The following is a 72,089-nucleotide window of genomic DNA, read 5'->3' as shown; positions in this document are numbered from 1 at the left end:
AGCCAGTTTGGTTTCTGTCTCTCAAGGCCCCCCTCCACTTGTATAAAATACCAAAAAATTCAGCCATTATAGACTGTACAATATTAATTGACATGGAGAAAGCCAGTTTGGTTTCTGTCTCTCAAGGCCCCCCTCCACTTGTATAAAATACCCAAAAATTCAGCCATTATAGACTGTACAATATTAATTGACATGGAGAAAGCCAGTTTGGTTTCTGTCTCTCTAGGCCCCCCTCCACTTGTATAAAATACTAAAAAATTCAGCCATTATAGACTGTACAATATTAATTGACATGGAGAAAGCCAGTTTGGTTTCTGTCTCTCTAGGCCCCCCTCCACTTGTATAAAATACTAAAAAATTCAGCCATTATAGACTGTACAATATTAATTGACATGGAGAAAGCCAGTTTGGTTTCTGTCTCTCTAGGCCCCCCTCCACTTGTATAAAATACTAAAAAATTCAGCCATTATAGACTGTACAATATTAATTGACATGGAGAAAGCCAGTTTGGTTTCTGTCTCTTTAGGCCCCCCTCCACTTGTATAAAATACTTAAAAATTCAGCCATTATAGACTGTACAATATTATGAAAAATGGACAAAGCCAGTTTAGGGTCACTCTGTCTATGACACCCTACCCTTAAGGATAAATTGCCCTAACAGCAGCCTTTCAAGATGGTATGTGATATGGAAATGCCACAAGTCCCTTTCCTCTTTGGGGGTAGATTGCACCCTACACTTACATAGAAAGTTTTAAAAAGATGTTATCGGCATCATCTTCAGCTTCATCCTCACCCTCATCAGTGTTATCGTCATCATCACAGACTATCAATTCATCGCCGCTTGAATCCGCCATTAGAGAACAGTCAGTGCTTGCATGTCTTGGATGGTGAAGGCCTTCCTCGTGGAAGATGTAGTTCATTTTTATAAACATCATTTTCTCCACATTTTTGGGAAGTAACCTTCTACGGCGATCACTGACTAAGTTCCCTGCTGTGCTGAACACTCGTTCAGAGTACACACTGGAGGGTGGGCAGCTTAGGTATTGCAAAGCAAGTTTGTACATGGGTTTCCAAATAGCTTGCTTTTCTTCCCAGTAAGGAAAGGGACTGTCTGACATTTCCATATCAACTACCTCTTGAAAGTAATCCTCCACCATCCTTTGCATGTTTATACTCATATTGGATGGACTTATGGGCAAAGTGACACTTTTTTTTGAAAAATCCTTCAAACCAGCCCAGATGTTAAATTGTTCTCGTCTGCCCCCTGTGTCTTCCCTGCTTCTTTTTTGGAAATTTAATTTTTTACGAGCAACAGCTTGAGAAAGTGAAGGAGGACACGTCGTCAAGCCGAGGCCCAGTTCAGCGGCCAACTTGCTGAGCAATAGCTCCTTGCAAAAGTTCACATCTCGCTCATTTACAAGTAAAGACTCAATGTAGGTTTTAAACCTTGGATCAAGCACAGTGGCCAAAACGTACTGATCCGAGTTCAAGATCTTAATAACTCGAGGATCATTGTGAAGCGAATTAAGTACTTGATCGACAAGGCCAACATACTTTGCTGAATTGCTTGCTTTCAGCTCCTCCTTCATTTTCTCAAGCTGCTTTTCCAATAGTCTAATTAAAGGAATGACTTGGCTCAAACTAGCAGAGTCTGCACTGACCTCACATGTCACAACTTCAAATGGTTTCAGCACCTTGCACAGCACTGAAAGGATTCCCCACTGTGCAAGAGTGAAATACATCCCCCCTCCTTTCCCAATGTCATGACTTGTGCAATATGCTTGGATGGCTTTGCGCTGTTCCTCCATCCTCTGAAGCATGTACAGGGTGGAATTCCACCGAGTTACCACCTCTTGCTTAAGTTGGTGGCAGGGCAAGTTAAACTGCTCTTGGAGCTGCTGTAATCTCCTACATGCTGTGGCTGAATGCCTGAAATGGCCTGAAATTTTACGGGCCACCGAAAGCATCTCCTGCACCTCACGGTTGTTTCGTAGGAAGCTCTGCACCACCAAGTTGATGGTGTGAGCAAAACAGGGAATATGTTGGAAATCACCCAGCTGTAATGCTCGCACTATATTGTTGGCGTTATCTGAAATGACATACCCTGGGGAGAGTCCGAGTGGTATAAGCCATGCATCAATCACATCTCTCAGTTTGCGTAACAAATTGTCAGCCGTATGCCTGTTAGTGAAGCCGGTGATACAAAGAGTGGCCTGCCTGTGACAAATGTTACGTAGTGGTGTACATGCTGCTGCTGTTCCTGCTGGTGAAGGTGAATGACCAACCCAGTGGGCTGTCACAGTCATATAGTCTTTGGTTTGGCCACTTCCACTTGTCCACATATCTGTGGTTAAGTGAACAGTGGGCAGAATGGCATTTTTCAGCGCAATCTCTACATTTTTACACACTTTTTGGTATAGTTGTGGAATAGCTTTACGGGAGAAATGGTGTCGCGATGGAATTCTGTAACGCGGACACAAAACCTCAATTAACTGTGAAAAACCAGCTGCGTTTATGGTGGAGATTGGACGCAGATCTAACACTAACATTGCAGCCATGGCGTCTGTGATTCGCTTGGCGACTGGGTGACTGCTGTCATATTTGCTTCCCCTCGCAAAGGATTGTTTCACAGTTAATTGCTGAAATGTAGGACTGCTCATTTTATTCACCTGCCTCTGGGATGACGATTCACCCCCAGCAGCAGCAACAGCAGCAGCAGGACTAACGCTTTCTTCAGAGGAATCAATAATAGTGCCGGAGTCATCCAGCCTTAAGTGGGATGCCGGGCTAACTCCGAGCGCTACTGAGGATATTGATGAGGATGGTGTGGTGGGTGTATTTTGTGGCCGTCGGTATGTCGGTGAGCGGAGGGTCTTAGCTGATGAGGGAGTGCTTGTATTCTTTTGGGAAGAACTTTCAGCTTTTCCCAACACTTTGCCATGAACTCTCGTTAAATGGCGTAACATAGACGAGGTTCCAAGATGGTTAAGGTCCCTCCCTCGACTGACTGTGGCTTCACATACACTACAAATGGCTATACAATTGTTGTCTGGATTTGGGTAGAAATAATTCCACACATAAGAAGTGGATTTTTTTGTTTTATGCCCAGGCATGACAATGGCCTTTTTCTTGTCACGTGCCAGAACTGCTGCCACTGGTGCAGGACTTACACAAACAACCTCATCCTCATCAACATCCTCATTAGCGCCCTCGTCGCCTACACAAATCTCCCCCTCATCCTCTTCTAATTCCAAAGTGGCATCCTCAATTTGGGTATCACCGGCTACACTCGGGCTATTAAGGCACACATCAGCAGAATGCTCACGATTAGACATCCCACTGTTGGATGGACTCTCCACAGGGATTGTTGTCATTTGTGAATCAGAGCAAATATTCTCCTGTAATGCCTCACTGGTATCTTGCAGCTCAGCTTTGACGCGTAACAGTAGTTGTGCACCAATTGTAGGCTGGGTAACTTTTTGGGATCTGCCACTAATAGCCAAAGGTGAAGGCCTCATTCTCTCTTTGCCACTGCGTGTGTAGAATGGCATGCTTGCAATTTTTTTTTTATCGTCACTTAACTTTTGCTCAGTTACACTTCGTTTTCGCTTCAATACAGTAAATTTTTTTTTGGTTTTTGTTTTTTGCACTAATTTGAAAACACTCTGTTGTTTGACATCGCCTTGGCCAGATGACGTACTGGGAACACTAACATCAGGACTGGTGACAGAACCTGGTTGCTCATTTAGATCATATGTGGACTGCTTTGAATCCATTGCGTAGATACTGCTGACAGATATGACTTTTGACAGCCAGAAATATTAATGCACAATTAGGGAGGACACCCCAAAAACACTGAGGAGTGCTAAAATTTATTGAGTAGATACTGCTGACAGATATGACTTTTGACAGCCAGAAATATTAATGCACAATTAGAGAGGACACCCCAAAAACACTGAGGAGTGCTTAAAATTATTGAGTAGATACTGCTGACAGATATGACTTTTGACAGCCAGAAATATTAATGCACAATTAGAGAGGACACCCCAAAAACACTGAGGAGTGCTTAAAATTATTGAGTAGATACTGCTGACAGATATGACTTTTGACAGCCAGAAATATTAATGCACAATTAGAGAGGACACCCCAAAAACACTGAGGAGTGCTAACATTTATTGAGTAGATACTGCTGACAGATATGACTTTTGACAGCCAGAAATATTAATGCACAATTAGGGAGGACACCCCAAAAACACAGAGGAGTGCTAAAATTTATTGAGTAGATACTGCTGACAGATATGACTTTTGACAGCCAGAAATATTAATGCACAATTAGGGAGGACACCCCAAAAACACTGAGGAGTGCTAAAATTTATTGAGTAGATACTGCTGACAGATATGACTTTTGACAGCCAGAAATATTAATGCACAATTAGAGAGGACACCCCAAAAACACTGAGGAGTGCTTAAAATTATTGAGTAGATACTGCTGACAGATATGACTTTTGACAGCCAGAAATATTAATGCACAATTAGAGAGGACACCCCAAAAACACTGAGGAGTGCTTAAAATTATTGAGTAGATACTGCTGACAGATATGACTTTTGACAGCCAGAAATATTAATGCACAATTAGAGAGGACACCCCAAAAACACTGAGGAGTGCTTAAAATTATTGAGTAGATACTGCTGACAGATATGACTTTTGACAGCCAGAAATATTAATGCACAATTAGAGAGGACACCCCAAAAACACTGAGGAGTGCTTAAAATTATTGAGTAGATACTGCTGACAGATATGACTTTTGACAGCCAGAAATATTAATGCACAATTAGAGAGGACACCCCAAAAACACTGAGGAGTGCTAACATTTATTGAGTAGATACTGCTGACAGATATGACTTTTGACAGCCAGAAATATTAATGCACAATTAGAGAGGACACCCCAAAAACACTGAGGAGTGCTAACATTTATTGAGTAGATACTGCTGACAGATATGACTTTTGACAGCCAGAAATATTAATGCACAATTAGGGAGGACACCCCAAAAACACAGAGGAGTGCTAAAATTTATTGAGTAGATACTGCTGACAGATATGACTTTTGACAGCCAGAAATATTAATGCACAATTAGAGAGGACACCCCAAAAACACTGAGGAGTGCTTAAAATTATTGAGTAGATACTGCTGACAGATATGACTTTTGACAGCCAGAAATATTAATGCACAATTAGAGAGGACACCCCAAAAACACTGAGGAGTGCTTAAAATTATTGAGTAGATACTGCTGACAGATATGACTTTTGACAGCCAGAAATATTAATGCACAATTAGAGAGGACACCCCAAAAACACTGAGGAGTGCTAACATTTATTGAGTAGATACTGCTGACAGATATGACTTTTGACAGCCAGAAATATTAATGCACAATTATGGGGGACAACCCAAAAGCGCTGGGGAGTGCCAAATATGAAGAAAAAATAATAAACCTCTATCCTCCTCTCTGCACTAGCGATTTTGGTTAGAGCAATTGCAAGAACAATATTGTATTCTTTCTCTGTCCCTGCTCTAATTAGCCTATGACTACACCCTGCTCTCTCCCTCTGTCAAATGGCGATGGATTGCTGTGGAGGCGTGTATTTATAAAGTTGAAGTATCGCGAGAACCGAGTCCCGAGATCCGACGACGTCACAATGACGTTCGGCCTCGATTTGGATTCGGAATTGGCGGGAGAGTACCGAGCTGCTCAGCTCGGTACTCGGATACCCAAAGTTCGGGTGGGTTCGGTTCTCGGAGAACCGGACCCGCCCATCTCTACTACTTAGTCACAGGAACTTAACAGATACATACAGGAACACACTTAATATGCTGAGGAGAAAACAAAGCTAGAGTCACTGAGGCACATAACCAGGCTCAGCAATAGCAGGAAATAAGGAATGTAGAAAGGTGTGCCACGTAATACACGTAATACAGCAGTAGTGGCCGGGTACTTGTATGAATTCTGAAATAATTTATTATCACATAAAAATATACAGATAAAATGGCAAAATGAATTAAATATAAGTAATAGAATGAATGTCAAAAAGACATGTCTAAATATACACTATATGTCACAATGGACCGCTAAGGAATAATGTAGCCAAAAAAACAATAAATAACATATATAACACAGCAATTTTCACAACACAAATTATGGTAATAAATGAAACTCAAAGTGGGTGGCCAGTCCACTAGAGATATAGCATAAAGTCTGCAATTGCTGTATGTCTATTTGTTTGGAAATGGGATAGAAATTCTGCTTCTCATATATAATTGCCTTGTTCTATAATTGAAAATATAGTTCGATCTCACCAAAATTGCATGGTGGGTGTCAAAGAGAAAAGGTATTTCTCTTCCTGATGTCTACACAGTCAGAAGTGAGATCCACAATCATAAGCACTCTGTGGTGAGCACGCCTTGTAAAATAGTTCAAATTCAATCTCACCCGATATACTGTGGTGGCTGTTAGGGAAGATCTCCCATTGCTGAAAACTTTGCAGCCGAAGTTGAAATCCACAATCCGGGTTGCTGCACCATATGTTGCATTAAAAAATAAATGCATCCAAAAATAAATAATGAGTCGAGTGAGAAGCTAAAACAAATCAAATCCATAAGCAGATCCAGTAGTACGTTGTGCTGCTATGGTGGATATAGAAAGACTAACGCGTTTCATCAGTAATGCATCTGACTTTTTCAAAGATATTCCACCTTCCTCTGGCTATATGGTGGTGTTCACTTTAAATCAACACCTACACCTGTGATGTTAACTGCTTCATTGTTATACCATTGTTATGTAATTCAATCATATAGAACACGTTCGGTCCAAAATATATGCATGTATACATAATATCTATTTAAAATCTTAACTAAAGGTTGAAGAGATTTAAAAGATACCTTCATATGATGTTAAATATATTAGACTGTAGATATAAGGAGCCACTCCAAGGGAGGGAGGGTGTGTTCATTGTGGGATTTCATTCATGGAAGGTGCAAGGTCTGGTTGTGAGTTGTCGTTCTCTACCAGAGACTACATATGCAGCTGAGAGCGATCCATGGGTCATCAAGTCTGGACAGTCAGGTGACTGTAACTCCTTAAGCTAGTGGGGTAAGGGACAGATGATGTGGTAAACCTGCCTGGCATTTATTTACTGTGTGCACATAATAATCTAGTGATTGTTTTTATTACAATAAATGTATTGTTTTACTTTCTAACTGCATTTGCATTGAGTGACTATATGAATTCTAGAAGGTACTGGGTAGACTTCCCTGGCATAGGAAGGCACCCGTGGGTGGCCAGCCAGTGTGAATTGGGTAGCAATGGGTCAGATAAACCCAGTATCTTCACAGGCGTGTCCAAGCTCCGTTTGACTGAGTGACTGTGTGATGTCACTCAGCCAATCAGAGCACAGTAGAGTCTGCAGAGGAGTTCCTGTGTGATCAGGAAACTCCCCTGTATTATAGCTGTATAGATTTTTCTAAGTGCATGCATCGGCACTCAGACAGCGGCGCCCATATATATATTTAAAAAAATATAATTGAATTATTCTGCTACTCCATGCTATAAAGATGGAGGGGAATCCTCATTTGAATGAGAGGAGTCTGTTTTAAACTGGGGTGTCCATTTTAATTTTTGTCTGGTGATCAATTCTATCACCAAAAAACCCAAAAACATGTATGTAAACATGTGAAACAAAATGCCTTTATATTTATGTAAATTAAAGTTTCAGGTGCTTATTTGTATACCTGAAACCTATTTCAATTAGTAAACACATGAAAAAATGTCTGTGTATTGTGCTACCTCCTGAAAACTATTGTGCATTCCAGGTTTGCTTTAGAAAGATAATTGACTCCTCATTTGATATGGTAGGTTTCCAGTTTGTCTCTGCAACCTTTACAAAGCACTCATCTTATATTTGAAAATTAAAAAAAATCACACCAAACGTGCTAGTAATATAGGTGGGGGACCAGGAGAACAATTTTGCCACGTCATCCCATACAAATTGTGTACCATTCTTTGCTAGAGACCTGCTGCTATTCAGAAAGGTATGACAGTCCCTCCATTTCAACTGTTTACACAACTTTTTAGTGTTATCATTTGCATTTTCGTCACATTCCGGAAATTGCATTCTCGTCTTTGTTTATAAAGAAACCAATGATCTTTTCTGAAAATGCATAGCATTCTGAAAAAATGAGGTATGAAGTGTGTGCATATTATACAGAATAAATGCTGATACTGAAGCAAATTTGGTTTTATGCAGGGGTGTAAAAACTATTTTTTTCAAGCACAAAGGTGAAATTTAAAATATGTGCTGTTGTTGAGAAACTATCAAATGTAAAGCATATGAACACCCTCCAGCATAGGTGGCATCTGCTCACTTGAATATTTTGGCAGGGATTAACATCAATGACAGACATGCCTTGTTACAACACATTCAATACTTGTCACAATAAGTCCCGTCCTGTCAGGTACTGTAAAACTCTTCCACTAATTTTCCAATGTAGTTAACTGCAAAATCAGCAATGTGGGGACATGGCTTAGTGTTAGGCGGTCCATGATGTCATAGGGGCCACTGACCAACCAGTAAAGCTCCCGGAGAGACTTATGGTCAATCCACCACTGCTCACCAGTTCTGGTAGAAGACTGCAGGGTAGTTTTTTGCTCCCTACACCACTTTGTGCAAGTTCATGTACAAGAAAGAATTTTCAGTAGGTTAGTTGATCCAGTAGTTATAGCATAACCTACCAGTGCATATACTGCATATAGCATATGTTACATATATATGCACTTCAATTTAAAATCATACTAACCTAAAAAATGGAGATAACTTGTCAGTTTTTCTTCATATTAGATTTTATAAATTTTCAGTTATTGCTGCTGATTGTTACAGTTTTTATGTTTGTCAATCATGGTGGGAATTGATAGGGATTAGCAGAAATAAATGGACCAATGAGCTTCTAGAGCTCTACCTGATCTGCTACCCTGCTGCAGGTTAATCACATGACTTGTAATTTTCTATAAATTATTTACAGGTTTGGGGTAATAATTGACCTGCAGTGACCACCACTGGCCATATAGAATCTGGTGTCACCAACACCACATCCTGTGAGCCACTGAGAGTTGCCAGATCAGCTAGTGGGAAACATGCAGGAGGTTGTGAGGGTAAATCCAGTACATAAGAAAAAATAACATTGAGAGCACCATGACAAGTGATGACACCAGATCACAGAAGCAACAGGTGGCTTCAGTGTGGCAAAGACATTACTATTGCTGGCATGTAAACCCAGTTATATGTGTGGGCAGTGGTCAAAGTGGACATTTAGAAGTGGCGGTATGAGAATTTAGAAGTGACTGTATGAAAAATGGAATGGGAATGTAAGTGAATTGAATTTAATGACAAATTAGGACCTGTATGGGGAAGAATTAAACTAAACACTGGACTCTTATTACCAGAAATGCACTTACCTGAAAGGGTTAACCTTTCTTCCAGTTTGAAACATCAAAAAATATGCCAAGGGGTGGGCTGTTCTCTTCCCTGCAGGATTTCCACAGAGGATAGTAGCCCCACCAGATAAGAAGGATTTGTGTTTCTTCTTGTTTTTATTTCCACTTTTCTATATTTTCCTTTCCCTATCTTTTCTGTGCTTTGTGTTATTTGCAATCACTCAGCCTCTCTGTCTTTTACATTTTCTCCCCCTCTCCTTCCAATATTCTTTTCATCCCACTTTCCTCTTGCCCCCATTTTTTGCGCCTATGCCCTGTCAGCGACTCCCCGACTCTGTTGCCCCCTCTGTTGTCCCCCCCCGCATCCACATTCCCTTCCAACATGCCACATCCCCGGCATACAGCCGCCCTCATTGCATGACTGTGCAGAGGCAGCCTTCTCAGCATGCCCCTTTACATTTCCCACACCTGCAGATGCGGCCAGACCAGGGTTCAGGCGGTGGAGGGACAACATTCACCAGCGCACCCAACAGCCCATGCAGGTGTCCTTCCACATGCACGTAGTGTCAGTGAGCACCCGCCAGACACACCAGGAGGAATTTCATATTATTGCAGTGTCGAGCCCTTCACAGGTATAAGATTTCCAGGTTGCAGAAGTTAATGTGGTTGACCAACGGCCCTGTGATCAGGGATCTGTAATCATCAAGGATTCGATTTAGAATGAGGCTGATGTCGTTCCAGGTGTGTCAGGTGTGCAATTGCACGGTGAGTATGACAGAATTTACATGACTGGTGGACAGGGCTCAGATTCCGATATTCTGAACACAGGTGAGGAATCTTCGGAGTCGGAGCATGGACAGCGCAAATTCATGAGTATGGTACAGATACACCTGAGATGGGGTAGCCAACATGATAGGAGATGTTTATGTAGCACAGCAGAGGTACGTGGACATGTTTACAATTACAGAGTTGGGTAAGAGAGAGTTGGCACAGGCTAAAGCTAAAGGGGGTGAGGATTCGTTCAGAAGTTATGATCACTGGCTCTCTGGTTTCATTCTATTTGCCTCAGCTTATCTGAAGAGTCATCCTGCGAGCATCATGCACATTATGCATGAGATGTGAAAAACTTGCAGACATAGGATCTGGAGGGCTTACATTGAACAATTCCGCAAAAAAGAGGAGAGGGAAGATAGCATCACCCTTGGATTTATGGACATAGAAACATAGATGTCAGTCCAACAGGCCAGTATGTCAGGTACCCAGCTCAATAAAGAAAGGAATCTCCCCACGCCGATAACGGTCTGGTCCATCCTTTCCTGGATCAACAAATGTTTAGCTTTTAACAATGCTCAATGTGCCAAGGATTCCCAGTGTCTCTTTAAACACACCTGCTTGCATTGCGGAGGCAGACACCAAGGCAAAGACTGCAAATGGGGAACTGGCAATTGGGGCTAGGGGCTCCTCATAAGTAGAGCCCCTTTCCTGATCTTTTTAGTGGCCATATCCAGGTGGCTCCAGTTGTACCCTAATCGTGAGGCGGCGGGGTTCTTGTATAGTGGTTTTAAAGAAGGTTTTAAGTTGCCTGTGGGGAAACGAGGTATTGATATCACCTTAACCTGTCAACTGCAGACTATAAAAACATATACTTTTTCTAGCCCTCTGGTTCCTCATATTTCTCAGTCATATTTAGACTTGTGTATATTTTATTTTGAAAGTAGTAAAAGGTCTGCCAGCATGTATCGTTATCGTGCAGACTAGTCCATTGTTTCAGTCTAGCCAAAGGGTTATTGTCCACCAGTACTGTATGAATGTACAGGACAGAAAGGGGTCTCTTGTCTTTGTTTAGATGTGAGCTCTATGATTAATTACAGAGAACTGCATTGTGTATTTAAATGTAAATGTGTCTGGATTGTGATCTCTCCTGTTTTGACAAAATCTGCTGTATAGCCACAGAGCAATACCTGTCCCTAATTAAATCAGGAGTGACTCATCTGCTATCCCTTTGGCTGTATCTTTACCTGTGAAAAAGTAAACTGTCACTCACCGGACTGTTAGTGTCACTAAGTTGGGACATGGATCTCTCTCGCTCCTGCCGGCGCCTCTCCTGAGCCGCGGCCGTCCGCCATCTTGATGAAGATTGCGCATGTGCAGAAACCCTGAACTGTTAATACCTCGTCTCTAGTCTCATTGGTCAACTAATCACCTCTCAGTATTTAAAGCACCTGTTGCCCTATTACCGTTGCCTGTTCTTGGTTCTCATTCCTTGAGACTCTGAGGTGTTTCCTGTTTCTGCTCGTGTTACCTGCCAGCTCTTGGACAAGTCTCTTCTCCTCATCGTTAGTGGAAGTTACCCGCTGCAGTCTACTCTCACTACCTTCGTTATCTGCCTGCTCCTGGACAAGTCTCCTCTCCTCATCGTTAGTGGAAGTTACCCGCTGCAGTCTACTCTCACTACCTTCGTTACCTGCCTGCTCCTGGACAAGTTTCCTCTCCTCATCGTTAGTGGAACTTACCCGCTGCAGTCTACTCTCACTACCCCCGTTACCTGCCTGCTCCTGGACAAGTCTCCTCTCCTTATCGTTAGTGGAACTTACCCGCTGCAGTCTACTCTCACTACCTCCGTTACTTGCCAGCTCCTGGACAAGTCTTTCCTTCACATCAAGTGGTACAACTTGCCTATTGCAGACCACTCATGTTACTCTGTTCCACGCCTGCACCTGGACAAGTCTTCCCTGCACATCAAGTGGTACAACTTGCCTATTGCAGACCACTCGCGTTACTCCGTTCCCCGCCTGCACCTGGACAAGTCTTCCCTGCACATCAAGTGGTACAACTTGCCTATTGCAGACCACTCGCGTTACTCCGTTCCCCGCCTGCACCTGGACAAGTCTTCCCTGCACATCAAGTGGTACAACTTGCCTATTGCAGACCACTCACGTTACTCCGTTCCACGCCTGCACCTGGACAAGTCTTCCCTGCACATCAAGTGGTACAACTTGCCTATTGCAGACCACTCGCGTTACTCCATTCCCCGCCTGCACCTGGACAAGTCTTCCCTGCACATCAAGTGGTACAACTTGCCTATTGCAGACCACTCACGTTACTCCGTCCACGCCTGCACCTGGACAAGTCTTCCCATCACATCAAGTGGTACAACTTGCCAATTGCAGACCACTCACGCTATTCTGTCACGGGCACTAGGAGTCTTTACCCAGGGATCACCAGGTGATGGACTTACCAGAGCAGTATAGATGGTAATATGGTACTCTGGTAGCGGGGTGATCACGGAACAGGAGACAGCAGATGGTAGAGAATGCTCGTGGAAAGTCTATGACTAGCAGCACTGGTAATATATAGGTAGTAATACGCGAGGAAATGAATGGACAAAGGAAACGTGAGGGTAGTCAGTGGTCTGCGGTAGCAAGTTGTACCACTGCTATAGTAAGGAGGAATGTCCAGAAGCAACGAGGAGGTGATGGAAGTCAGCGGTCTGCGTTTAGCAAGTTGTACCGCTGTCTAGGTGAGGGAACGGAATCCAGGTGAAGGTATCCGGGAAGTCAGTGGTCTGTGTTAGCAAGTTGTACCACTGCTATATGGAAGGATACTGAAACAGGAATCAGTGGTCTGCCTCTAGCAAGTTGTACCACTGAAATATATATGTGAGGAGGAGCACGGGGAGATAAATGTAATGCAGAGTATACACGGGCAAACTGAACTTGATCCCACGATGATTTGCACAAAGTAGTAATAACAGAGCAGCACTGCACAAATATACAAAGTCTCAGGAACTATCCAGACTAAAAGGTAACACAGTCAAATGATGGCAATAGTCTCAGTGGATAGGCAACTTCAGAGAAGAACAACTCAGTCCAGCAAGGTATGCAGTACACGAGCACAGTCAATGATAAGTATGCATACCGTGGTTCAGAAGAGCAGGCTGTCGGAAGGGAGTGCAGAGATACCTGAGCGGCAGGAGGCCGGCAGGATGCGAAGTCCCAGGGAAATGGAAGCGGTATCCAAGTAGGTGCAGCGCACAGGTAAGTAGACCAGCAACGATGGAACAATACTCAGGAAGCCGTAGTATATAGGACTGGTCACCGGGAGATCACTGAAGAGTAGAAGCGATATCCAAGCAGAGGACAGCAGCGGAGCGTTGATCCAATGCAGACAGGCGAGTTGACACAGGCAGGAACACTGTAGAAGCACGGAGAGCGGATCAGCTGGCTGCAGACACGAGTAGAACTGAAGGGTAGCGGCAAGCAGGACACTGCAGGTACACAGAGGTAGCGGATAGGAATCAGCAGGTGCAGTCACGATAAAACACGGGAGAGTTGAGATGAGCTGGAACTGTTGAGCACGGAGGCAGCGGATAGGAATCAGCTGGTGCAGTCTCGATGAAACACAGGAGAGTTTGAAGTGAGTTGATAACTGTAGTGCACGGAGGCAGCGGATAGGAATCAGCTAATACAGTCACGATGAAACACAGGAGAGTTTGAAGTGAGTTGATAACTGTAGTGCACGGAGGCAGCGGATAGGAATCAGCTAATACAGTCACGATGAAACACAGGAGGGTTGAAGTGAGTTGATAACTGTAGTGCACGGAGGCAGCAGATAGGAATCAGCTAATACAGTCACGATGAAACACAGGAGGGTTGAAGTGAGTTGATAACTATAGTGCACGGAGGCAGCGGATAGGAATCAGCTGGTGCAGTCTCGATGAAACATAGGAGAGTTTGAAGTGAGTTGATAACTGTAGTGCACGGAGGCAGCTGATAGGAATCAGCTAATACAGTCAGGATGAAACACAGGAGAGTTTGAAGTGATCTGGAAACCACAGGAGAGTTGAAGTGGTCTGGAAACCACAGGAGTCAGCAGAGCTGAATACACGAGGAAACACCTTCAGAGGCTCATGGGGAATGAGACTCCAAGATCAGGCAACGAGGATAGACAACAGGTGCTTTAAATAGGGAGTGTTGCCTGATCAGCCAATTAACTAAAAGGAACAGGTACTGAAGGTTTGAAAGGGCTGCGCATGCGCAGACCCTCAGGATGGTGGACGGCCACGGTTCCTAAACACACGGGAAGAAGCACTCACAGTCTGGTGAGTGACAGTACCCCCCTTTTAAAGGTGGGCATAGAACACCTGGAACCGGGCTTGTCCGGATATTTGGAATAAAACTTCTTAAGAAGAGTTGGAGCGTTGAGATCTTCAGCTTTGATCCATGAACGCTCCTCAGGACCAAAGCCCTTCCAATGAACGAGGAAACGAAGAACTCCTAGCGAAATTTTTGCGTCCAATATATGAGTAATCTCGAAATCTTCCTCCTGATGAACTTGAACTGGCTGAGGTGCTGAAGGAGGGGCCGAGAAACGGTTGATGATGAGAGATTTGAGCAAGGACACATGGAAGGCTTTGGAAATACGAAGATTCTTAGGAAGTAGAAGTTTGAAACAAACTGGATTTATCACTTGAATGATCCTATATGGACCAATAAAACGGGGAGCGAATTTCATAGATGGGACCTTCAAATGAATATTTTTGGTAGATAACCAGACACGATCTCCAATTTTCAGTGGTGGAATAGCCCGCCTCTTCTTATCTGCAAAAGACTTATATTTGGCAGATGTCTTCTTTAAACAGGTTTTGACCTGAGACCAAATATTTTTGAAGGTCTGACAAACAGTCTCTACAGCAGGAACTTGGGTGGGAGGGAGGGCAGGAAATTCCGGAAAAGACGGATAGTGACCGTAAACCACAAAGAATGGAGTTTTGGAAGATGACTCATGGTACATGTTGTTATGAGCGAATTCAGCCCAAGGAAGCAATTCTACCCAGTTGTCTTGATTGGCTGATGAGAACATCCTTATAAAGGTCTCAAGATCTTGATTGACCCTTTCAGTTTGTCCGTTTGATTGAGGATGGTAGGAAGATGAGAGTGCTAATCGTATGCCCAAGGTTTTACAAAGGGCCCGCCAGAATCTGGAAACGAATTGTACTCCTCTATCTGACACAATCTCAGACGGACATCCATGAATACGAAAGATTTTCTTGACGAAATGTTCAGCCAGAGTAGACGAGGAAGGCAAACCAGACAAAGGGACAAAATGAGCCATCTTCGAAAATCTGTCTACCACTACCCAAATAGCATTACAATTTTTACTAGGCGGAAGATCAGTAACAAAGTCCATACTAATATGGGTCCAGGGCTTGGATGGAATGGGTAGTGGTTGAAGCAAACCCGCTGGAGTTCTGCGGGAGGACTTAAACTGAGAACACAATTCACAAGCAGCTACAAACTCTTTGACGTCTCTCCTCATCGAGGGCCACCAGTAACTTCGAGAGAGAATCTCAAAGGTCTTGCGTTCACCAGCATGTCCAGAAAAACGAGAAGAGTGGAACCACGAAAGGATTTTCCTCCTAAGAGTAGGAGGCACGAGGGTCTTCCCAAATGGTAGCACTTTAGTGGAAGAAGCAGCCAGCAAAATACATTTGGGGTCTAGTATAGAGTGGTTGGAAACCTCTTCAACGTCAGAGGACGTCACAAAAGCTCGGGACAGAGCGTCAGCTTTCTTGTTCTTGGCAGCTGGTTTGAAGGTTATGATTAATTCGAAACGAGAAAAGAAAAGAGACCATCTTGCTTGACGAGGATTCAAGCATTGGGCAGACTGTAGATATGACAAGTTCTTATGATCCGTGAAAATCGTCACAGGGTGACGAGCTCCTTCCAACAAGTATCTCCACTCCTCTAATGCTACTTTGATAGCCAGCAACTCCTTGTCCCCAATAGTGTAATTCCTCTCCGCAGGCAGAAGAACCCGAGAGTAAAAGGCACAAGGATGGAATTTTTGTTGCTCCGATCGTTGGGAGAGAATGGCTCCTAAGCCAACATTAGAGGCATCTACTTCTAGGAAGAATGGAAGTGTCACATCAGGCTGTCAAAGAATGGGAGCAGAGGAGAAGGACTCTTTAAGAAATTGAAAGGCTTGGAGAGCCTCAGATGACCATTGCTTAGTATTGGCCCCTTTACGAGTCAGGGCCACAATAGGAGATGCAATGGACGAGAAGTCTTGAATGAAGCGTCTATAGTAATTGGCAAAACCTAAAAAACGCTGAATGGCACGAAGAGTAGTTGGCTGGGGCCAATGTAACACAGCATTCACCTTTTCTGGATCCATTTGTAGACCAACTCCGGAGACAATTCAACCCAAAAATGGAATCTGGGGCAACTCGAATGAACATTTTTCTAGTTTGCAGAATAATGAATTTTTCCGGAGTCTGGAAAGAACCTCTGCCACATGTTGGTGATGAGAAGGCAGGTCCTGTGAAAAGATCAATATGTCGTCCAGGTAGACAACGACACATACATATAACAAGTCCCAAAAGATCTCATTAATGAAGCCCTGGAAAACAGCGGGGGCATTACATAACCCGAAAGGCATTACTAAATATTCATAATGCCCATCTCTGGTGTTGAAAGCTGTCTTCCATTCGTCACCAGACCGGATTCTAATTAAATTATAGGCCCCACGAAGATCCAACTTGGTAAAGATCTGAGCTCCCTTAATGCGATCAAATAACTCAGTAATCAGAGGAATGGGATACCGATTTTTAATAGTAATGGCGTTAAGTCCACGAAAATCTATGCAGGGGCGTAGTGATCCATCCTTCTTTTTTACGAAGAAGAACCCGGCTCCAGCGGGAGAGGTGGAAGGTCGAATAAAACCTCGCTGGAGATTCTCTTGGATGTATTCAGATGTAGCTTGAGTTTCAGGTAACGAAAGTGGATACACCCGACCCCTAGGAGGAGTCTTGCCAGGTAGAAGATCGATCGGACAATCCCATGAACGATGAGGAGGAAGACGTTCAGACTGAGCTTTATCAAAAACATCGGCAAATGAAGCATACTGAGGAGGAAGTCCCGGTGAGGAAGATGAGATGGAAGATTGCTGTATTTTCAGAGGAATGACTTGGGAAAGACAACGATGATGACATTCAGCTCCCCAAGACGTAACTTGAGGAGTGCGCCAGTCAATCTGGGGAGAATGACATTGAAGCCATGGAAGGCCTAAAACAATCGGACTTGTTGTAACAGGAAGAATTAAAAATGAAATCTCTTCATGGTGTAGCACACCAATCTGAAGCGTTACTGGGGACGTACTCTGGGTGATGAGACCATTGATGAGACGTGATCCATCTATAGCAGTCACAGTAATCGGTGTTTTCAAAGTAATCACTGGTAGGGACCATTGATTCACTAGGGATTTAGAAATGAAATTTCCTGCTGCTCCAGAATCAATCAGTGCTTGGGACTCAAAGGATTTGGTAGCAAAGGAAATCGTAACATCAAAAGCGCAGACTTTTAATTTTGTAGAACATGGAGAGGACTCCAGGGACCCTAACTTCACCTCTCCAGAACTAGTTAGGGCCTGGCATTTCCCGATTTCTTAGGGCAAGAATTGAGCATATGTGTGGAATCAGCACAATAGATACAAAGTCTATTCTTTACTCTTCGGTTCCTCTCCTCAGAAGTTAATTTGGAACGTCCTATCTCCATGGGGATCACAGGAGATGAAGCTGGACGAAGTTGAGGGGTTGAGCGAAGAGGTGCTTTAACTGAAGTTGTTTTTTCAGATTCCCTTTCACGAAACCTCATGTCTACACGATGGCAGAGGGAAATCAAATTTTCTAATGACGTAGGTAGCTCTTGAGTAGTCAGTGCATCTTTAATTTTATCGGAGAGCCCCTGCCAGAAGGCGGCAATTAATGCTTCAGTGTTCCACTGAAGTTCAGAGGCTAATATCCTAAATTGAATGACGTACTGGCCTACAGTACGAGAACCCTGACGTAAACGGAGAATGCTGGAAGCAGCGGAGATTACACGACCTGGTTCATCGAATACACTTCGGAACATAGAAATAAATTTGGCACTATCTTGTAATACGGGATCGTTCCTCTCCCACAGAGGGGAAGCCCAAGCCAGAGCTTGTCCAGAAAACAATGAAATAAGATAGGCCACTCTGGAACGATGGGTAGAAAAATTTTGAGGTTGGAGCTCAAAATGAACTGAGCATTGGTTGAGAAAACCCCTACAAGTTTTGGGGTCTTCATCATACTTTGACGGAGTAGGCAGGTGAAGCGTGGAAGCCGTAGACACCTGGGATGGCACTGGGGAAACGGAGGAAAGCACAGGAGCTTCAACATTAGCTGTAACATTCTGTCCAGATGTTCCTTGGGAGGCTAACGCCTGGTAACATTGTAATAACAGCTGTTGGCGAGCATCCTGTTGCTCCACACGGGTAACCAGATGCTGCAGCATCTCTTTAGCTGTAGGTTCCTAATCTGGGTCTGTCATGGCCTGATCTTACTGTCACGGGCACTAGGAGTCTTTACCCAGGGATCACCAGGTGATGGACTTACCAGAGCAGTATAGATGGTAATATGGTACTCTGGTAGCGGGGTGATCACGGAACAGGAGACAGCAGATGGTAGAGAATGCTCGTGGAAAGTCTATGACTAGCAGCACTGGTAATATATAGGTAGTAATACACGAGGAACTGAATGGACAAAGGAAACGTGAGGGTAGTCAGTGGTCTGCGGTAGCAAGTTGTACCACTGCTATAGTAAGGAGGAATGTCCAGAAGCAACGAGGAGGTGATGGAAGTCAGCGGTCTGCGTTTAGCAAGTTGTACCACTGTCTAGGTGAGGGAACGGAATCCAGGTGAAGGTATCTGGGAAGTCAGTGGTCTGCGTTAGCAAGTTGTACCACTGCTATATGGAAGGATACTGAAACAGGAATCAGTGGTCTGCCTCTAGCAAGTTGTACCACTGAAATATATATGTGAGGAGGAGCACGGGGAGATAAATGTAATGCAGAGTATACACGGGCAAACTGAACTTGATCCCACGATGATTTGCACAAAGTAGTAATAACAGAGCAGCACTGAACAAATATACAAAGTCTCAGGAACTATCCAGACTAAAAGGTAACACAGTCAAATGATGGCAATAGTCTCAGTGGATAGACAACTTCAGAGAAGAACAACTCAGTCCAGCAAGGTATGCAGTACACGAGCACAGTCAATGATAAGTATGCATACCGTGGTTCAGAAGAGCAGGCTGTCGGAAGGGAGTGCAGAGATACCTGAGCGGCAGGAGGCCGGCAGGATGCGAAGTCCCAGGGAAATGGAAGCGGTATCCAAGTAGGTGCAGCGCACAGGTAAGTAGACCAGCAACGATGGAACAATACTCAGGAAGCCGTAGTATATAGGACTGGTCACCGGGAGATCACTGAAGAGTAGAAGCGATATCCAAGCAGAGGACAGCAGCGGAGCGTTGATCCAATGCAGACAGGCAAGTTGACACAGGCAGGAACACTGTAGAAGCACGGAGAGCGGATCAGCTGGCTGCAGACACGAGTAGAACTGAAGGGTAGCGGCAAGCAGGACACTGCAGGTACACGGAGGTAGCGGATAGGAATCAGCAGGTGCAGTCACGATGAAACACGGGAGAGTTGAGATGAGCTGGAACTGTTGAGCACGGAGGCAGCGGATAGGAATCAGCTGGTGCAGTCTCGATGAAACACAGGAGAGTTTGAAGTGAGTTGATAACTGTAGTGCACGGAGGCAGCGGATAGGAATCAGCTAATACAGTCACGATGAAACACAGGAGAGTTTGAAGTGATCTGGAAACCACAGGAGAGTTGAAGTGGTCTGGAAACCACAGGAGTCAGCAGAGCTGAATACACGAGGAAACACCTTCAGAGGCTCATGGGGAATGAGACTCCAAGATCAGGCAACGAGGATAGACAACAGGTGCTTTAAATAGGGAGTGTTGCCTGATCAGCCAATTAACTAAAAGGAACAGGTACTGAAGGTTTGAAAGGGCTGCGCATGCGCAGACCCTCAGGATGGTGGACGGCCACGGTTCCTAAACACACGGGAAGAAGCACTCACAGTCTGGTGAGTGACATATTCTTTTACACACCTGCGCTGGATAAGTCTTCTCTACATATCCGTAGTGAGACTTACCAGCTGTTGACCATTCATGTTTCCTTGTGATATAGCTACTACTCTGTATGGTATCTATTGGCTGGACTAAGTCTACAAGTGCCTCTGTATTGTAGCTGCAAGTCGCTGACTTTTCCATTATAGTGCTGTTTAGTTGTTGCCTAACGTTATCCAGTTATCAAGTACTGGCCTGCTATATGCTACCTGTGTGTTAGGCACTTGGACTCTTTTCTCATTTGATTCTGTTCACTAGACTGCTGAACCATCATAGTTCCACGGTGCCAAGACTCAGCATTTATACTATTGACATTGCTTTCCTCTATTCTACTGTATGGTTCCATCGATTCACCACACTACCCAGAGGTCCGTACTTCTGGTAAGTGTAGCTACATCTGGTGAATTCTGGGTAAAACTTCTAGTGCCCGTGACAGTAAGAACAGGCCATGACAGACCCAGGATCGGAACCAACAGCTAAGGATATGCTGCAGTACCTGGTTACTCGGGTTGAACAACAAGATGCTCGTCAGCAACAATTATTTCAATGTTTGCAGTCTCTAGTCTCTCGGGGAGATCCTGTACAAAATGTATCCTCTACTATTAATCTCCCGGAGTCTTCTTCTTCCCCAGTGCCATCCCAGGTGTCTGTTGCTTCTACTCTACACCTGCCTACTCCCTCAAAATTTGATGGTGATCCAAAAGCATGCAGGGGCTATCTCAACCAGTGCTCTATTCATTTTGAGCTCCAACCTCAAAATTTCCCTACTCATCGCTCTAAAGTGGCCTATTTAATCTCTCTGTTTTCTGGACAGGCTTTGGCATGGGCTTCTCCTTTGTGGGAAAGAAATGACCCCCTGCTGGAGGATAGAGCCATGTTCATTTCAACTTTCCGAAGAATTTTGGATTAACCTGGTCGTGTTATTTCTGCTGCCTCTAGTATTCTTCGATTACGCCAAGGAGCCCGTTCAGTAGCACAGTACATAATTCAATTTCGCACACTTGCCTCTGAAAACCAATGGAATAGTGAGGCGTTGATAGCTGCCTTCTGCCAAGGTCTTGCTGACAACATTAAAGACATACTGGCTTCCCAAGAGTTACCATCTTCTTTGGATGCGTTGATATCTTTGTGCAACAGAGTGGACGTGAGATTCCGAGAAAGAAATTCTGAAAAGGAGTCTTCACCTAAAGTAACGGGTCGTTTGCCTTCTCGATTTTGTCATCCCTAACCTTCAGTGGAACCCATGGAGGTAGGATATTCTAGATTGACTTCAGAAGAGAGGGAACGACGGTTGAAGAATAAGCTCTGTATTTATTGTGCTGATCCTAATCACTTGCTGAACTCATGCCCTAGGAAGTCGGGAAACGCAAGTCCCTAACCTGTTCTGGAGAGGTAAGGTTGGGGTCCCTGGAATCCTCTCCACACCTTTTGAATTCTAAAGTTTGCTCGTTTGCTGTTACTGTTTCCACTTCTACTAAGTCTTTTACATCGCAAGCACTTCTGGACTCTGGAGCTGCTAAGAGTTTTATTTCAAGTTCTTTAGTGTGTCAGTGGTCTTTACCTGTGACTCCTTTAAAAACAGCTATTACTGTTACGGCCATAGATGGTTCAAGAATTATTAATGGAACTATTACTCAACGTACCATTCCTGTAAACCTTCAAATCGGGGCTTTACATCAAGAGCAAATTTCGTTTTTAGTGCTTCCGGTTACTACTAGTCCTATTGTACTTGGCTTTCCATGGCTTCAACTCCATTCTCCACAGATTGACTGGAATGTTCCGCAAGTTATTTCCTGGGGTTCGGATTGTCATCACAGATGTTTAACTCAAGTGGTTCCAGTGAAAATAAATAAATCATCTATAACACCTTGTCCACCTGGTCTTCCTCCACAGTACAACTCCTTTGCTGATGTATTTGATAAAGCCCAGTCAGAACGTCTTCCGCCTCATCGGGCTTGGGATTGTCAAATAGATTTACAACCTGGTAAAAATCCTCCTAGGGGTCGTGTTTACCCTCTTGCATTACCAGAGACCCAGGCGATGTCTAACTATGTCAAGGAGAATCTCCATCGTGGATTCATTCGACCGTCCATTTCTCCCGCTGGAGCGGGTTTCTTTTTTGTTAAGAAGAAGGACGGGTCTTTGAGACCATGTATAGATTATCAAGGTCTTAATGCCATAACCATCAAAAATCGTTACCCCATTCCGTTAATAACTGAACTTTTTGATCGCATTAAGGGAGCTCGGATATTCACTAAACTGGACCTTCGTGGTGCTTATAATTTAATTCGGATCAAGGCCGGAGACGAATGGAAGACAGCTTTTAACACCAGGGATGGACATTATGAATATCTTGTCATGCCCTTTGGGTTGTGTAACGCCCCAGCTGTCTTCCAGGGGTTTGTGAACGAGATTTTCCGGGACTTGTTGTATGTTTGTGTCGTGGTCTATCTAGACGACATATTGATATTTTCTCAAGATCTTGCATCCCATCGATTACATGTGGCAGAGGTCCTTTCTAGGCTCCGGAAAAATGTGTTATTTTGTAAACTGGAGAAATGTTCCTTTGAATTATCTCAGATTCCCTTCCTGGGATATATTGTGTCTGGAGTAGGTCTGGAGATGGATCCGGAGAAAGTGAATGCAGTGTTACATTGGCCCCAGCCAACTACTCTCAGAGCTATTCAACGCTTTTTAGGATTTGCCAACTATTATCAACGTTTTATTCAAGGTTTCTCCTCCATTGTCTCTTCTATTGTGGCGCTTACCCGTAAGGGTGCTAATACCAAGCAATGGTCTCCTGAGGCTCTTCAAACATTTCAGTTCCTCAAGAAGGCGTTTTCTACTGCTCCTATTCTTCGACAACCTGAAGTTACCCTTCCTTTTTTTTTTTTTTTTTACTTTTTATTTATAACAGCAGATGAGTATAAAGTACAACAGTGCGTGACAAACATATTATCCAAGTATCGGGATTACAAAATGTAAAGGCTCAAATAAGGAAAATAAAAAATACATAAAAACATCAAAAAACATATAGATATATTTTTCACATCCCAGTACATTCCACCTGGGGGATAAAGAACTACAAAATGAATATTGAGATAGAAAGTCTTCCCAAATCCAAAGGTGCATCCTGCACTGTTGTACGTATTTAGCGTATATAACAATCTGCCAGAATTTTTTATTTTTTTGGGGGAAGGAGGGAAGGGAAAGGGACAGACCAGGTTGGGTGCATAGCCTCGTCTGAAAACTCACCACAAGTGTGATAATAAAAGGAGGGGGAAAGGTGAATAGAAGGAACACAAAAAGAATAAAAGAAATAGAGTTATAGAGGTTGGAAAAAGAAAGGAAAAGAAGAGCATCTAAGGCTTACAAGAGGCCTGGCATAGAACTGTTGTTAAAACTATACCAAGGATCCCACACTTTGTGGGATGTGGGAACTGTGTCATGGAGAAGACTAGTTACATATTCAATGGATGCCGTGTGCCAAGTTCTATTCATAACACCCACTCTAGAAGGTTGTGAGGCCTTCTTCCATTCACTAGCTATTTGCAGCTTGGCTGCATTATATATGTGTCGAATAAGCTTATCCGATGTCTTGGTAATTCCCTTAATGGGTTGGCATAGAAGAATCGAAAGTGGATTCTTAGGTACGTTAATTGAGGTAACCTGTTGAACCAACAATATTACCTCGTCCCAGAATTTGGCCACTAGAGGGCAATCCCACCAAATATGAAGGAAAGAGCCCACTGCCCCACAATCACGCCAACAAAGATCTGATGTATGGGGAAAAATAGAATGAAGTCTCTCAGGGACCATGTACCATCTAGTATAAACCTTATATGTGTTTTCACATATGGCTGTATTAATAGAAGACCTCGAAATTCTTTCCCGGATGAGCGACCATCTCTCCTCGTCAAGGGTCACCCCAAGATCCTGTTCCCAAGCCTGCTCAAACGGTTCCTTAGGAGGAGATGAGGAGGACACAAGAGAACTATACAGAATCGATATATAACCCCGGCGACCCGGACTATAAATACAGTGCCTCTCGAAGGGAGTTGGCAACCGCAACTTAGATGATTGAGTCTGGGCTTGTATAAAGCTTTTGATTTGCACATAGTGAAAATACAGGTTGCTTGGAAGTGCATATCTCTCGCTCAGGTCTGTGAAAGAGCGTGGAGCATGTTCACCCATCAAATGAAAGAATCGATCTAACCCCGCTTTCCACCAAGGATAAGAAAAAGCCTTGATGTAACCCTGTGGGAAGCGAGGGTGTCTCCACAACTGGGTGAGAGGCGAGGGATAGGGGGCCAGTGTATATTTTTTATTCAGTTTGTCCCATACCTCCAGCGTAAAATGGATGGAAGGCGTAACAGAGGCTGAGGCTGGTCTGACACTCCTAGGAATCCAAGGTAAGAAACGAACTCCTATATCTGGAGACAACAATTCTTCAATATCCACCCACTTCTTGAGTCCCAATGGTGTGAGCCAAGAAATGAGGTGAGTCAGCTGTGTGGCTTGGTAATATTTGTCAAATAAGGGAAGACCCAGGCCACCATTAAATTTAGATTTAGCTAGACAAAGTTTACTACGTCTGGGTCTCTTGCCTTGCCACACGAACTTGCCACATATGGACTGAATAGAGCTTAAGAAAGAGTCAGGGACTTTAACCGGAAGGGTCTGGAATAAATATAAATGTCTGGGTAAGACATTCATTTTGATGGTATTGATTCTCCCGAACAACGAGACGTAGAGGGAACTCCAGGTCACCAAGTCTTATTTTATTGTGGACAACAGTGGGGGGTAATTAGTCTGAAACAGAGTTTCGTAGGAGGTTGTTATATAGACTCCCAGGTATCGAATTGCTAGGGGACGCCACTGAAACTCAAAGTTGATCTCTAATAATTTCTTTATGTGGGGTGAAAGATGTAGCTCAAGTGCTTCTGACTTAGAGTTATTCACTTTATAACCAGAAAGAGAACCAAATACCCTTCTTTTTTTCCTTGAGGTAGATGCCTCTAATGTTGGACTAGGAGCCATTCTATCTCAGAAATCTGAACAAAAGAAATTCCATCCTTGTGTTTTCTACTCACAAAGTTTATTACCTGCTGAGAAGAATTATACTATCGGAGATAAGGAACTATGAGCCATAAAAGTGGCTTTGGAGGAGTGGAGATACTTACTAGAGGGTTCTCGTCACCCCGTGACTATTTTTACTGACCATAAAAATCTTCTCTATCTACAATCAGCTCAATGTATGAACCCCCGACAAGCAAGATGGTCACTTTTTTTCTCTCGCTTTGACTTAATTATAACCTTCAAACCGGCTGCTAAGAATAAAAAAGCGGATGCATTGTCTCGGGCGGTAGCCTCTTCCTCTGATATTGAAGATTGTTTGGATCGTCCCATACTGGATCCTAAATGTGTTAGTTTAGCTGCTTCTTCCACCAATGTTCTACTGTTTGGGAAAACTTTTGTTCCACCACTTCTTCTTCTCAAAAAGATTTTGTCATGGTATCATTCCTCTCGTTTTGCTGGGCATTCTGGAGAACGAAAAACATTAGAAATTCTCTCTCGAAGTTACTGGTGGCCCTCTATTAGGAAAGATGTCAAAGAGTTTGTGGCGGCTTGTGATGTTTGTTCCCAATTTAAAGTTTCCCATAGAACACCGGCAGGACTACTTCAACCACTACCCATTCCTTCTAAACCATGGACCCATATAAGTATGGATTTTGTTACTGATCTTCCTCTCAGCAAGAAATGCAATACCATTTGTGTAGTGGTTGATAGATTCTCTAAGATGGCTCATTTCGTCCCTTTGATAGGATTACCTTCTTCTGCTACATTGGCTGATCATTTCATCAAGGAAGTATTTCGAATTCATGGATGTCCATCTGAAATCGTTTCGGACAGAGAAGTGCAGTTTGTCTCCAGATTTTGGCGTGCCCTTTGCAAGACCTTGGGTATCCAACTGTCACTATCATCACCTTACCATCCACAATCAAATGGACAGACCGAGAGAGTCAATCAAGATCTAGAGACTTTCATAAGAATTGTTTCTTCAGCCAACCAGGACAATTGGGTAGATTTGCTTCCATGGGCCGAATTCGCCCATAATAATATGTATCATGAGTCATCTTCTAAAACACCATTTTTCATTGTATACGGTCACCATACGTCTCTCCCAGAATTTCCTGTCCTCCCTCCCACCCAAGTTCCTGCTGTGGAGGCTTTATGTCAAAAGTTTAAATCCATTTGGGCTCAGGTTAAATGCTCTTTGAAAAAGGCATCTTCAAGATATAAATTTTTTGCTGATAAAACGAGGCGAGCAATTCCAGCACTTAAAATTCGAGATCGTGTATGGCTCTCTATGAAGAATATTCGCCTGAAGGTTCCTTCCATGAAATTTGCTCCACGTTTTATTGGTTCTTATAAAATCGTTCAAGTGATAAATCCTGTTTGTTTTAAGCTGTCTTTACCAAAGAGTCTTCGTATCTCCAATTCTTTCCATGTTTCTATACTCAAACCTCTCATCATCAACCGATTTTCTGCTCCTTCTTCAGTATCTCGCCCAGTTTAAGCTCAACAAGAGGAGGAGTTTGAGATTACTCATATACTTGATGCAAAAATCTCCAGGGGAATCCTTGGCTTCCTAGTGCATTGGAAAGGTTTTGGTCCAGAGGAGCGCTCTTGGATCCGTGCAGATGATATTAATGCTCCAGCTTTTCTGAAAAAGTTTTATTCCAAATATCCGAGCAAACCTGGTTTTAAGTGTTCTGTGCCCACCTTTAAAAGGGGGGGTACTGTCACTCACCGGACTGTTAGTGTCACTAAGTTGGGACATGGATCTCTCTCGCTCCTGCCGGCGCCTCTCCTGAGCCGCGGCCGTCCGCCATCTTGACGAAGATTGCGCATGTGCAGAAACCCTGAACTGTTAATACCTCGCCTCTAGTCTCATTGGTCAACTAATCACCTCTCAGTATTTAAAGCACCTGTTGCCCTATTACCGTTGCCTGTTCTTGGTTCTCATTCCTTGAGACTCTGAGGTGTTTCCTGTTTCTGCTCGTGTTACCTGCCAGCTCTTGGACAAGTCTCTTCTCCTCATCGTTAGTGGAAGTTACCCGCTGCAGTCTACTCTCACTACCTTCGTTACCTGCCTGCTTGTGGACAAGTCTCCTCTCCTCATCGTTAGTGGAAGTTACCCGCTGCAGTCTACTCTCACTACCTTTGTTACCTGCCTGCTCCTGGACAAGTTTCCTCTCCTCATCGTTAGTGGAACTTACCCGCTGCAGTCTACTCTCACTACCCCCGTTACCTGCCTGTTCCTGGACAAGTCTCCACTCCTCATCGTTAGTGGAACTTACCCGCTGCAGTCTACTCTCACTACCTCCGTTACTTGCCAGCTCTTGGACAAGTCTTCCCTTCACATCAAGTCGTATAACTTGCCTATTGCAGACCACTTACATTACCTCATTCCACGCCTGCACCTGGACAAGTTTTCCCTGCACATCGAGTGGTACAACTTGCCTATTGCAGACCACTCACGTTACTCCTTTCCACGCCTGAACCTGGAAAAGTCTTCCCATCACATCAAGTGGTACAACTTGCCTATTGTAGAACACTCACATTACTCCGTTCCCCGCCTGCACCTGGACAAGTCTTCCCTGCACATCAAGTGGTACAACTTGCCTATTGCAGACCACTCACGTTACTCCGTTCCACGCCTGCACCTGGACAAGTCTTCCCTGCACATCAAGTAGTACAACTTGCCTATTGCAGACCACTCTCGTTACTCCGTTCCACGCCTGCACCTGGACAAGTCTTCCCATCACATCAAGTGGTACAACTTGCCAATTGCAGACCACTCACGCTATTCTGTTACACACCTGCGCTGGATAAGTCTTCTCTACATATCCGTAGTGAGACTTACCAGCTGTTGACCATTCATGTTTCCTTGTGATATAGCTACTACTCTGTATGGTATCTATTGGCTGGACTAAGTCTACAAGTGCCTCTGTATTGTAGCTGCAAGTTGCTGACTTTTCCATTATAGTGCTGTTTAGTCGTTGCCTAACGTTATCAAGTTATCAAGTACTGGCCTGCTAAATGCTACCTGTGTGTTAGGCACTTGGACTCTTTTCTCATTTAATTCTGTTCACTAGACTGCTGAACCATCATAGTTCCACGGTGCCAAGACTCAGCATTTATACTATTGACATTCCTTTCCTCTATTCTACTGTATGGTTCCATCGATTCACCACACTGCCTAGAGGTCCGTACTTCTGGTAAGTGTAGCTACATCTGGTGAATTCTGGGTAAAACTCCTGGTGCCTGTGACATAAACACAGAAAAGGACCAATCAGGCAGGTCCGGAAATTGCTGATGAGGTCATTTTTGGGCTTAAAAGAGTGCTCTAGAGGACAGCAAACTAGCATTCACTAGAAACTGATAGTTGAGGTCAGGGTGGCATTGAGATATAATTCTCTGCCCCTGACAGGTACGGGACTTGGTCCCTGTGATACTGCCGTTGACCTGATCTACTCTTTAGGTCATGGGGAGCTGTTTTTCTGCCAAAAGCGGAGTGACAATGACTCAAGGCCGCTACCTTTGCTGGTAGCCTTAAAGGAGAGAGGAGGAAAAGCTTGGATTGGTAGACAGCAGTCCCTGAGAGTGACAAGGATGCTGGTAAACTGGCATTCACTAAAAAGTGATAGCTGAGTTCAGGCTGGCGTTGAGATATAATTCTCTGCCCCTGACAGGAACGGGACAATCGGTCCCTGGAGTACTGCCATTGTCCTGATCTACCTATCCAGGTCTTTGGGAGCTCTATGTCAGCCAAAAGCGGAGTGACAATGACTCAAGGCCGCTACCTTTGCTGGTAGCCGTAAAGGAGTGAGGGGGATAAGCTTGGATTAGTAGACAGCAGTCCCTGAGAGTGACAAGGATACTGGTAAGGTGTTTTCATTATACCATGTATGCTGTCTGTTCCAGACTGTAGTGTTATTTGTAGAGATGAGCGCACTCGGATTTCCTGAATCCGAGCCCACCCGAACGTTGCCGATCCGAGTCAGATCCGAGACAGATCCGGGTATTGGCGCCAAATGAAAACTTGAAACCGAGGCTCGGAGTCATAATCCCGCTGTCGGATCTCGCGATACTCGGAACCTATAAATTCCCCGCTAGTCGTTGCCATCTTCACTCGGGCATTGATCAGGGTAGAGGGAGGGTGTGTTAGGTGGTCCTCTGTCCTGGTAGATCTCGTGCTGTGCTGTTTAGTTCTGTGCTGTGCTGTTTAGTTCTGTGCTGTGCTGTGTTCTGCAGTAACAGTGGTGCTATGTGCTGTGCTCTGTCAATTTTGAGTTCAGTGGTGCTGCTGGGTCCTGTGCTGTGTCCTGTTCAGTCCAGTGGTGCTGTGTCCTGTGCTCTGTGCTTCTAAGGGCATAGTTATTTCCCCATTATTCCCAAGTGTTTAAAAAATTAAAAAAAGTTATAAAAAAAAATACAATATAATAATAAAAAAAAAAATAATTACAAAAAAATTTGCAAAACCAATCCTGCAGTATAAGCCCATTGGTAATACAATATTACCAAGTTCACTGATTCAGCAGTATAAGTCCAGTGGTACTGATATATTACAAAGTTTACTGATTCAGCAGTATAAGTCCAGTGGTACTGCTATTACAAAGTTCACTGATTCAGCAGTATAAGTCCAGTGGTACTGATATATTACAAAGTTTACTGATTCAGCAGTATAAGTCCAGTGGTACTGCTATTACAAAGTTCACTGATTCAGCAGTATAAGTCCAGTGGTACTGCTATTACAAAGTTCACTGATTCAGCAGTATAAGTCCAGTGGTACTGCTATTACAAAGTTCACTGATTCAGCAGTATAAGTCCAGTGGTACTGATATATTACAAAGTTCACTGATTCAGCAGTATAAGTCCAGTGGTACTGCTATTACAAAGTTCACTGATTCAGCAGTATAAGTCCAGTGGTACTGATATATTACAAAGTTCACTGATTCAGCAGTATAAGTCCAGTGGTACTGCTATTACAAAGTTCACTGATTCAGCAGTATAAGTCCAGTGGTACTCTCCTGTGCCGCATATAATTTTTAAAGGCTTTGCCGAGTGTGTGTGGCTTAGGGGTACGCTCTCTTGTGCTACATATAATAGAAAACCAAAATTTGGAGTATAAAGTAGGGAAAGATCAAGACCCACTTCCTCCTAATGCTGAAGCTGCTGCCACTAGTCATGACATAGACGATGAAATGCCATCAACGTCGTCTGGCAAGCCCGATGCCCAATCTCCTAGTACAGGGCATGTAAAATCCAAAAAGCCCAAGTTCTCAAAAAATAGCAAAAAGAGAAACTTAAAATCATCTGAGGAGAAACGTAAAGTTGGCAATATGCCATTTACGACACGTAGTGGCAAGGAACGGCTCAGGCCCTGGCCCGTGTTCATGACTAGTGGTCCAGCTTCACCCAAGGATCTAAGCCCTCCTCCTCCCCCCCTACAAAAAAATTAAGAGAGTTATGCTGTCAGCAACAACAACAAAACAGCAAAGAACTCTGCCTTTTAAACAGATGACATCACAAATCCCCAAGGCGAGTTCAAGGGTGTTGGTGGTTGTGAAGCCTGACCTTCCCATCACTGTACGGGAAGTGGTTACTCCATCCAGCATTTGCAGCACGCCCTCTGCATATGCTAGAAGGATCACCCACAGTCCAGTTACAGATTTGGCTAATGAAGGTGTGAATGTTGTACACCGGGAGGAGGATATTGATGTAGCTGGCGCTGAGGAGGATGTTGATGATTATGATGCAGACAGATACCAAATTGCCTTTCTCAATTTCTATTTATATTCTAGATTATATAACGGCTGAATAGTTTTCTATTTTACTCCTAGTGGAGAGGGGATCTGATGCAGACAGATACCAAACATCCTTTGTCCATTTCTTTGTATATTTGAATTTCTAGTTCTACAGTCTATGCAGGCTGCTTTTTTTCTTTTTTTATATTCAACTACAAGTGTAGGGCGGGGGGGGGGGGCATAGATAGCCACCAAAGTAACGTGGTCCATTTAATTTTACTTTATAGCTCCACAGTCTATGCAGCCTGCTTTTTTTTATCTTCAAAGTATTTACAAGCCTTGCAATCTAAATTAACTAGAGGTAGTGACGTGCTAGAACTCCACCCTCTATATGCTGCAGAGGATGGAGGAGCATCAAAAGGCCATCAAGCCTACACAGCCACCTACGACATAGGAAAAGGAGTGGGGATGCGCCTGAGTCAAGCGCACTGGAGAATGATTTCCGTGTGGTGCAAGGTTCTGCAGCCATTTGAACTTGCCACACGAGAAGTCAGTTCCGACACTGCCAGCTTGAGTCAGGTGATTCCCCTGATCAGGCTTTTGCTAAAGCAGCTGGAGAAAGTGAGGGAGGAGCTGGTTAACCATTGCGATTCCACCAAGCATGTAGCTCTTGTGGATGAAGCCCTTCGTACGTTTTGCCAGGATCCGAGGGTGGTCAGTCTTTTAAAGTCAGAGGAATACATTCTGCCCACCGTTCTCGATCCTCGGTTTAAAGCGTATGTTGTGTCTCTGTTTCCGGCGGACACAAGTCTACAGCTGTGCAAAGACCTATTGGTCAGGAGATTGTCCTTTGAAGAGGACCGTGACATGCCACCAGCTCCACCTTCATTTTCATCACTGTTGGTTCCAAAAAAGAGGAACTGCCATTTCTATTGCTACCTTCTTTCTTTCTATATTTAAAACAAAAACAAACCTGCCATTTCTAGTACTACCTTCTTTCTTTCTCTATTTAAAAGAAACTAAAGAACTGCCATTTCTAGTACTACCTTCTTTCTTTCTATATTTAAAACAAAAACAAAACTGCCATTTCTAGTACTACCTTCTTTCTTTCTCTGTTTAAAAGAAACTAAATAACTGCCATTTCTAGTACTGCCTTCTTTCTTTATATATTTAAAACAAAAACAAAAACTGTCAATTCTATTACTACGTTAATTGTTTGTGCAGTCACAAAAAAGAGGAACTGCGCCCTTAACTGCTATGTTGGTTTTAGACGTCCATCCGGTGTCCGTCATCTGTTCCCTGGAATTCTGACCAGTTGAGGGTGTATTTATTATATTGTGGCCCCGGTATCAAATTGGGTACGGGGTCCACCCCACTACGCAGTCCAGAATTTTTTTTTGGGGAATTCAGACCCTTGGAGGGTTTTTTATTAATTATATTGTGGTGACCACTCCTCTACGCAGTCCAGTTACATTTTTTGGTGCGATTCATACAAGTTCAGGGTTTTTAAATTATATTGTGGTGACCACTCCTCTACGCAGTCCAGGTACATTTTTTGGTGCGATTAAGACCAGTTGATGGTTTTCTTATTATATTGTGGGGACCACTCCACTACGCAGTCCAGAAAGATACCTCGTTGCAACGTTTTGGACTTATAACAATATTGTGAGGTGTTCAGAATACACTGTAAATTAGTGGAAATGATTGTTATTGAATGATATTGAGGTTAATAATAGCGTAGGAGTGAAAATAAGCCCAAAAACTTGATTTTTGAACTTTTTATGCTTTTTTCAAAAAAAATCCGAATCCAAAACCTTAAATCCCAACCAAAACCTTTCGGCAGGTGTTTTGCGAAACAAATCCAAACCCAAAACATCAAGAAAATCCGAATCCAAAACACAAAACACAAGACACCAAAAGTCGCCAGTGCACATCCCTAGTTATTTGTTGTAAGTTATTATTTACGTATGTTTATTGTTGTTTTGTGCTACCATTTTGTTAAAAAACTTATTTGTTTTATTTCGGACATTTGCCTGGGAGATTTTGAATCTTGGATAGCTACCGGGTAGGCCAGCTGTGGGGCGCAGAAGCTTACGTTAAACCTGATATCTTCACATTGCCCATGAGAAGTGACCAGGAACCTTCGATTGGCATATGCTTACCCGAGGATTCTGGCAGATAAAATACATAAGGGAATTTGTTTGGTGGCAAGCAGAGGGATCACCCATTCCCGGGCAGGTGAGCCGGGCAAAGCTGCAGGGGATCACACATGAGGTGTGATCCAGGGCTCTGTGAATATCCGAAGAACCAACCCTGCACACTACAGTATGTACAGATAATATAAGGGCGCTAGATAGGACCTATAAGATAATTACAGCTGCCCCTGAACGCTAGGATGCAAACCTAGACCAAAGGACAAATAGACATAAAACAGATATAGAGGCGCTAGTAATTACTTGATTAAAAAATTATTGACATTTATTGTTATAAACATACACCAGGAACATATATTCCCTAAATAGGACCTCGGCATCAGGCTAGGATTATGGTCGGCCTAGATGTGAGATAATTGTGGCACTTGGGCGTAATCCAGGGCGAGAAAAGTACTGGCACGGTGAGGATGCGAATGCCTACTGGCAGTACTAGAGTGGGACCGTGTGCCCAGGTAAAAGACACGGGGCCTAGAGTGGTAACGGTGATCCATCTAGGTGCAGAATTGGTGAGGGTTGGTACTCCCTTCAAGTCGGAGTGAGGAGGGTGCTCCTGTAGGTAAAGGACTGAGTAAGGTGCTGGCCAGGTGTTCACCAGGGAGTAAAAGTGGCCCCCAGGAACTACCAAGTGTTACCTGAGTGAGAAGACCGGGAGTGCACAGCGGACTGGCCCCAGAGAGAGAGAGCGGGACAGAACCTCACCGTGGAGCCCACAGGGGCTCCAAGGAGGAACAAGTGAAGGCTATTGTACCAGCTGAAGTAGGGTCCATATGCACTCTCAGAGGTACTAAGTAAAGTGAGAGCAGGACAGAACCCTGCCGCAGATACTGTTCAAGGCCCGGAAGCCCTTGGAGCAGATTGCGAGTAGTGGGTCCGAGCCCCACCGTGTATGAGAGTGGGTAGGAGCCTGCAGTAGGTTGGAGCTATGGTCCAACTACAGAGCAGCCTGCCAGTGGGTCCATGCACCAAGCCAGCAGTGTAAGATTTTGGACCAAGAACTTGAGATTTGGGAGTGAGTAGGGGTCTCAGGCCCACAGATTACGCAGCAGTGGGTCGTAATCCCACAGCAAGTAGAGTGGGTCCCAGACCCACCGAGTACGCTGCAGTGGGTAGTAACCCCACAGCGAGTAGAGTGGGTCCCAGCCCCACAGCAAGTAGAGTGGGTCCCAGCCCTACAGGGTATACTGCACTGGGTTGTAGCCCAGCTGCGAGTACATTGGGTCTCAACCCCACAGCGAGTGGAGTGGGTCCCAACCCCACAGCAAGTAGTGTGGGTATCAGCCCCACCATAAAGATGGCTCTGAAGAAGGAAACAGAGAGCCATAGCAGAAACAGCACAAGGACAAGCATATATGGAGCCACCCCATTATACCTCCAGGACCCAGAGCTGCCGTTGTCCCCCAGAGATGAATGGGTCTGTTCTCCCTGGGAGCGCCTCTACATGGTCTGGAATGAAGTCAGCAGCTGGAGGTCACAAGCAGGAAAAGTTGGGAATTCTGTTTGATGTATTTGTGCAATGTCAGGCAGAGACCAGAGCCCTGCACATGGTGAAACTGCCTGAGTGGAAAAAGGTGCTGGAGTGGACAGCCCATGAGATGTTACAATTGGGCCAAGAGATTTGAACGCTTAGTTCAGAGGTTCCAGGACAGCAGGGAGAGGAGGCTGACCTCGACCAGGTGGATGATAGGAAGCGACACTTGCTATCCCTTCTCTCCTCACTGGGAAAGGTCACAGCAAAACATTCAGTGAGGAGCCTGAGCTATGTTACAACTGGCAATTTGTGGGCTTGGAGGGTGAGGATTTGGTAAGTGAATTCCAACCACCAGCTACCTTGAATGCTACACTGGGGGAGGCGAGCATCAAACAGGTGAATGCCAGGTTACACAAACTGCAAACCTCCCGTCCAAGGGAGAAGGTCACAGAGTGGACAGTAGGGAACCAGCAGGGAACACTTGCCCTGATCATGTGGACATCAGGAGTTGTCACTTGCAAACGCTTCTTTCATTTCGGGAAGAAGCCACATTGTCAGAGACCATGGAAGATTTGCAGGAGGAGGTCAGTACGCCCACAAGCGAAGTAATGGAGCCCATCCTTGCCCTGACATCTACATCTGCCCAGCATGTTCAGCCGGGGAAGGTCCCAAGTGCAGTTAGGCTGGCAGGGATAAGAACAGAGGAGGCTGAGCATGTTGTCGCCACCAGACCAGAGGCTGTGTTACATTGGCAGGAAGAGAGTTGGAGTGATACTGTAACCTCCCTGCAGCCTGTTGTAAACCTTGGTACTGCAACCGAGATTCCAACAGAGTTGCACCCAGGAAATGGCACTGGTTTCCCCAGTCCAGTTCACCCTCGCTCTGTGGAAAAAACATTCCCTCCTGATGCGCCAGAGGTGAAGGAGGCGAGCATGGGCAATGAGAATCCCCTAGGTACCTTAACTCTTGTTCCAGATTATTTTGGATGTTTTGGGAAAGAGAACTCGGGCCCAGATTTTTTGAATGGCATTTTGCTGGGACCACTCAATGTTTTAACTTTAAACAGTGGAGACATGGCTTTTGAGGGGAAAGAGCGGACTACAGGACCTTTAGGTCTGTTTACTCCTCTGCAGCCAACCGGGACATATTGGGTGGGAAGGGCCAGTGGAAAATTCTGTGCAGTAACCCTTTTTTCCCATATAGATTTGCTGGGGGTTGTGAATTCCGTGAACACGGACCAGTGGAGAAACAAATGGTGCTTTTGCAGTTTGCCCAAGTGTTGCCCAGTGACTGCATTGGCTGAGACTTGTGTAGTGCCACCGGACATATTGACATGTACTGTTTCACTTAACACTTGTCCAATCAAGCAGGCCCCTTCCACCATGGGATTTGTTTGGCCCAATTCCCTGGGACACTGGTGGAGAACTCAGAAATTATAGACTGCGGCCTACCATCCCCCCGGACCCAGGTGACACCCCAGCGGCTCAATTCAGTGGCTTAGGCCAGAGTCTTTGGACTTGAGGGAGAAAGTTGCTTGGGGCATACCACAGCCGCCCTGGAACCAGAGCTTAAAAAGTGGGGCAGGAATAATGGGAAACGAGGCATTAATATTACCTCACCTGTCAACTGCGGACTATAAAAACATATACTTTTTCTAGCCCTCTGGTTCCCCATTTTTCTCAGTCATATTTAGACTTGTGTATATTCTATTTTGAAAGTAGTAAAAGGTCTGCCAGCATGTATCGTTATCGTGCAGACTAGTCCATTATTTCAGTCTAGGCAAAAGGGTTATTGTCCACCAGTCCTGTATGAATGTACAGGACACCAGGGGGTCTCTTGTCTTTGTTTAAATGTGACCTCTATGATTAATTTCACAGGACTGCATTGTGTATTTAACTGTAAATGTGTCTGGATTGTAATCTCTCCTGTTTTGACAAACTCTGCTGTATAGCCACAGAGCAATACCTGTCCCTAATTAAATCAGGAGTGACTCATCTGCTATCCCTTTGGCTGTATGTTTACCTGTGAAAAGGTAAACACAAAATCAGGCAGGTCCTGAAATTGCTGATGAGGTCATTTTTGGGCTTCAAAGAGAGCTCTAGAGGACAGCAAATTGACATTCACTAAAAAGTGATAGCTGAGGTCAGGCTGGCATTGAGATATAATTCTCTGACCCTGACAGGAACGGGACAATTGGTCCCCTCGGTACTGCCGTTGCCCTGATCTTCCTTTCCAGGTCATGGGAAGCTGCGTGTCCGCCGAAAGCAGAGTGACAGTGACTCAAGGCCACTACCTTTGCTGGTAGCCATAAAGGAGAGAGGGGGTATAAGCTTGGATTGGTAGACAGCATTCCCTGAGAGTAACAAGGATACTGCTGAGGTGTTTTCATTATACCCTGTATGTTGTCTGTGCCAGACTGTAGTGTTATTTGTTGTGAGTTATTATTTACATAAGTTTATTGCTGTTTTGTGCTACCATTTTGTGAAATAAAATTATTTGTTTTATTTTGGATATTTGCTTGGGTGATTTTGAACCTTGGCTAGGTACTGGGTAGGCCAGCTGTGTGGCACAGAATCTTACATTAAACCTGGTATCTTCACATTGTCCATGAGTAGCGACCAGGAACCTTCAGTTGGCATATGCTTACCCGAAGATTCTGGCAGATAAAATACATAAGGGAATTTGTTTGGGACACATGTGCGACCCTTTACCTTCATCTCTATTAGTCGAGTTAGTGGTCTTGCAGGTTGGCATGGTCCCCAAAAAGGTGCCTAGAAATTTTAGGTTCATTCAGCACCTGTCTTTTCAAGATGGCGGTTTGGTTAATGATGCTATTAACCCACAGCATACTTGGATAGTTTACCTAGATTTCAAATTTGGCCTAGATTTGGTTACTACAAGACTTTTTATTTATTTACTATATTAATATTTAGTGCATAATATAACTAAGAGGTATACATTTTAAAGGAGACACTTTGTATTTCAACATGCAGCATTCCTGTGAGGTTGACTTCTAGAATTTCCAATCACTAGTGTAATATTGCACTCAATGGGCTTGATTCATGTTCAGATGTACGTCCGTTTTTGTATCTTGCATGAAATAGCTCTGTGCATGTTTAGAAATAGATTGAGTGCCAATGACCGCAATTCATCCAAATGCAAATGTCACTTACAACTGCCTACGCTTTGAAGAGTGGAAAGATGGAGAGAAGGAGGGGACTAACAGTCAATGCACAGTGAGTGCAGAGGACACTCTGATGCATGATGTGGTTGATTCAAGATCTGAGTTTCTCACAAGGACACTTGGCTTCAGCCGTATCATTTGCTGCAGCTACAAGGTGTAGGTGGTGACTGACACGACATAGTATTTGTTTTATAAACTACACTATGGTTGCCACTAGCTAGCACAGAACATGTGTATGCAAGTAAGATAGACCATAAAAAGACATTATATATATAACAATGCATTAAAAGCATCTTGAGTTATGTATGAATGTAAAACATTTATTTTTTAACATTCCATATTTTTATTAATTTTTATACTGTTTACAGTTATTTATTTTATAATATTAAAAAAAATGTTATGCATTCTCATGTGACCTTATATTACACATACACTTGTGTGTATACTGCAGTCTATTCTGTATGTCCACATACGGCAAGTAACGTTTGGCTGAATGTACTTACATCCAGATTCAAATTGAAATGCATCTTTGATTTAAACACAGTCGGAACTATCCTCATTCTGTGACCTTTTTTAAACCACAAGTTACATTTGGGTCTAAATTTGGGTGTAAATTTATCAAGCTGAGACTTTCCGGCGGGTTTGAAAAGTGGAGAGGTTGCCTATAGTAACCAGATTCTAGCTTTCATTTTGTAGAATGTACCAAATAAATAACTAGAATCTGATTGGCCGCTATAGGCAATATCTCCACTTTCAAAACCCACAGCAAAATGACAGTTTGAAAAATGTACTCCTTGGTCTTGAATCAGGCCCAATATGTTTTGCATTCATATAGAAAGCTGTCGTTCAGTTAGATTGTATAAATCTATACTGAATGATCATAGTGTGCTTATAAACATTAAAAGTAACCAAACTTACTTGTATCAATCTCTGTGGTGACTTCTGGTGTAGCAGCAGGCAGTTTAACTTTGTAATTCACTTGTAAAAAGCTTGCTGCTTCTAACAAGTAGGCAGAGATGTGCTTTTGCTGTTCTTTATTTTATTGTATCCTTGATCCTCTTTATTGTAAGTGAACTACTGATGGATTTTTCAGTTAAATATATATACATATTTTCTATTTTTATTCTTATATATAGCCGAGTCTACAGACTTGCTGCGTTTTCATACAGGTAATGTGCTCATACTGTGCTCTCGCTTGTATTATTGTGAGTTTGCTGGTATACATTCTCTCCTCATATACCCATGTTGGCATATAATGCGGACAGCTATTCTCTTAATGTCAGCTGCGCTGGGACTTTGCTATATTGATGGCTATGACAGATGAAGAGCACAGGTCTAAAGGTAAATCTTGTAAAACGTGTTTAGTGTCTATACATAAATCTGCATGCTGAGTGAAAAATGAAAAAAATATGTTGGAGAAATAGTTAAACCATATCAAGAGCAATTTTCTGTAGTGTGTACCCAGCCCAAGTCTGGAATCACAAACCAGTCTCACTGGTGGGCCAGCGGTCTTTCCCAGGAAGTCCCTATGCTGCAGTAGCAAAAACACATTTATCTTAACCAAGGTACCTGTCTGGACCATTACAGGGGATAGAGGATTGGCGACTGTATAGCTTTGTTTATGACCTCCTTTTCCACCAACTATTCTACAATGTTAGTCTCTAAACATAACAATGCTGTAATTCAAAATATGTACCTACAAAGATTCAGCATAAAAGGATATTTATAGGTGGCAATCAGGTTTTGCTCCTCAGTCCTGAATCCTGTTGTAGAAGTGCTGATATTTGCTTTTTAATCAGGATTTGATGCCCAGTTCTAATTGTTACAAGCAGACATTTTTAGATGTGCTCTGCAATGCATTGCACCTTCACGTTATACCAGAATCAAATGTTGTTTCTGCTTCTGGTGGGCGCAGTGCTACCATCTGTCAAGAATCACCGATATGGCTTCAATTCTTTACTTCTGGGTCTTTCATTGGATGTAGTATCCATTTATAGAGATCTGGGAAATCTCCTGTCAAGTATTGTTCCAAATTTAAAGTATTTATGAGCTTCCACTACCCAATGTGGATTACAGTTATGACAATTCTATTAGCAGATGTCTCAAATACACATTATAATGTGCACAACTAAGATATCTATTTTCATTACTATTTTAGAGACAAGTTTTACATTGGGTATTTTTTGTTGGCTACCAGATAAGCACAGACAAATCCTGTTGTATGTGCCTGGTAGTGTAATGCCTCTCCCCTAGTAAGCACCTTTAGCCAATTATAAATTGACTGAGCAACTAGTAATTTTTCTCACCAATAAAAGCCTATCTAAGAGAACAGATAAAATTAACTTGCACATATCAGTGAGCTTTGTTTAGCAAAATATATCTCCAGAAAGGAGCTAGCTTTAAAAGTATTTGAGCATTAATAGCTGGAGGTACAATTTAGGCCCTCTACTATTAAAGAAGTGTGTTTTATAACTTAATATCAAGAAGAGCCCATGTAATCAGGCAAAACATTGAGTTGTGGCCACAAAGCATATTTTTTTCAAATTTGTTTGATCAATTGGAAAAAGTGTAAATATGGGAAACATGTTTGTTTATTACTTCTTTTTTTTTTTTGAGAAAAACAAGTGCATTTAAGAAAACTTGTCGGTTTACCAATGATGACTCCGGACATGCAGCGGCTTTATGCCACCACTTGTGGAAAACGCGACACAGGAATAGACATAAATGAACTCCACTCACAGACTTACTGACATTTAAATTATAAGGGGGCGAGTCATTAAGGAGAGCAAAGCATAAAAAAGGAGTAACTTTGCACCTGGGCAAAACCATGTTGCATTGGAGGGGGAGGTAAAATGAAAATGTGGGGATAGATTTATAGTTGGGGTAGGTCATGTCCTAGATCAACTTTAAATTTCAGTGTAATAAAGCTATCAAGTATGTGTGCCAGATGAAAATACAGCCAGTATTTAACTTATGTGCAAAATAATAATCTAATGTTCACCCCTTGCATTGTAACATGGTTTGTCCCAGAGAACATTTACTCCTTTTTTGCCTTAATGACTCAGGCCCAAAATGTACAGTGAGGTGTTTAGATACAGGATCTTGATCAATTTTTCTATTTTCCCCTGCGATTGCCTGTGGACTGAGGGTGAAATTTAATAAGCAGCAGTTTGGTATGTGGTTTGCAAACCACCACACATTGCATGCAGTTTTTAGACCCAAACTGCATGATTTATTAGCTTTCTATTTGGAAGGTGAATTATTAAAGTCTCAAACGGTTTGCAGATTACCACAAACCATTGGTTTTCTGTCCAAACCCCTTATGTGTTTAAAACGTGCTTTTCCACTGTCCAGTTTTCAAATGGCTCCCAGAACACCTGGCATTGTGACGCAGATCTATTAAAAGTTTCACAATGCCTCATTTTAGATAGGGCTAGTGGGTGACAGGAGAGCATGGTTTTGTTTTTTTAGATGGTACTTATTTAACCATTTCTGAAAGTGATCTTGTTCTTGCTAAATTTTAGGTGTTTGTTGTGTTTTACTTTAAGTCCTGTAAGGGTTATTTGTGTGAGTTTTTTTGTAGTCTGTTTTATGTTGGGGGGAGGATATGGAGGGGGCCTGATGGCATCAGTTGCATCCACAGGGACTTCAGAATGCTCACTCACTAAATTAAATGTCCAATTACAAAAAGGTACTAGGGTACCAGAAAATTATATTACTCAAAGTCACCTAACTACTGCCCTTGAAAAAATGGCTACACATGCAGTTGAATTAAATGGGGAAATGTAAGGCTTAACAGGCTGTCATGAAGCCGAGTTCAAATTGCATTGTTGGTATAATTTGTTGGCATAGCTGCCACTTGGCTCAACTTTAATTGAGATTAGCGCTGTCAGCACAACCTCTACCACAGCTACTCCTTTGATATGTAGTTTGCACTAGGTGTGGCAGAGGTAGAGGCTGAAGCAGCAACATAGAAAGTAAAAAAAAAAAAAAAGTTTGTTAAACAAAAATATTGTATTTGTGTGTATTCTGAACTGTTAAGTAAAGCTTTTTGAACACCACTTACATATGTAGTTTGGAATTCTTGTTTTTCTGACCAGCTTCCTTTCCTATCCTGTGTATTCACATCTGCTGCTGGCAAACGAGATTTATCCTGCTTTAACATAAAACTGATCACTGCCGTACTCATGGACTTTTATATAGACTGCAATGTAACCAAATTATCAAGCAGTGAAAAGCTTTGCACAATCAGCCTGTAAAAACTAATGCCATCTCTAGATGGCGTTAGAGTACCTTTTTAAAGGAGACCACTCCTCGCTCAAAGCCAACTACCAACCTTAGCTGCACATGCACAATAGCCACACTGGGGTCAGAGCACCAATCGCCAGCAGCATCAAGTTACTGTCAATGGAGATTTTAGTTTGGGAGAGAGCCCTGGGGATAGATTTACTAAACCAAACTGCGGGTTTTGAAAAAGTGGAGATGTGGCCTATAGCAACCAATCAGATTCTAGCTATCATTTTGTAGAATGTACTAAAGAAATGACAGAATCTGATTGGTTGCTATAGGCAACATCTTCACTTTTTCAAACCCGTCGTTTAGTAAATCTAGCCCCTGATCTTTGTTACAATCAGTGATTTTTATGGTAGTTGGCACCTTTGATGGAGATTAGAAAATGTGAAATGCATAGTATGCCAAACATTTGAATATTTAGTTTGTAGTATTCAACTTATAACATTTTCCTAGTCAGTATGCTATGCTCCGTGAATACATTTTTATCTTGTGTCACAGTATTTGGAAGGGAATTGATATTTTCATACCATAATTATATTATGTAAAAATTGAGCCATATAACAATATGTTTAGTAACATTTTGTTTAATGGAATGTTTTTTGTTGACGTTGAAATGTATAATCACATTGGAGCTTTTTGTTCTCAATCATTGGCTTTAGTAAGTATATTTTCTCCTGTAAGGGGATATTCAGATTTTGTTTAATCACCTCCAGTCAGGGCCAACAAAATGGTTTCATAATCTCCTTTGGTCTCATCCTACAAATAAATGAATAAAGATTTAATGACAGACTGAAAACCATAAAAAAAGCCAAACAACTGCAACATAAGCCTTTAAGGGTAATGGACATAGTAAGAATGCAGCTTGACAATACAGATATCACTTATGGTTGCTAAACTGTGTGCAAAAGTGAATATTTCATAAATGTAATTATATTTCATATAATTTCATATAACTGAAATTACTACTTGTGTTCAGGACATTTTGCTAATCAAGGTACCAATATGGTGTTTGCGTGTAAATGTTGGTCGGGCAATAGAAGATCTAAAGGTGTAATCAGTTGTGTGTGAAATCTTGGATTTGCAAAAATGGATATTTAAAATGAGGAAACAAAGCAACTAAGGAAAGGAGCTGCCTTCAATTTGGGGAGATTTCCAACAATTTGGATTTCAGTGTTCAGCAGGGGTTGGCTGGCAAATTTTAGCACAGGGAATGATACTGCTCAGCAGTCTATTAGGAACATTTTAAAACAAAAAAAAAAAAAATATTGATGTAGTCTATGGGAGTGACCCTGGTGGTCAGCACTATTGAATGTACTTCCTGATGGGTGGCCACCAACGTAAGCCAGGTACAAGATCACTTAGGCTTTTTCAACATGTTTCTTTCAGCCATTAATTGTCCTACAACGTCTATAGCAATCCACTTTCATGAATGTTATCACAGAATTACTAATATCTAAGGGCTACTACACCATGGTTCTTTAGTGTAGTGATCTACCACAACAAATTTTAATCCAGTTTAAAGACCTTCCTTCAACAGGGGTGTTTAGTTTAACTCTCCAGCACGTTACAGTAAGTTCTCCATAGCAAACATATTTGAGATTATTCACTATGTTATTCAATGGAAAAACTGAGCAGATCAACTTCATTATCTACAGACTAATGTGAATGTACAAGGAAAATGGGTCCCATACATTACCAGCCATTATAGATCTTCACAAAACCCTCCAGATTTTACAACTTGTCCTACAAAAATTCCTATAACAGGCTCAGATATACAGGCTGATTAAGGTTGGTCAGCCCCCACCCCTCAGATGGACAAACGCGTGGCTAGCTACCAAGAATAGACATCTGGGATGACCCTCCCAGATACTGCACGGTTGCACCACACAATTTAACTTATCCATCTAGTCTCATGTTTCCCTTCTGAAACTAGTCTAGATAACGTAACAGACAGTTGCCCAGTTAGATGTAGACAAGGATCTAGAAATCGGCCTAACACCCTAAACATGTTCAGAACGACCTTTTACTTGCTTATAAGATTAAAGGTCCATAAGATTCCTGCTCATTGGGCGACAAACTAATTTTAAAAATTACAGTGATTTGGAGCCAGAATGTCTATGTGGTAGTGAAGTTGAAATGATCTTTTAAAACCAAAAGAGCCAACCTAAAAATCAGTGATTTCTCACATTGTTATGTTTTAATAACTCCTTTCATTAGGTACCACACTGAATTATAGTGAATGCTGGGATAGTAAAGCATCATGCCGTTACACTACCACTTGTAAATATAAATAAATTAAAAAACACATTCTTAAGGGGTTACAAAGGCAAGGTGAGGAAACTGAGAAAATGTGGAGGAGGGGCTGAGTGGTACAGTCTACAAGCACCCCCTCCTACAGAGAACTAGTGAGAAATAATTTGAGTACCAGAAGCCCAACTATCATACATACAAATTCTATCAGTAAACATGGAGGTTAAATGAAGAGGAAGTTTCTACTCTTATCTTCCTAATCTACCTACTGTCCTCTTGATCCCATACCCTCACAAATTGGTAGGTCCTTGTCTCGTGTGCTCATTCCACCTCTAACTAAAATCTGTAATCTCTCTACTGGTATCTTTCTATCACTATTCAATCACGTAGTGATTACTCCTATTCTGAAAACCATAATTCTGACCCAAATACTCAAATTACCGCCCCATCTAAGTTTCCATGCCACTCCAAAACGTCGAGAATTGCCTACACTTGCCTCACAAGTATCCTTTCTGCAGTCAACCTATTGGGTCACCTTCAATCAGGCTTTCACTCTCAACACTCCAGAGACTGCAATGACCAAGGTTGTCAATGATTTGATCACAGCTAAAACTAAAAGGTGATTACTCTTCTAATTCTCTTGGATCTCACTGCTGCATTCGACACTGTTGACCACTCTCTCCTCATACAGATGCTACAATCCCCAAGTCTTCAAGACACTGTCCTATCCTGGTTCTCATCCTATCTAATCGCTCTATGTTAATTTCCCTGGAACCACCTTCACTTGGCGTCCTCTCAGTTGAAGTACCACAAGGCTCAGTCCTAGGTCCTTTGCTATTCTCTATCTACACCACTTCTCTTGAAAAACTAATAAGCTCCTTTGGAGCTCAGTATCATCTCTATGTGGATGATACACAGATTTATCCATCCTCCTAATCTCTCACCATCTGTGTTTCATTGCGTTACTGTCTGCCATTTCATCTTGGATGTCCTCTCACCAACTCAAACTCAATCTTTCAAAAAACAGAATAATCCCAACAATAGAAGCTTCCTGCCTGACATTTCTATTTGTTGACATCATGACCATAAATCCCACCTGGCAAGCTCGCTGCCTAGGTGTATTCCTTGATTGGGAAATATCCTTTAAACCCCACATCAACGCTATATTTACATCATGCTGCATACATCTAAAGAAACATTTCCATAATATGTACAACTCTCACACAAGGCCCTGCAAAAACTTTAACTCATGCACTCATCTCCTACATATACTATGGTATTTCCTTCCCTACTGGTCTTCCCAAAATCAAACTCGAGCCCCTACAATCTATTTTGCACGCAGCAGCTAGACTAATTTTCCTTGCAAATCATTTTGTCTGCTGAGTCACTTTGTCAGTCTCTACATTTGTTGTCTGTTTTTCAACAAATCCATTATGAAAGTCTACTAACATACAAGGCAATCAACAAAATTGCACCAACATGCATCTCCTCACTTGTCTCAAATTATCTCCCATCTCGACATCTCCGTTCTGCACTCATCACTTCCTCCCATTTTTTGGTTACAGGACTTTTTTTTGGGCTTCACCCACTTTATGGAGTTCCCTCAAGACTTTCCTCTAGTCTTCAAACTTCTCTGAAAACCCACCTCTTCAGACAAGCTTATATAAATTCCTCTACCACCCTCTTAATCCCCCCAGGTTACCCTATTGCCACCCTCTACACAGCTAACACAAGAAAACAACCCTTTGACCAACAACGTTGTGTGACTGAGCATACATCCCATTAAATACTTTGTAACCTTTGCATTCTAGCTGGACAAATATTCAATATTATGTAGCACTTATCCTTGTGTATCAAACCACTGTCCCATATATTGTAAGCTTGCAAGCAGGGCCCTTGTACCTCTGTATGCATTACCCAGTATTATTTTATTACCGTTTGTTCCCTATTAGAAAGTTCAATGGAATCTGCTGGCGCTATAAATGTTGATGGGGGGTTATAGTGAACCAAAGTCTCCATCTGCCAATTATGGTTAGTTTCCATGTAATTATGTATAGTTGAACCAACACTAAATGTGAGAGACTTGTAGATATACTTTTATTTCCATGATAGTCTTCGTACTATTTCGGGAATGATGAAGTCTACTGCCATTCCACTGTGACCACCAATGTTACTTAATCTTTGTAAGTGCAACCAAACTTGGAGGAAATATATATATATATATATTTCCTCCAACGTGTACTTTAATGTTTTTGTACCAAGTGTGAAATGGTTTTATAAATACCAAAATAGCCTGGCGTAGAGATTTTCCATACAGTCTCTTGTAATGAACCTTGATTTCATTCATGTCTATTTCTGAACGGCTAACCATGACTCGAATTAATTCTCTGTGCCGAGTTCCAGAGCCCTGTTTAGAATACAAAGGAACTGAAATTTATTATGGTAAGATGTACATAAAATAATCTTATAAGCAGTACTCATGTCAGAAAATATGAATGTTTAGAAAAATGCAAATATGTATTAAGTTTTTTCTGGAAATATATCAATCTAGGCAAGATTAAATAGATTTCAAAATACTATACCTTCATTGCCAAATTAAGTTTTTCTGCAAAGAAAGCTGGTTTGGATGCAGCACACTTCACTATATAAAAAAAAAGAAATGTATAAATATATTTAAACACAATTTTCTGCTAAGTTTTAGTAAAAATCCATGTCTCAAATTGCGATTAATAGTTTATTAAGTTTGCTCCTTATTCAAAAATGGTTTTGATCCCTTGTGAACGGATCACCAGCTTTGAAACGGACATAAGTGGAAATATTTGCAAAAAGGTTTTCTTGGTCATTGCATGGTGAAATAGTAGGACTGGTCCTCAGTCATCCAATCACGTGTGCCCACCTGCACTGCCAGAGGACACAAGGGCTACAGTTTGTCATCCCTCCTTTGTACAGCTTAGGAGAATAGTATAGAGGGCTATCATGAACTATCCCAGGAGCCAGTGGGAAAGAATCTTACACTTTCTTCAAGTTAATTTTTAAGTGAACCTCTATTTTTTTATAATAATTTTTTGTACATATTTACAGAACATGAACATTCTAAAACTGCATTTTAATCTTGTCATGTTTGGAGTTGTATATTTTGAAGATAGAAACTTATTGCTTGTTCACATTTTGCGAATTCTGTATGGATCATATGGGACATTATTAGAGCTTAAGATAGTGATAGTTTTTAAGCAAAAGTGCATCTTGGCTAGGGCACCATACTCTCTAAATATAACCCTGATTTTATGACAATATATCCATCCAATGCCAGTCTACTTATTGAATTTTTAGTTTTGTTGCTTTCCACAAAGTCCATCAACCCATCAGTTTAGATACACACCAGGTTAGAGTGAAATGCTCTATTATAGAACCATTTTATTTAATATGGACAATTTCATCTCTCACCAAGGAGGTATATTCTTCTAAAAGACAAAAATGGGGTCATGTGCTTATGTGGAATGAAGTGTTGGAGCACTCTCCTTGGCTTAGATGTTCTGTATTTCCACTGGAAACACCAAAGGGACAATTTTATCTTGCAGGGAACCTGTATAATGCCTGAATTCACACTATAGACAAAACAACAACTATTATACGAATAGTGTCCTTATTTCACTTTGTAACAGCCAAGACAGTAACCTTTGTCTCTATACCCAGATCACAGCCCTTCGTGTAAAGTAGAAGGCAATGCAAAGTTCCCCCATTTGATCTTAGGAACCCCAGGCATGAACTGGCTGCTAAATTTATCAAGGGCTCCATTAAGTAGGTCACAATGTTCAACTAGCACCAGGAAACTGCTTGACACGAGAATAAAAATAGGTAAAGTCTGATATTGCTACCAAAGTAATCGTGCGCAGCTCAGATCAGAACCGGACCAGTTAGAAATTTTAAGAGGTGGGAAGTGCAAATCTGAATACATATTAGGGTAGGCTGATTTTGATCTGTTTTGTTTCATGGTGTCATTTCAATGGATTCATTAAATAGATGCACCACCTACTGTGAAATATTAGGTGGTGTAGGTATGGACATGGGACTATATAATGGAATTCAGTCAAATGTACCAGCAGCTGTGATTAGTACAGTATAATAGGCATATCAATTTTTTATGTACCGAGTAAATTCTCCTTGCCTACTATGGTTAGTTGTCAGGATAAAATTTTAGAGGACAGAAAAACACAAGACATTTTTTGAAGATATTAACTCGCTATTCTACAAGGGTATTTCAACCCCTCATATATAACTCTGTATGACTCTTTATTTGAAAGACTCATTTACTCAGAAAGCAAAGACTAACACATACCAACAGCCGTAAGACAGCTTTCAATGTCTCCTTTAAGCTCCAGATCCAGTGCTTTGTTCACATCATGCTTACTGTATTTTGTGTACTTTTGGAAAACTGCAACAAGAACATTTACCATAAAAAACAAAAAAAAGACTGCATTTCATTGCCAATCAATTTCTATTGTTTTGTGTATAAAATACTTAGAATTTTCAGATATGCTGAGATCCTTTAGGATTAATCAAAATAAAATACATTTGTGTGAAGCAGCACACATAAAAACATAGAATATACAGAACATTCTCCAATTTGTATTTTAGTTTTCTGAACAGGTAAGAAATAAGTGCAATGAAAAAGTATATAAAACTTTGCCTTTCCATATATGTATATTGTGAAGGAGTGGCCTTTTGGAACAGACCTTTCTATAAAGCATCAATACAGAGCTCACCATTATAGAAAACCATCCCACCTACAAGTATTACTAGCATTCTTTAGAGTTTTGATGCATCTTGAGAATGTCAAGGTACCCGTGAGAAAATCTACTGTCTTCACCAAGTTCCAATGCATTTTGCTCACTTTGGGCACAGGACTACAGTACTAGATTACCACTTTGCTCTGAAAACCTTAGGATTCCCATTATACTGGCATTTCAGTTTAATGGAGCGAGTCGCCTTTATACAGCTAATTTAATTAATATAGAGTATGTTCTATACTACAGGCCTGCTTCATCAAAGTATGTATTCTGAATGCAACCTGTGTTTAGTATTCTATACATGTATTTAGACTTTGCATACTCCCAAATTCATCAAGGCACAGATCTCAAGACACGTGTGCTTTTGAAATCGGGAGTAGGTCTGCTCTACTACACAAGATGCTTCAGGATGCGGCCAATACCTATGTGAATTATAAATTTGCAAAACATAACACAGGAAAACACATTGAATTAATGTCACATGGTAATAAAGACATTAATGATAAAACAGCATAGATATGTTCAGTAGACATTAACATTCTAATATAATACATTTTTTACAGTTGTTCGTGATTGCAAACACATGTTACAGCATGCATACGAGACTGTCGTCACTACTGATCAGAACTAGTCCTTTAACTGGAGCAAGACATAAGGCAAAACAAGCAACTTCCAGATGCTCAGAGCTGGATTTGGACGCGACTGTGTGCGCTTGAGTTTGGCACGCCCCGATGTAAATTTACTCCGGCAAAACACCCCAATTCCCCCAAATCGTAGGCTGTAACAAATGTGATTTGAATACGAAGATGCAGCAGACAGGGCTGCATTCACAGCTGTATCTCCTGTTTCTTGGCATGCAGAGAGTGATTTTGCGGAAAATATGCTCAAAATCAGCAGATACGTGCCTTGATGGATCAGGCCCTATGTTTATTTCTACTTTTATTGTCTGCACTTTTTTTATATTAATAAAACATTAACATTGTTTACCCAATACTTAGAATGCACCAAGACAAAAATTATGAGTTTCTCTGACTAGCATACAATTTGATACCCATATTGACAGAATCCATCATTGTTTTGTCCATTTGAATTTTATATATTTATACACATTTAGAGGACTATCTAATTTTATCCCCGAGTTGTGCCTGTACTCGTTATTGGTTTCTTCCCCACTGAGTTTAGGAGCTGGGAACCCCTACTGTTACAGGCAGCAATTTGAAGTGGACTCTCTCATATGTTATCTGTGAACCTACTACACCCTAAACGAACAGTGCTAAAGTCACCTTTCTGAAGATGATTAGGGCTGCGAGTGCAAAGGATGTTGATGAACACTGCTAGATCAGTTCCTTTTCTCTTTTCACCAGCTTCATAGAGGGCCTAAAGAAAATATATATTTTATGTATAGAGTGCTGGACAGTACACAGATTACATACATTGACATGAAACAGAAGGTAAAGCTGCCCAAATGAGCTTACAATCTTCTCATTGTTGATTTGTAAGGCACCATAGAGCTCTTTTGCTCTATGTGGTGAGAAAACAGGGCATACATACATCCAACATCTATGCAAGGAGACAAAATAAATGCAGAAATAAATACAAAGTTGCTTAAGTGTGAGCTTACAGTCTATTGGGAAAAGGGAAGTTGAGAAAAGAGAAGCGGCTGTGGCTAGTGTGTGTAGTATAGGTGGGAATAGGGTGAGATCTAGTAAAGATGGGTCGTTTTTAGAGCAATTAAAGACTTTAGGATATAGAATTCCATAGGAGAAATCCTGTAGGTGGAATTGAGAGGTGGTTATTAGAGAAAAGGTGAGACGAATATCAGTGGTAGATCAAAGAGGGCATGAGGACGAGTATTTAAAGATGAGATTTAAGATGTATGAAGGGGTGGTGTTGTAGAGGGCTTTGTATGTCAGGGTGAGTAATTTGAATTACATTCTGGAGGACATGGAATTTACATACTGCCAAGTCAGACAGAGTGGCAAGTGAACAGTCAGCCTCCCTGCGACATTTAAGATGGGTATAAGGGGGGATAGATGGGCAAGCTAAAGATAATTCACATACCACAGATAACACATTTTTTTTAAATTTTGTCAAAGACATTATATGTTGACACATTTTCTTCCTTGTGAACAGCATCTATACAGATAGGAGATTTCATAGTTTGTACATTGGCATTATGGGGACAACGGGATTGGATTCTTTTAATATTATCACAAAACTATTTTCTTTTTGATTCCACATATTTACAGTCGCACATACTAGATTCACTCCACTAGGAAGTGGGCAAAACTTGATGAGCAAAACTTGAAGTGGGCAGTATGAGCCACAATGACGCGATTTGCGGTGAATTGCGTCATTTTGGCCCCGGCCCTGCAACAAAATGGTTATTTCATCGAGGGGCCAAGGCCAAACGTAGGTGATTGACCGCAAACCACCCCCTTCCACCCACCACACCCCCCTTTAGGGATCTTCCGGAGATATAAAATACAAAAAATTGCAAGTTTGAAGATGATTCACTGCATTATTATTATTATTATTTAATTCAGTCACTCATGTGAATCGTAAGGATCATCATTTAAAATGTGCTTTCACCCATCACACTTCAGATTATTTTGTAAATTGCACTTATCTGAAAGGTATTACAGAACCCCATCAGGAGAAGGTATAATGCAACAATTTTATAATTCATGATTTCATAATAAATATATCTAGGAAAAACGCATCCCTAAATGGAGGAATTTCTCAGCTGAGGAAGGGATTTAATATACTAAAAGGCCTTGGAGGATAAAGGCAATCCTAGGCCTTTTTTTCAGGCAGCCCTTTCTGATGTTGTGGTAGTGGATATATTCTCTTTTTCCAAGGCCTAATCAGGTGACAAGCATCCAGACTGGACACTCAGTCTAAATATAACTACTTCGCACAGTCAAAATGATAATTAATCAGTGTAGCTTCGAAAAAGTCTCTGGGGTGAAGTGACACGTGACACTTTTTGAGCATCCTAACAGAATGACGCTTTTTCTCAACTTAAATATCTACATTTTTAATCAAGCTGAATAACTTTTCATACTATTATTTTTGTCAGGTGGGATAGCTTCAGACAACTGCAAAAGTTGCTTTATAGGACGTTAACAAATGTCATTCCACCCATGTTAGCACATGTCATTCTATCATCTTTTGAGCCCATCTAGGTTTCTTAGATAGAGATTCTGTTTCCCCAGGATGTAGCAGTGTTAGTGCTATATAAAATGCTATGTGGTGTGATCTTTGGGCAAGAAACCATGGGCTGTCAAAATACATAGGTCTATCTCCCAGTGCATTAGTATATAAAGCTATACATGCAAGACCAAAATAGTTCATGACCTTTCAAAGTAAAATAAAGTGAGGGAGGTAATTCTGTCCTTCATTAACTGCTTTCCTTTTGGCCTGACATAACTGCGTGGCTTGGAATAACGCACTTGGGGGAAGGATCATGTTAAGGAATCACAAGCTATTGCATTCTTGCAATAAATATGCACTGCTGTCAGATATGCAATATGGATAGACCAATACACTGCCAACCAGCACATGCTCTGTGTATTGCTGCTTATCAGATGGGTGATAGTTTGACATGGGAATGTGTTAATCTCTGTCTCAAGCAACAGAGGAATCCTTGTCAGTATTTCTGTATAGTTAAGGATACCTGTACTGCATTTTGAAGTGAATCTATTGTTCCAGTCTATACAAGATAAACATATACAGCACCACACACACTGTACTTAAGTTATGCAAATAATTTGCATTACAGTAAAATAAACATTACTTATAAAGGTGTAGGTTTCTATAGTGAGGTCCTGTTCCCAACAGGCCATTTTCAGTTATTTTATTATATATTAAAATTACCAAAATATTTCAGGAAGCAGGTTACAAAATCCATAGAAGCCATTAGATTTTAACATAAAACATGTATTAATGTCCAAAAGTACTTAAAATTGTTTAGTTAACATAAAAAGTTCAACAGAAAATACAGAGCCATACGACAATTGTCTAACCCTGGCATCATTATCAACAAGTTCCTCGTTCACGCGGGTATCTTCACTGCGGTCCCCCTACAATACATATAGATTTAGTTTATGATTAAAGTGGAGAAGCTGCCTTGCAATAAATATTCAGCAATAATGTTAAAGTGTGTTAGTTAACTCATACATGGCTAGATTACTTGTTAGCATAGTAGTTTAACTGCATGCTACAATGAGGTAGAGTAAAAACACCAAATGGAAAGCAGATTTCTTATTTCCATGGTTATCACTGTTGTATGAATGCAAGAGAAACATTTGAGTCTGTTTCTTCATAAATACTGTACCACCTGCTTTAACAGTACATACTAATTTGACAGACTATTTTAATGCAAGAGCAATGCTGCATTTATAGACATGACATTTCCTAAAACACTTTTTGCAGTATGGAAGCCTGCTATATTCTATTCTCACTAAACTGTACTTTAATACAACAGGATTAGCTATACTGAAAGAAGGTGGTCTGTTTTTGGCAAATGCTGCAGGCAACAGGTATTGTGTAAGTATCAGACAGGCATTTCATTTTTTATCATAATCTACAAATTAGGTTACCATAGTAAACAATGGAATCTCTCCACTATAATTAATAGATGTATAGAAGTATAACAAAAATGACCAAACACTTTTTAATAGATATTTTCTCTTTAAAATGATCCATAAGATCTCTAGTCCCAGTTTTTTGTTTGAGAAAAATAGTCTCTATAAAAAAAAATTAAACTACATATACATACCTTTGCAAGTGCAAGCAAAGCTTTTTGGAAATCTCCAGATGTATCGGAGGTTATATCCTTGGCCAAATCATTCTTAAACACTGTAACAAAGTTTAAAGACAATTATTTTAACTGACCTCTGTTATCTTATTTACAACAGTTTTCTTAAATATATTTTACACTATATAAAAACATAACTTATACTTGGCACATGCAGCACTGTATTACCCGCTTTCAGAGATACCATCATTGCATCTCCCAGCTGGCAAAAGCAGAGGTCGCAGAATTATTGTTTTTATTGCCATTTTATCGCTTTCACATGTATGAATCTCCCAACATTTGCCTCTCCAACAGCAGGACGTGGCCACGTTTGATGTGGAGGTGGCCAACATCCTGGGAGTGTGTCTAGTGCATTTAAAGTGCTAGACTGCCCCGTTCTCTCCTCCTCTCCAAACACCTTCATTGCCGCACTCATTCACTGCCATGCAGAGCAGCAGTGGACAGAATCTCTCCCACCTTTTCCACCAATTGAGGCAAAACGGTCCCGAACAGGATGGCAGGAGAGAGCCCTAGGGACAGTTTGAGGCATGTAGTAGATTCCTCTTTAGAATTTACAAGTTGCGGTGTGCTTTTACTAGGTTGTAGTACAGTTTATTGCCACTGTCTTGCAGCTAAAATCTAGAGGTTTTTTCTCAAGTCCTTTGGACTAAACCAAATGAAGGAAGAATACAAGTTTAAGACCTGCTAATGAGTGGGTAGAAAAGATTGTTTGGTCGTAATGTATTGTTATAAAAGGAGTGGATGTCTCATGATGGGCTGAGCATTTAGGGACCACCTGTCCAATACACAGAGGGATAATGGGAGCCACTTCTGGATTCCCACTTTTTACCCCCCTCCCCCCCCCCCCCATAGACTAGAAGAGTTTGAACACTAGCTATGTTAAGTCTGTGAGATAATTAGTAGTATATTTGCAAGAATATAAAAAAAAACACATGGAAGAATGACTGTTGGGGGTATCCATTCCAGTGCCTTTGATAACTGTACATGAACTGATTTCTTCAGGCCCAAACATGTGGAGCAAGTTGTACTGTTATGGATTGTGTATTGGTAATGGGTTTCACAGGAGAGGATCTCCCCCAGTGTTATTTTGGAGGAGAGAGAATCTAGTAAAAGCCACAATTAGAATACTTACATTCTTTGTAGACTCTATTGATTTCCCTGATTTCCTTGTTTGTTCTTGATGTCAAGATTTCAATAAGCGTAGCCTCATCAGTACCCAATCCCTAAAAAAAAAAAAAGTTACAGGTTAAAGTACTCTGTACATTGAGATCATTCTCTCATTAAAGGTTTGATTCTAGTCAGGAAACACATTATATTCTTCTACTGTGCAACAGTTTCAAGCTTTTAAGTTTACATTGAACCTCTATTGTTATAGACAAGTTAAACTAGACTAATAGCATATTTATAGCTATAAAGTAAACCATTTCTGTACACTGTAAACTTAAGGTAGATATTTTAATGTATTTACTGTACCTTTGTGGCATGTTTAAGTTCCTGGGCGTCATATTCCGCAGGCGTTTTCAACAAAGCCAAAACGACTTCCTCCAACTGCCCTGAGAGTGCTTTCTTCAGAGCTTCCTCCAGAGGCTTAAAAACATAAGATATTACAAAAAAGTCTTCTAGAATAAAAGCAAATATATAATTCACCAACAGAAAAGTCTTAAACTTAAATACACTTATGAAATTTAATAAGGCATTTTCTGATCAAGAGATCTTTGATTGTAAAATTGGAAAGGGAAAGAGCAGGAAAATCTAAAGTTCCATGAACCCCAAAAATATAACAGAACGTACTAGCTGTTTTGTTCACCAGAAATATTACACTGTGGGGGCAATTTAGAATGAGGTGCAAAATTACAGAAGTCAATAAACCGTTTTTTCACTGCTTATTCCCCTAGGAGTTAGTCTAGTAAATAAGGGGCAAGTTTTAGAACCAGTAATGATCTAATAGATCTTACTCGTTCCTGCCAGTATTTATTGCTTAACTCCCTCGAAAAAGGTCCAAGGACTGTTCTAGTGGCCAAGTTAAATCCATGGATGGTTATGGAACTGTCTCCAGGTTCCATAACCAAGTTATCTATTAGTTAGGTTCTTATGACTTGCATATGTCCTATTTTTAAACAATTTGGTTGGAGGGACAGATTCATATTACTCACTTTTCCAGTAGAACTCTGGTATGCAGCCTTAGTGGCCTGGCGTTGAGCATTATTTCTTTTGGTCAAAACATCAATAATAGTTGCCTCATCAACACCTTAAAAAGAAAAGAAAAAGCAGAATGAGTTGAACAAATGGTAACAATCATAATTTAAATATCTACAATTTTGAAAAACAGATGTTGAGATAGATGAAACTGAAATGACCCTACATGTAATAACCTGGGAAAAACCTCTAAAATATAGAAACACAAGTATCCTCTTACTAAACTAGAATTTTAGTTCTCACTATGATAATGCAAGACAGGGTTAAAAACCAAAGCCAATATATTGAGAAACAAGACACCCCCTCCTTAAAAACACTGGGATTATAATTTACAATAATCTCTCCTATTACTTTATAATGACAAGATGTTAACTTTGATTAATTTCTACAAGATCTGCCATTGATGCTATAAATGCCTATCATGCATTTGATTGTCGACTGGTTTGAATTCATAAATTACATTTTAAAAATGTTATTTTGAGGTTTAGCAAAAGGGCCATGTCTGCAAGATGCAGGGAGTGGCAATGAGCATTACTATGCAATTTAAGTAGATATTTATTGTTTACTAGATGATCCTCACAGAAAACAGTACCATTTGTACCATTCAGTTTGTACTATAAACTTATCAGAGTGATCTACTAAAATATAACTATTATGTTTCATAAGATGTCATACAAACCTTAAGTACATATACTGTATGAGGGCCTTATTAAATACATTGTCTAGTGCAGCGATAGCCAACAGGTGGCCCTAGAGACGCACGCGGCCATCCATATCTTCACCTGCAGCCCACAGCCCTTTTCCGCTTTATCAATTTGTTTGTGATAGCTTGTAACACTTCTTTAAAATGTCTGCTGATATATTACAGATAGGTGTCTTTCTGTGTGTAAACGTTTTGTTTTAGCTTATTACTGAGATTAAGGGTAATATGTGGCACTTTTGCAGATGATAGGACTACCCATGTGACCCATGAAGTGTATTAGGTTGCCGATCACTGGTCTAGTGGGGCCTTAACCTCTATAACGGAGACTAAAAACATCCATTTCAAAGCAAAGGTGTAGTTGTACAATGGTCAATATTTGACTACGATCTAATATTTAGAATGGCAAATGAGTACTGCAAGTTAAATGTAGACTTAAGGTATATCCACTGGTGTAAAATGTAGTTTAATTTGGAATACTCCTATTTCTTTTCAAACGAGAAAGCTACCAATTAATTAGTTGCTAGCTACCATGGTTTGTTTTACAGTGTGTGTAAGACATCAGACATACCTTTAGTTTTGATGGCCTTGTCTAAGGTGGCAGCATCTGAAGATGCATCATAACCTGGAGCTCCCTTAAGGCCACCAGAAGCTTGTTGCTGTAAAGAAAATTAGAAATTACATAAAAAGAATTTATTGAGCAAGCAAAAAAAAGTGGCATTAGCTGTAATTAGTTATGAATAATTAGTATAATTATCTAAATTATTACCGAATCCTTAAAAAAAAATCTGGAAGTGATTATATGGTTTTATACAATTTAAAAGCAAAGTATGGAAGACAATGGGAGAGAACTGTGTGCAAAAAAAGAAATTTGAATGTACAAATGTGCTGTAACCTATAGAAAGCAAACTTTCTAGCTGACAACAGGGTGCTATAAGTTCCAGTAATACCTGAAAAACAGTAACTGCAAGAAGTGTGACAGTGGCAGGTGGTGAGTTTGACTGGGGCATTACAGCTGTTAAACCGTAACGCAGGTGTCCTAAGGCAAGCTCAGGGAGGACAGAAACCTCCCGTGGAGCAGAAAGGCTAAATCTATGCTACAAATATTTAACAAAAGTCACTTAATAAGGCCTGAGGCCGCCACATGTGGCCAGTGGACAGAGACTACCAATGCCTGGAATTGTACAGGAGGCAGGGTCGGATTAACCCTAGGGCTAACTGGGCTACAGCCCAGGGGCCTCGGGCATCCAGAGGGCCCATGAAAGTGCTCAGCAGCACTATTGATCGGTCGGGGGCAGGGGCGCACCCGGTGCAGTCAATGCTGCTGAGCATTTTCACTACGGTCCTTCCCTGACGCGCTGTATTCTCCTTACTGAGGAGATCTCATGAGTCTCACTCTCACGAGATCTCCTCAGTAAAGAGCGTACAGCGCTCCGGGGAAGGAGGTAAGTTGCTTGGGGGCGGCTCGGATCACAGGGGGAGCGGCTCGGATCACGGGGGAGGGGGCTCCCACGGGGGAATGGAGGCCCCCTTAGCCCAGGGGCCTCCATCCCCTTAATCCGGCCCTGACAGGAGGTATGCAGCAGTATTCTTCCAGAAGAAAGTCATTCAACAGATGCCTGGTTGATGGTGGTGGAAAAGGTTTCATTCTGACATTACCTTCAACAATGTCACTCAGGATCCATTAGCACGTTTGGTTACTGAAGCTCCTGCAAAATTGTGTTCCAACAATCACCCCTCTTTCAAATTCACTGTGGTTTCTCTTGCAGCCATGCCAACTATAATTCTATACCAGGGCCTTCCAAAAAAGCCAAACATTACCTTTAATTAAAAAAAAAAAAAAAAAAAAGCCCCAAAACAACCTCACCACTCCCATTCCAAAATGTACCCATATACCCTTCACTTGCTCCACTTGTCACAAAACACCCCACAAGCCCTCAGATATCACATGAAATCTCATGTGCCACCTAGATCTCCCTCACATGACTCAGACATTCCCCACATGCAATCTACAAACACTTTCAACAATCACACTGAAATCACACAGACCCCACCTACACACAAACACATACAGACATATGCAACACACATTTGGGAACCTTCTCAACACAAAATCTACCTACCGCAGCTGATCTTCTCTGGACACTCATTAACCTTTGAAGCCACCTTTTTTTCTAACGTCCCTATGCTCACCTTCTCATGAACATTCTCTAGCAGGTGACATTCTTCAGGAGCTTGCTGCCTTTTTACTTCTAAGGCACATAAAGGGCATGAGAGGAGATTTAATGGGCATTTGGAGAGGTCTGAATAGCTTGCAAGGGGCATGTGGGGGGGGATTTGATGGCCTGTTATGGGTTGATGGTCATGTAACAGTCACATGTAGTGGTCTGAAGGACATGTTGGCCATGTGTGACTTTTTATCCAATCTTTAACAGTTCCCTTCACAGCAACTATGTATGCAGTAGCAACACAACTCATTCACTAGACACAAGTTAAGAGCTGTGCAGATTTGATGACGGTTGTGTACATTTTGTCAAAATCAGATATTTTCATCCCCTTAGGCGGTACTAGCCACAACCTGCCCTCGGCACACCTTGGCACAGAGCATTCCTCTCTAGATGTCCCTCAGTGCACATCATAATGAAATGTGCTGTGCAAGCCTATTCCAATTAACCTTTGGAAATGCTTATTTATGTTTGACAGTTTCTATTTATATTTCCAATTTTATTGATATGCTTAACTATATTTATTGATTTAATGACATTTTATCATGTGTAAAATTTGCTGTATGATGTTCAAACTTGTATTAAGTAAAGTTTATTAAAAAAAAAAAAAAAAAAAAAAAACTGTTGGAAACCCCAAACAGCATGAACACAAACCTCCTCTAGTGATATCGCAAGGGAAGGAGCTTGGCTGAAGCAGCACTGTGACTGTATGCGATTAAAAATTGCTCCAACCACACCAACAAGCACTTTAAATACTTTCTTCTGTATTATTTTAAACCAACATGTTCACTTGTATTTGTTCCTCATCTGGTTTACCTATTTTATTTTACTTATTTGTACTACTGTTACCTTCTATTGGCAACTGTTATTGTACTGTATTTGAATACAAATAAAATTCTTTAAAAAAAAAAAAAAATGTTCATTACATGTGGAAGCCAATTGACTTGGGGTTATAATCCATACTTCCATCTCCATCTATTTCTGAATTTTCTACGTTACTTTTAATTAACTGTTTTGCTTAGTATATCTCTATGCCATTGTAGCCATTTTCTCATATTAAATCTCGTTTAATAAGGTTCTTTGTGTTCTTACTGGACTCAGGACAGCTTGGCTATAAAAACTACCACAACTTTAAAACACAGTATTAGGGTTAATAAGTCTGGGTGATTTAAAGTTTAATTGTTGTGGAAAATAAATTGGTAGCGTAAGGGGAGTAACCTAGAACGTCAGGGTGGTCTGTGAAACCAAATCCTGGTGCTGTTAGTTTTGGAATTACTAGTAAGTGACATAAAAAGGGATTTTTTAATCATTGCTAGACAGACCAAATGGGTTTTATGTGATTAACCCTCATCACAAAACCATCATCATTTTACAGATGTAGTTTTAGACCTATGTTTAGGCCACAAAATTGCAGCCAATGCTGAATCAGGCGATCTGAAATTTATTTGTGCGCAACCATTTGCAAGACTATCCACCCCCTTAATTACAATCTTTTTCTTCCCCAAAATACTGCTCGCTGTATCCTCATATAGATTTAGTCAAAATAGTAAGGAGAAAAATTCTTTGTACATTTTAAGGTTATTAATTTATATGCTCATGGAAACGGATAAGTGCATTATGTCATGTCATTTGCGATGTATGTTTCCGCTTGTTCATAGCCATTTCCATTCTTGTTTCACAAAGCATTCAATACTTAAGAGCAAACAGTATTTTTCCCCCCATTATCAACTTTTCAATATTCAAATGGACAACACAATTCTTACACTTGCATCATAAGTGAAGGTGGCACAATACATACATACAGGATTAAAAACCTACAGTGCAAGAATCTGAAGCTCCTTCCAGGAAGTTAGCTTGCATCAGGAACTCACGCACAAAAGACATGGTAGATTGAGCTTCTGTAGAAACAAAAACAAGCTAATCTGAATTTTGTTGAATAAGGATGAAGTGAAATGTGGTTTAACAGATGTGTGGTTAAAGTTCATGTTACTGAAGACCAAAGAGCAGAGAAATATAAAAAAGAGCCCACTGGACCAATGAAGTATAGGATAATTAGTCACAACAAATCATGTCAGGAATACTGTAGATGTCACTGGAGCATGATGAGAGAAGACAGGGACAGGCATCATAGGTAACAAATCCATTACATTGAATGTACCCTAATCTTTCCATACAATGTAACAATTAACATTATTGTACACTTCTGGTAAACCTGTTTCTATGGCTGTAACAAGTTACACTTATGCATTTAATTAAATGCATAATATACCTGAAGGGTGATCCTTACAGTCTGAAACTAGACAAATAAACAGTTTGCACTTTCACTGTGTATCAAACTACTGTCCAATAGGATGTAACATCAATAGGATTTATTTTCCTAAAGTAAAAATAATGCTTATTTGATTGCTGCTCACAATCCTAGTACAATAGTTAGCATTTTGAAACAAGTGATTCAGTCACAGTAGGTACTTTGCATGCCACCAGGGCCGCCATCAGGGGGGTACTATTGTACCAGGCTCACCAGGGGGCCCGGTACAACAGCGCAAAACAAACTTACCTGGGGGCCCGCTGTCTTGCAGTCCGCTGGTCTCCGCTACTCTGCGCTGATGTCTTCAGCCTGCCTAGAATGCGATCGCAGGGGTGGAAGAATCATTCCCCTGCGATCATGTGATCTGGCTGTCACAGGCAGATCACATGATTGCAGGGGAATGATTCCTCCACCCCTGCGATCAAATTCTGGTGCCTGGCTGTCACGGTGACAGCCAGGATGAAGGCATCAACTCAGAGTAGCGGAGACCAGCAGACTGCAAGACAGCGGGCCCCCAGGTAAGTTTGTGTTGCGCTGTTGCTCATGGAGGGGGGGGGGGGGGGGGGTAGCCGTACTGGGCCCCACGATTTTTGATGGCGGCCCTGCATGCCAGTGTCAGCTCCCAGTACTATATTTCCTATAATGGGGTCGGACAGGAGAAGTAAACACTCCTTTTTGGAATGCTTACTAGATTATAAATCAGGCTTAAACTGGTCCTAGAATCCATTGTACATTATCAGTCGTAATATTTGCATTTATTGTCGTAATTTAACAAGCAAAAGAGCTGTGGAGACTTGCTACTTATAATAGACAAAATTACTCCTGCCGTCTAGTGCTGAAACAATAAAACCTATTTTGCATGTCACGTGTAGGTATCTGTCCATTTCATCTGTATCCTGCACTTATTTGCAAATAGAAAGAAAATTGTCAAAACAATTCAACAGCATCAAATTAACTATTTGTTCAAATCACATATGTGACCTCTGGTTTAATTAAGTCTTTTGTCTGATTTTGCAATATTATGTGTAATCATGGCCTGATTAAGAGACATAGCTGCCCTAGGCTACTACAATAGTTGTTCTCCCCCCCCCCCCCCAACCACTGTGTGTGTGTAGACTACCTGATGTTCTCTTTTGCTTGTTCTTGGAGTGTGTTCTGAGAGGGTCAGCGTGAAAAAAGGGGGGCAGAGTGTTCTGAGGGGAGTCATGAATTGGCCACTATGGTATGATGAAATGGCTGGAAGGGGGGGGGGGGGGGTCAAGAATTGGGTGCTTATGGGGGGGGGGGGGGGTACGATCTCTATTGTGCGTCGTTCATGAGGATGCTCTCTAAATAGCCTAATCATCGAAGGTTTGTAATATTTGCACATTTTCAAAAAAAAAAAAAAGAAAAAAAAAAAAAAAAGGATCAGGTCCACAACTTTCCAGAAGATAAATGACAACAAAAGCTGCAAGAACGAACAACAAGAACAGGTAAGAGATTTTATCTAAATTTGTTTTCTGGAAAATACTCCTGAATTTTCCTTTAATGTTTCGGGGGGTGGTGCTACGGGTGTATTAGCCTAGGGTGGCCACAACCCTTAATCAGGCCATGGCAACAAAGATCTTTGCCACTGGGCCTATGTTCTGTTGCTTGCTTCATTCTATAGGGAAGAGACAGTGGGTTCTGTCCTTAAAACTTAAACAGCTCTTTGCCCTCTGGTTTGTTAATAGTGCTACAGCATGCAGTAGCTGCTTATAGCAAACCCAATCAGTTTGGTTCCACTGTACAGTTTTCTTTCTGATAGTCAGCTAGATGCTGTAACAGCTCCCAGTAGCTCTTTTCCTCCAAACTAGCACAGAGCAAGAGCCATGGTTAACAGTGACTTGGTTAAGTACATCACAGTTTAGGAAGTTTGCTTCAAATACTGTATGCCAAAAGTGAGTTTGGCCTTATATGCAGCCTCCTACTTTGAGGTCTGCCTTATACACTAACAACCATACTGCAAATCTGCTTTATACACAAGCCACCGCATCAGTGGTGTATTTTGTACAAGTTCCAGCATTCTCAAACAGCATTTGGCTGACATTCTATTTCTTTTAGTCCCACAAAGATTATCAAAGCTGAACTACGCCCTTTATCTAATTGTCTCACAGGGCTATGTTTTATTTAGTTTTTTTAAAAGAACAAAAGGGAATTAAAAAAAATGGCATATACTAGAAATTTTCAACTACCGTATTTTTCGCTCCATAAGACGCACTTTTTCCCCTAAAAAAAGTGGGGTAAAAAGTGTGTGCGTCTTATGGAGCGAATACTGCATGCCAGAAAGGAAGGAAGAAAATAAAAAACTTACATGTCCAGCGTGGAGAAGCGGGACGTCCCATGTGACAGCTAGGTCCTCACAGATAGGCAGGGGGACAGACGATCAGGAGGATCTGCACCCTGGCCGGGACCCGCTTCTCCACGCTGGACATGTAAGTTTTATTTTCTTCCTTCAGGAAGATCCGCAGCGCTGAAGACACCGGAGGGAATGAGATAAGGCTATAGTGTTTGTGTGTGCGCGCTGGAGGCTATACTGTGTGCCAGTGTGCTAACATAGCATGTGTGTCTAAGAGTGGGGATCAGTGTGTTAATATAGTGTGTGTGTTGGTGAGTGTAAGTGAAGGGGCCAGTGTATTTTGTGTGAGTGAAGGGGCCAGTGTATGTTTTCCTTCTCTAAAACTAGGTGCATCTTATAGTCAGGTGCATCTTATGGAGCGAAAAATATGGTAACTCCTTGTTGTATATGTATATTATGTGCTCATCTTGTGCAATTTAACATGCCATCACTGTTATTCACCTTTACCATATATTGCTGAAATTAAATTGATTGTGTGTCTAGTAAATAGTTAATGTATACGCTTTAAATTACTTTATCTGGAAACTATATAAACAGTAAGTTTACACAGCACTATTCATCATTCATTGTGTACTGTGTGTTATGCTAGGTACACACTACAGTGTTTTCAGCCAACTACTGGGCCAATCACTCGATAAATGACCGTTCTGGCTGATATTGCATTAGTGTGTAGGCCTAGACTATGAATAGTCGTTTCAAAGCACAGACCATAGTTTTAATTCTATTTACATGCCTTCTCCACTCCAGCACAATACATGGGTTACAAACAGTAAACAAATTTATACATCTCCTGTTGCACAGTTCTTAAAGGGTTAAAATCATACTTACCAACCTTTTTAAAGTTATATCCGGGAGATCCCAGGCAGGGGGGCGTGGGTGGAGGGCGGGGCGCAGTGAATCGCGTCATTTTGGCCCCACCCCTGCAACAAAAACGGCATTTTGTTGCAGGGGATGGGGACAAAATGACGCAATTCACGTCATTTTGACAGCAAGAGGCCATTTGTGAGATATTTGCCTGATCTACCCGAATCTTGGGAGAGTTCACAAGTATGGGTAAAATGGGTATGATAGCAGAACAGACATTTAAAATGGTGCCTCAGCCCACATCCATTCTCAGCAGTACTCACTCACCCCTCTGCGAAGGATAATAGCCGATTTAAATGGCTCTGGTGTGTTCTCAGGCACAACTCACCCCTCCTCTATGGGGGCGATTTCTTCATTTAATGGGCCCTTCTACTTTCTTGTGTAGCTCTCAGCCCCTTCAAAACACACAATGCTGCTTCTCTGCTCAAAGCAGCCCTCTCCTCTCGATAGGGTCTCTTTTTCAACAAGGGCTTCTTGCTTTGGGGCTCTGCCCCTGGATTACTTTACTGGGGACTAATCCCCAAATGTTCTGTTGCTTAATTCCTTATTAATGTTTGTTATTAAATAAATTACAATTTCCTAATGTTCAGAATTATGTAAATTTAAAACAAACTTGCCGTAAATTTCATATTCTGAATATGGACTGTAGAAAGTTGTAGTTAATTAGCTTTCTGAAACAATTGTGTATTAAATTGAGTCTTCTTGCATTCCAATCATATCTCAGACATATTACTCCCTGACTGACCTCTCCTCTCCATCAGCCACATTCTGAAGCAATTCAGAATGTTACCCCCTGGCTGAGTTCTCTTCTGTATTATACGATTATATTCTGATGTAATTTCTCCCTCAATTGTGTCTCACTACACTCCTGACAATTTCTCTTTTACCTGTCTGACACCAGAGGTATATTTACTGAACTGTGGGTTTGAAAAAGTGGAGATGTTGCCTACAGCAACCAATCAGATTCTAGCTGCTATATTGCAGAATGCACTAAACAAATGAAAGTTAGAATCTGATTGGTTGCTATAGGCAACATCTCCACCAAATCAAACCCACAGGTTAGTTATAAACCCCCTGCTCTCTATTCTGTCTTATTTCACTCATTCTCTGCCATAATAATGTACTTTGGCCCTCGTGGCAGCAGGCCACGGACCCACTCCCCAGAGTGCCAAGGGATCCAGAGACCTCCTCCCCAGGTCCCTGGCTGCCCCTCTCTCACTACTTTTGTTGTGCTCAGCTCAAAAAAACATACTAGTAGGTAAATTGGCTGCTATTAAATTGATTTTCATCTCTCTCAATCTCTGTGTGTTAGGGAATTTAGACTGTAATTGCCAATGAGGCAGAGATTGATGTGAGCAAGTTCTGTGTACAGCGCTGCAGAATTAGTGGTGCTATAGAAATAGCTGATGCTGATCATAGCCCTCTGTTGCTAAGCAACAGTTCCTTGAGTCTATCCAATGGGACCTGGTGCCAGGGTCATATATTCAGTCACCAGAAAGGAGGTAATAGCAATGCCTGAGAAGTTACAAATGGAAAAGGAGGGATTACAGTAGCATAAAAGACCCCAGGGTCTGTTTTGCAAATATAGCCCTTACCCTATATTTTAATTGTTTAGCTATGTTCTGCTGTACCCAGTGGACTCTAGCGAGGCACAGTCACCTGTCTATGGCTATCTTATGTGGATATAATCAGTTTTGAACAGACTAGGCTACTCTGTTCAGATTAGATGATGGCAAATGACAATGCAGCCAGGCACCAAGATGACAGGAGCTTCAGGGCAGGTAAATGCAATATACAGTTTACTGGCGAGTGTATATAGAGAACAGTTAAAAATAGGGGCTCTATTTGTAAATACTCTTAGTGTCTAATTTACAATTGAACTCTCCTCCCCCATAAAAACAAAACTACGAAATTGGAGATTTCCTTTCACTTTCTAAACCCATGTCCAACTGCAGCAGTCCTTTGTTTCTGTAACTAAAAATGGTATTAAAGTCAAGAAAATATAAAGAATAGTGAGCATTTAGCTCATACTTGCCAACTCTCCCGGATTGTCCGGGAGACTCCCGCATTTTGCGAGAGTCTTCCGGACGAGTGTGGCAATCTCCCTGATAGGAAGTGGGAAAAATTCAGTTTAAACGCCGCGATTCACCCGGAATCGCGGCGTTTAGCCCCACGCCCGCTGTAAAATGACGCGATTTGCGTCATTCCGTCACGGGGACGGGGCCAAAATTATGCGATTTCGCCGCCCCGCCCCCTGCACACCCACGTCCCAGCCGGCATCTCCCGGAAAAAGAAAAAGAAATGTTGTCAAGTATGATTTAGCTAAAATGTTTTCTTTTATGTAGCTGTGCTAGAAAAGTGACTCATTTCCTGTTCTTATCATTTCCTCAGTGTTGAGAGAGGGGAAAAAAAAAAAAAAAAAAAGTTATACATAGCAATGGACAACACCTAAAATATTATAATAATTTCCTCATACAGCAGCTACTAATATTCTTCACATTTATGTAAAAGCTGTATTGTCAGAACTATTTTAAAGTGTATGTGCATTTGTTATGCATGTTTGTGATCACTTTTAGCCATGTCAAACAGTGAAGAACTTTCTGCATTCCTTTAAAGCTCCACAACCACCCATATAAAATATTTTACTAAGATGCTCCTCCCCCCAGAGAGAATCTGGGCTGCAATATGTAGCCTTTGGGGGTTTTGTCTGTAATATAGAACAGTCAAATCAATCTCATTCCCCAATTTAAAAAATGGTGGCAGAATGGGGGGCAAAAGGAAGGACCAATCACAAGCTGCAATCTCCTCTTATAGCGCCCATGCAGTTTTTGGTCAGGTCTAAGAAAAACAGCCCCTGGGAAAAACAGCTGCATGGAGCAGCTCTACAAACTCGCCCCCCCCTAGTAGGGGCTTGCTACCGACAGCTGCACACTGCAGGTCCGTTCGGCAGTGACGGTGTGCTGCCCGGCTGCTCTGATTGTGTTTTAAACACAATCAGAGCAGCCGGGCAGCACACTGTCACTGCCAAGCGGACCTTCACATACTGTGCAGCCGCCGGCAGCCTTAGAAATCAGAAAGGGGGCGGGGCCTAAATAGCCCCCCCTAAAATCGCCCCGGGTAGAGCAATTGCCTAGATCCGACCCTGCGCATAGGTGGCAGTTTTTTTGTGACTGCTGTTCCTGTTGAAGTTTTTTTTTAATACATACCATCTTTCAATCCTTATCTTTGCGATAAGGATTGAAAGGGAAGTGTTAAAAATGCATAAATATGCCCCTTAATAGACTAAAAGAGAATGTCTGCTGTGCATACGAGAAAAATCTTTATCAGAACCCTATTTTCATCTGGAATATCTCCAGTTCTGAAATGTGCTTTACATGTGTATCATGTTTTGTAGACTGCTAATTTTACTTAATGGTGCCTATACATGGGTAGAGCGAGATTTGTGACCTGAGCACCGATCAGCTAGATCTATATCCATTTTTGCCATATTAATACCATACTTACCAATCTTTGGGAAGTTCCTTCCGGGAGATTCCAGGCAGGGGAGCGTGGTTGGTGGGCGGGGCACGATAATTTGCATCATTTTGGCTCCGCCCCACGACAAAATGCAGTTTTTCCCCTAGGGCGGGGACAAAATGACGCGATTCACCACGAGTCGCGTCATTTTGAGGAGCAGATGCCATATGCGGGATATTTGCCTGCTCTCCCGGGAGACCTACCCAAATTTCGAGAGTTCCCGGACATTCCGGGAGAGTTGGCATGTATGATTAATACATTTGTTTTTAACTTTAAATTAAATTAGGATATATAGCAAGTTAATGGCTTTAGGAGTGCATGCATGTACTTTCAAATATATACATTTAAAAACAGTGGTAGTATTTATTTTTGTTTTTTTATAGTAATCGTATATCGAATTTACTAAAAACCTGTTTCAAGACTTAGCACTTATAGCAAAAATGAATATAAAAGGTTTGTTTATAACAAATCATACCCATAACTTCGCTCTAATAAAAATTATATATATATATATATATATATATATATATATATATATATATATATATATATATATATATATATATATATATATATATATATATATATATATATACACACACACACATATACATATACATACAATAATCTATTGCATACAAGCCAACTGGGGGAGGAGTCATGTGACAGGTGGCAGGAGGGGGCGTGGAGTGACATTGTCACGTCACCATAGCCCTGCCCCCACTATAAAATGCTGAAATTCACGGCATTGAATAGCGGGGACGAGGCTTATTGATGCAATTAAGCCCTACCCCCGCCATTCAATGCCGTTAATTTCGGCGAATCTGGGAGGTTTGCCTACTCTGCCGGGAGGACTCCCCGAAATTCGGGAGCCTCCCAGGAATTCCAGGAGAGTAGGCAAGTATGGTCTATAGTTATATGGCTTATTAATTACGAAGGGCCCTAAGGCCCCAACATATTTATTGAGAGCTATATGCACGAAACATAGCAAATCCTGATTCAGACATTGTCATGGAGTGACTGATAAAGGTGAGGCGTGTTCCTTTGCATGAACACACATAGGCATATGTTTGAGCGCCAGTCTGTACAAAAATGAATACAGAAATTTATGAAAGCGGATGTTACTGTGGACACAGATATATACACTAAAACAATTGGGAATATAACACCAGATTTCATATTGTCAGATTTGATGCATAACTAGAACTCACATAAGACCCAGTGCGGGCTTCATTGTTGCTGCCAAGTGTCCCTGAAACCTGATTAATCTAAATTTACAAGATTAGTAGGAGGCTGGAGAGACTTATAAGAGGAGTAAACTTCATATTTCATGGGTTTTATAATAGTCTGCTTAAGATTTATGAAGGACCTATACACAGACCCACCCAATAAACTTACTTGAATGGATGATTTACATTTTCAGAAGTAGCCACACCCTTATAGGTAACCATAGTCATTTCTAATTACCTATTTCTTCATATTGCCTTACACTGCTCTTCTAGCATTCAATGCGTAGAATTATTTTTTAGTACTAAGCCTTTTATACTTTTTTTTTTTTTTTTTTTTTAGGGATTTCAGCATTGGGGATGGTAAGTATGTATACGTAGCAGTAAAGACACTCGTTTTTTTTTACCAGGAGATTTAGCAATGTTGTTCACAACTAGAAAAACCAGTTTACAAAGTGTACAATGAGTCTGCTCGTTTAAAGTTCTGCTTTACAAAATGTTCCCACTATTAACTACTTAAATTTGTATTAACTCTATAATTGCTTCAGCAGTATACAGAGATGGATTCTTTTGGATACTGCAATCGAAACCTGGAATATATTACTTTAATCTTATTTCCCAAACACTGAACAGGGATGTGGTGTGACTCAGTGTTTGGCTTGTGTTCCAAAACTGTTTCCATGGAAAGAAACCACAGAAAGAGGAACAAATGCCAGTTTTTCTAAACAGTCTTTACTTTTCTAAATGCAAATTGCTTAATGTTAAACATATTTTTAGTGTTTACGAATTTCTAGCTTGTTAGATAATAACTAGACATAAATTGCAGTTACTTCTTAAAGTACACAAAATCGAAAAATAATTAAAAATAGTTACTGCAAGTTTGAAACAGAACTTAAAAAGTAAAATAAAAGTTAAGACTTACTGGTCAAGAGATTTCCTGCAGAGCTGCTTCACAAATTGCTAAAGAGAAGAATGCAGCCTCGAGCTTTTGATTTTTATAAGGAGGTTACAAGACCACACCTAGCAACAGTAGAATATTTTCTTCAGCCCTGTGATTGGCTGTGGCATCGTCCAAATACCATGCAAAACACTCCCTATGAAGTAAATGCCATGTAGTGTTTTAATGCTGCTAATACATTTGTTTGAATGCATTAGAATTTATTCATCTGTTTACATTTTACTTTATTACTTTATTTTAAGTAATTTCTGATGATTTTAGATGAAAAGCACAAGTATTTTAACAATGGGTTGACAAAGTCTTTTGCAGGGTGTAACTAGCAAAAGATCACAGATGATTCAGAATGTTGTTATGGATGGGGATTGAAATTAGTAAATAAATGTTTAATACTACAATAATTGTATATGTTTGTATGCAGTGTATTATTTTTTACATAAATCTACTATTTGACAGTGTACTGTTTTGTTAATTGTATATTTGTGTGAATTATTTGTACTGTATATAAAGGTGCGTATAAGGTCACCAAACCAGCCATCAAAATCCAGTGTTACAGAAACAGCATGCATGACATCTCCCCACACTCTCTAACCTGGCACTTTAAGCACCTAAGGGGCACATTTATCATTTAACGTTGAAATAGAGAAATGGTTATCAATCCTTATCGGACGGATAAGTATTGATTCATTTCTCAAATTTATCAAAACCGGAGTACAGAAACAGCAGTCCCGATAATCTGCTGTTTCTGTGAAAAAAAAAATCATACTTACCTGCCTCTTAGGAAGCGCTGTCTTCGGGTCTTCTCCTTACTCTTCAATTGCGCATGTCCAGTTCCAAGAACTGGACATGTGCACACAGATCCCCTCTCTGTCTCTGCAACAATAGTTGCAGAGAGAGAGCTGTGAGTGACAGGGAGGGATCATGTGATCCCTCCACACATGCGCTGTCCAGCTCTGCTCTCCGGAGCAGAGCTGACAGCATTAGATTTCCACATGTACGCCAGCTGCAGCTGGCGTACATTAACATGACAAGTTCCCGAAAAACTGTTTTTTCGGGACTTGTTAGATTGCGGCCAGGAGCAGTCACCATTCTGTTGAATGGTGACTGCTCCCAAAAACGAAGAGGAGTGCAAAGCAGCAGATATCCATGATATCTGCTGCGATGCCCCCTTAATAAATTTGCGGAGGACACTGTGGGACCTTAATTATCCGTTAAAAGCACTATCGTGCTTTATTAAATATGCCCCTAAGTGTGGAGAGGAGGGAATTTGCAGTGAAATGTCACACAAATCACAGACCACTTAGCAGAGGTACAAAGTGACAGAGATACAATCCTTGAGTTCAGTTTTGCTTCTCTACTCCACAGGATGCAGGGCTATCTTAACAACATGATGGGCCACTGGGCAA

The 72,089-nt window shown here is 41.5% G+C and overlaps 1 protein-coding gene across 1 annotated transcript; it reads right to left on the bottom strand.

The window, feature by feature from the left end:
* Positions 1-43,025: 43,025 nt before the first annotated feature.
* On the bottom strand, positions 43,026-70,758 carry LOC142154946 (annexin A1-like). Its single transcript, XM_075210985.1, has 13 exons — positions 70,651-70,758; positions 61,256-61,335; positions 57,784-57,871; positions 56,470-56,564; positions 55,790-55,903; positions 55,449-55,539; positions 54,278-54,357; positions 53,523-53,579; positions 50,778-50,871; positions 49,044-49,139; positions 47,290-47,348; positions 46,992-47,114; positions 43,026-43,213 (listed from the first exon to the last, which is right to left on the bottom strand). The coding sequence occupies exons 2-13, from the start codon at positions 61,319-61,321 to the stop codon at positions 43,157-43,159; spliced, it is 1,020 nt and encodes a 339-aa protein (XP_075067086.1). The 5' UTR covers positions 61,322-61,335; positions 70,651-70,758; the 3' UTR covers positions 43,026-43,156.
* Positions 70,759-72,089: the final 1,331 nt, after the last annotated feature.

The sequence above is a fragment of the Mixophyes fleayi genome, chromosome 1 (genome assembly GCF_038048845.1).
Source record: "Mixophyes fleayi isolate aMixFle1 chromosome 1, aMixFle1.hap1, whole genome shotgun sequence".
Classification (NCBI taxonomy): domain Eukaryota; kingdom Metazoa; phylum Chordata; class Amphibia; order Anura; family Limnodynastidae; genus Mixophyes; species Mixophyes fleayi.
Note: the sequence above shows the minus strand (reverse complement) of the source record. Positions and strands in the feature narration are given on the sequence as shown.

What these genes read in the sequence shown, in the direction of transcription:
- LOC142154946 (XM_075210985.1), bottom strand. Translation starts at nt 61,321, where the DNA reads ATGTCTTTTGTGCGTGAGTTCCTGATGCAAGCTAACTTCCTGGAAGGA. An exon ending in CTTTGCTTGCACTTGCAAAG is followed by an intron (nt 53,580 to 54,277) that starts GTATGTATATGT and finishes TATGTATTGTAG; the next exon opens with GGGGACCGCAGTGAAGATAC. An exon ending in TTGTTGATAATGATGCCAGG is followed by an intron (nt 50,872 to 53,522) that starts GTTAGACAATTG and finishes TATTTTCTTTAG; the next exon opens with GCCCTCTATGAAGCTGGTGA.